The sequence below is a fragment of the Erpetoichthys calabaricus genome, chromosome 2 (assembly GCF_900747795.2).
Source record: "Erpetoichthys calabaricus chromosome 2, fErpCal1.3, whole genome shotgun sequence".
Classification (NCBI taxonomy): Eukaryota; Metazoa; Chordata; class Cladistia; order Polypteriformes; family Polypteridae; genus Erpetoichthys; species Erpetoichthys calabaricus.
In genome coordinates this window covers 136207062-136268009 of record NC_041395.2, presented here as the reverse complement: position 1 = coordinate 136268009, position 60948 = coordinate 136207062, and the positions used below count along the sequence as shown (strand labels likewise).

At 38.0% G+C, this 60948-nt stretch overlaps 1 protein-coding gene across 1 annotated transcript; it reads right to left on the bottom strand.

Annotated features, from left to right (window-relative positions):
• Positions 1-2474: 2474 nt before the first annotated feature.
• Positions 2475-31536, bottom strand: mindy4b (MINDY family member 4B). The gene is made up of 11 exons (XM_051922555.1): positions 31435-31536; positions 30909-31103; positions 29639-29758; positions 27978-28075; positions 21294-21459; positions 20351-20416; positions 19026-19096; positions 16814-16886; positions 16545-16721; positions 11163-11343; positions 2475-2891 (listed from the first exon to the last, which is right to left on the bottom strand). Exons 1-11 carry the CDS (start codon positions 31534-31536, stop codon positions 2749-2751), a joined length of 1392 nt encoding a protein of 463 aa, XP_051778515.1. The 3' UTR covers positions 2475-2748.
• Positions 31537-60948: the final 29412 nt, after the last annotated feature.

Below are 60948 nucleotides of genomic sequence, written 5' to 3'. Positions count from 1 at the left end.
CTAGTAAGGGCCTGTCTATGTCGCAGTTCTTTGCTGAAGCATTCAGTGGCTTTACTGTCTTCCTTGTGCTGAATGGGGTTCCCAATAATTAGATTGTGCTATTGCTAATCCAGGTGTTACATTTTTACATTCTTTATAGTTTCTGGCATCATTTTGATTTCTCCCTTTGGATCAAAGTCCATCCATCCATCCATTATCCAACCCGCTGAATCCGAACACAGGGTCACGGGGGTCTGCCGGAGCCAATCCCAGCCAACACAGGGCACAAGGCAGGAACCAATCCTGGGCAGGGTGCCAACCCACCGCAGGACACACACAAACACACCCACACACCAAGCACACACTAGGGCCAATTTAGAATCGCCAATCCACCTAACCTGCATGTCTTTGGACTGTGGGAGGAAACCGGAGCACCCAGAGGAAACCCACGCAGACACGGGGAGAACATGCAAACTCCACGCAGGGAGGACCTGGGAAGCGAACCCAGGTCCCCAGGTCTTCTAACTGCGAGGCAGCAGCGCTACCCACTGTGCCACCGTGCCGCCCTTGGATCAAAGTCTTAGCTCTAAAACAGTAAAAGTAAAGAATCAAGTGCTCTTTTTCTGGGCTTTGACCGTCCTTTTAGATTGCCAGGTTTAAAGAGCCCAAAAGGTTCTTAATTTGGATTTTGTTAACTAAGAGTTTTTACTAAGCAGTCTGTAATTATTGTTTATTTCCTTTGTTCTGTTTTCTCAGTGTAATTTTATTTAGTTTTATATTATTTTTAATTAATCTTGATTATAATATAGATTAACTTGTAACTGCTGAATTTGCCTTTATAGTATGATTTATTAGTTTAATTATTTTGGCTGAATTATTGTTTAATTGTTCAACAAATATAATTAGTTACGGTAATTATTTCCTTGTTTTTCAAGGGGATTTTGTTTTATGGCTTTGGCTTTCCATTTTCCTGAAATTTATTACACCAGTTGCAGTCAAGGTAATCAAATCATTAAGTACCAATGTAATATTTATTTGATAAAGATTAGAGATTTTGATAAATTTCAGAGGTGTCTTGATTTTTCCGAGCTTTTTTGATTATTGTTTTTTCCTATGGGATATTCACGTGATTCTGCAATCAGGTTAGGCTTTTTTGCTGTAGTACAGTACAATGGTTCAGGGAGGGATTTAATGTTATGCTGAGACTCACTGTGATTTTAGAGAGTGTCCAGACCCTAGAACTCCAAAGACAAGCAGCGTTTGACCCATCAGTAGACACAGAGAGACAAAGATGTCACTTCATCTTTTACTAACATCACTGGTATTCAGAAAAAAATGAACAAGGCACATGTGTGGGCAACAAGTAAGACTGCAGATGAATCTGCATTCTGCTCACGAACTTAGTTAAGTCCCCATTTGGTTTACTGGAGTGGGACATCATTGTAACAAAAATGATGATGACTACTTCATGCAACGTTCATTTTCCTAGCAAGCCTATACTGGTCAGGATTGTGAGCATTTAGAGTCCATTACAGCAGTACACAGAATAAAGGCAGACCTAAAGGCTGCCAGTCCAATTTATTAAGGTGGTCTTCTTGAAAGTGTGTAGGTTATCCTGGGACTTTATACTGGATTTGCTAAAAGGCAGGCAACAATTTGAAAAATAATCAAGAATGAATTTTTATATGCTAATTTAATACTGTATATCTGAGATTCTGCTGATGTGAAGTAGCCTTGTAATAAGATGCTGCCATGAGTAACCAGTAGAGGATAACATTCAACAGGTGTTTGTGGTGTTGGATTTAGCCCAGATGTAGTCTAACAGTCTCAAACCACTTCATCCAATTCAAGATCGCAGAAAGCTACAGCCTATTCCAAAAACTCTGAGGAAAGCGAGGAAATAACCCAGTACAGCGTACTGGTGCATTGCAGGGCTGACTAATGATCAATTTAGAGTCACCAGTTAACGTAAACTGCAGGTCTTTGGGGAAGTGGGAGGAAATCCACACAGACATTCAGCCACCAAATAAGCTGAGACTTGATCACAGATTTTTGGATCCATGAAGCAGTAGTACTAAACATTGCAAAATCAGGCTGCCCTTTGTCTTGACACATGGCTTTATTTAAACATTTTAGGTTTTCTGCAGTAAAAGTCTAGTCGTGTGGAGTACTTCCCATGTTGAAGACACCAGGCATTTGTTGTTCCCAACACATCTACTTTACTTTCTCAATACTTCAGTTCCACCTTTAGTTTCTTAGAGGCATCATTTATGAGTATCCATCTTGTTGAGCAATATAGTCTAATCAAAGTGGGTTCTGAGCGTCAGGATTTTGGAAATTCTGGGTGCATGCTGGCCAAACAAAATAATGGCAAGGAACTGATGAATTTTCAAAATGGCATAAGATCATGAAACATAAAACATCACTTTAATAGCAGCTTTGATCAATAAACACACATTCATACATCCTCAAAGATATACACTATCATCAAGGACTGGTATTAATTAAAATTTTATTAATTTTTTGAAAAAATAGCATGTAACAGAAAAAGAATTCTTTGCATATAGTCATTTTTATAAGAAAGTAAATTCAATATTTGTCTGATTAATGGAGTGGCTCACAGCTCACAAGTCTAAATTCAGCTCTGGAGCCGTGGAGTTTTTTGTAACGCTTGTATGATTCTATTGACTGGAGGACAAATAAAAGGAAACGATTCCAATGAAAAAGAGAAAAATGAAAACCTCCAAGAAAAACACCTTGTTTAGTAGATTAAAAAAAGGGCACAGTTCCATTCCAGTCTATAGCTGCTCCTTCCCATTTGGTTCGAATTGTCATCTCCACAGAGGGAAATCTTTTCTCAATGTCTACTTCCCCTTCATGATGACCTTCCTCCCAATGGTGAGAATGGGTGTCTGTAAATATATAAATCAATAAATACATAGACAACTCCGAGAAAGGCAGGATGAAATAGTTTCAAAACATTTACTTGAGTGCAATATTCTCCCTTCATGATCTGGCATGGTGATTCAGATGGGTCCTTATGTGAACTTATGAATGCCAAGCCAGCAGCAGTAAGAAGAGAGTTTTAAAAAAATCAATATAGTGGGACTGGCATAAATATGGTCTACTCATAAGACATTTTATAGAGAACTCATACTAGTAACTGAAGACCCCTGAAAGAAACATCTGTGAGTAGCTTGGGGTGCTAGTCATTAGTTACTGTGCCATTTATCTGGATCGGAGTAGAAGCATAGTATCTGTACAAATCCCTCTTTCTTTTCAGGCAGGCTGAAACATCCAAGCATTGAGATTGTATTGAGTCCTATTGATTATAAGATAAGGGAAGGATATAAAAGGGATTACCTAGATACCACCTGATCATTTGAATGGAATAAACATTTGACAGAAGTGTGTCACGGAGGCCTGAGGTCATTTTGGAATAAACTACAATTCTATCACAAAAGTTACTAGTGAGCCATATAAAAATGACCTTGGAACAGAAAATAAATCTGTATTACAGAAGTTAAGAGGGAGCATGATCAGAATGTTTGATGACAGATGTTGTGCTGAGAATGGGAGAGGCCACTCTATCCCCTGTGTTATTAGGTCCAGTGTTGCAGCTCCTTTTCTTTAACATATGCTTCTTTGTTACTATCTATGTTCACCCTTTCCTTACATTTATATTAAAAAGGTGTTTTTTCCAAGTATGTAGTTCCCTATAGAATCAATGATTCAGTTTCGTAATTATCTTAATTAAATAAAAGTTCTCGGTGAGCATAAGACAATCGAAGAAGTATTAGAGACAAAGGACTAACCATCCCACATTGAGATGCCAGTCTGTTGCAAGATATAGTGATTCATGTTAAACTATTATACAATTAATCTGACATGGCTGACTTTGAGAAGTGGTAGGAGACAGGATTACTCGAATGAAAAACAACATAGATAGGAACAGAATGTGTTAATTTCACAGATATATTCTCTAGCCTGGGAATCAAAGTCAGGTTTGCAGCTGTATGGCATCAGCACTCATTAGTATATATATGTGTGTGTGTGTGATACAGTATCTGCCAAATAATACAAACAGTACACAACATGTGTTTCACCCTTATTGGGACTTGTCAGGTGTACGCACTTTTGAGCAAACCTTGGTTGTCAGCGCCTGAGTTAAAGCCTCTGATACTGTGACACAGTTGCTGGTTTATTTATTTGGCAGGGTGATGATCGGAGTATTAGATTCTCAGACTGCAATTCAGACAAAAAAATATATATATATTTATATATATTTGCAGCTGGAGATCCACAAAGGGAGAAAAATGAATCGCGTATCATAAAGTAGTTTTTATTCCTGAGCTTTCAACCCCTGCCAGGGGTCTTCATCAGAGGATAATGCTTAGACTTACAAGATATATATACTAGGGGGCTGTGCCCCCTACTCACTTTGCTTGCCCACCCCACAACCCCCACCCCCGGGGGCGCTTCATGCTAGCCACTTCGCGTTTCTGCCGCTCGCATTGCGAAAGCGGGGGCTGAACGCACGCTAAGTAGATGCGGACGGATCAGCTGCTGGCTGTCTTCTAGCTGCTACTGAGCTGCATGAACTGCATGTGTTGCACTGCGCGTCAATCATTTAAAAGCCTGTACAGTAGCTGCCTCTGCTGTGATGTGTGATCTGCATGTCGCCAGGCATGACGATCATTTAAAAAGCCTGTACAGTAGCTGTCCTTTGAGCCAGCTGCTTTTGTTGTGCTGTGTGATCTGCATGTTGTGCTGCGCGTCAATCATTTAAAGCCCTGTACAGCAGCTGTCCTTTTGTCTCACTTCCTTGTCTCGTGAGACGTTAAAGTGTCTCCGAGAAATTGTTTGTAAGTAGGGCAGGACTTCAGTGTCTCTCCAAGATGATCATGTCTTGACACAAGATTTTATTATATATATATATATATATATATATATATATATATATATATATACATATATATATATAGGATGAGTCATAATAATGGTAACATCTGAATGGTGGAAACATTTTGTTCACAAAACATACTTCATATGTGCAAGAAGATTTACAGGAGTGTCTCAAGATGTTCGCCATCATGTTCAACACATGTACCATATGTAGCACATAAACTGTCCACAAAAATTGTATATAAGTATATACATAGCAATACCATTAGTGTTAACATAATTTTGACTCACACTGTATGTATATACAGTATATATATATATATATATATATATATATATATATATATATATATATATATATATATATATATATATATATACTGTATATATAAATGCAGTATATTGTGACACCAGTTACGGCCATTACATGGCTGGGATGCCAGCTGGATGGAAAGCTCCTCCAGGATGTTAAAGGATAGACCTCCTGGGCAGCTGTGGCACCATGGACTCCTGCAGGGCACACTGGGAGCTGGAGTTTGGCACAGCTGTGTTGGGTTCATTGGTGGCCGCCAGGGGGAGCTGCAAAGTCCTACTTCGGGCTTTCACCACACCTGGGAGTGATTCCAGATTCAACTGATGAGACACCTGGAACACTCCCAGGGCCTCACTCCATTCAGAGAGCCAGAGTCAAGAGGAAAAAGGACAAAGCTTGTGAGGCAGGACTGGAGGTGGAAGGACCGTGAATTGGGCTGTGGTGCTGTATGTACTGTGCTGTGCTTTGGGGAGCAAGGAAGAAGCATTTACACAGCTGTAAATAAACGTGTGCTGTACTAAACACGTGTCTCTGCCTGTCAGTGTCTGGTTAGGGCGGCTGTACGTGCCCTGATGGTCTACAACTTGCATTTAAGTGTTTAAGGATGGACTTTATTAACATTCTCAGTTAATGTGTATGTTGTATAATGGATTGCTCAAATGTCAAAATTTCTAGTTGTCCTGTGGAGAAATGAAAAAGAAGGAGCCAATCCAGTTGCTACAGGGCAGAAACTGCTGCAGCTGTAGAAACCTCCACAGAAAATGCATATGGGCTGCCAGCAGGTTGCAGAAGAGAAATTCCATCAGACACTGGTGCAACTGTGTTGCCCAATACAGAAAGAAGGAGACTGATAACATCTTCACATCTCATGTAATTTAAATTGAAAGAGTGGACTCAAAGATATTTCAAGGGATTACCAGAAGGCACCGTAAACTCATGCTAAAATTTAACACATTACACCATGGTTTGAATAGAGACAAGAGTTTTATGGCCAGATATGAGGATTGTTTGCATCTCTCGGACTGACACAGACAACCTGACTACAGACCGACATTTTATTGAAAAACTCATTGGTAACTTCAAAAGACTTTGTTGGACAGTTATCTTATCCAAAGATCTTGACCATACATTGTTCTCCTCTCTTGCTAATGTGAATCTTAGCCTGAAGAGGTCTACTAATTTACATTTAAGATGTCTCACTTAAAGGTTTTCAAATGTTGTATCTGTCCTGGTGTTTATATAAAATACTTCTGTATTAAATCTTGCCTGAAGAAGGGGCCTGAGTTGCCTTGAAAACTTACATATTGTAATCTTTTTTAGCCAATAAAAGGTGCCATTTTACTTGACTTCTCATTACTAACAAGGAAATAATTTTGCCTGCATATGATAGGGGCAGAAAACAGGAGGTGTAAGGAAGATTACATCTTACTGTATATATTGTAGTGCTCTGGGGAGTGGGCAAGTGGGGCAAATCGTTTTATGAAGTCAAGGACTTATTTACTGCATAGCAAGACACAGTGACTGACACATGAACACTTAACACTTTTGTCTCCTACTACTCATACCTACTTTGCGTTTTCATTTAATAAAATGTAATTCTTGAGCAATATGAAACATATTCATCTTTTATCCCAAGCAAGGATTACACACAGAGGACCCCTGTTAAAGTTGTAAACCACCTTTATTAGTGAACAGTGTTCACATTACTTTTCTAGGCGTTTACTAGTAATGCAGTGTTGACAGATGTAGGGAGCAGGCAAATGTTGGGTCCACTCCAGCCGAGCATATCAGTGACAATAAAATAGGTGTGATTTAGGATGTTTTTTTAAAGGTTTAGTGATTATAATGGCTCATCCTGCTAGCTTTTTATTAGCAATAATGTGGAAGGAGATTTTGGTTTGAACCTTGAAGAGAAGAACATTATCAGTAAATTAAGCTGTACTTGGTAGAGACAAGTACTAGCTCTAGAGGCTTAATCCACTTCAGAAAAATGGGAGCATTCAAGTGCATAAGACTGTGTCCAGGTTTAAGATACCTGGTCAAGGATGGTGAGACAAAATAAATGAGGCCTGAAAAAGAACTCCAGCTGGATGTATGCTCTTCATAATACCATTGAAAAATGAAAAAAATGAGTTGAGTCATGCCAAGCCAGTCTAAACAATAACGATCAAATCAGTAAATTTGATTTTTCCTGCCATAACCAGACAAATCTATCTATAAAAAAGATCTATAAATGTATACAGATGAAAAGATTTGAGAGGCAGAGTTTATTTCATTGCTAGCCAAATCACAGAAACTGCTCCTGCAATGTGGTCAAAACATCTTTATGATGGTCCTTCTTGTATGTCATATCCTGAAATTCTTAACATGTCTAATAGGAAGATTTTGTCACAGATATGTTTAATGTTTATATACTGAAGTACACAATCCAGGCAACCATCTTAAAATGCCAACACTTGCAAGTGAGCTAATATTGATAGAAAGCAAAATAAAAGCAAAAGAGTAATACATTTATTTTCACATTACGTATGGTCAGTTTTTCAGGGAAACCGTTTTATTGTTAGACATAAAGTTCTTTTGGATCAAAGCCGTGGTCTTTCTTCATCTGTATTGGTTTTTAGCTTAACTGAAATTAATTTGAACCTGGTGATTTACCTGCAGCTTTCAGATTTTTTGTTTGTTGCCAACAAACTGTTGACTGTTAACATATTAAACAGGTCCAGAACTAGGTCTATTTAAGTAGCACCTGATACTTTTGTTAAAGCTTTATATTGAAAAAAGAGACTTTAAAATGTCCACAGCAAATTGTTCAGTAGCGACTTTCCTCAGGTAGTTAATGTTTCTATGAAGATCTCCTCCTTAACTCTGGGATTTCCAGGCAATGACCGTCAGCGGTGTAGCTAGGGTTTTCACCGCCCGGAGACAACTGAAGATTTCGCACCCCCTCCTGTTTGCCAAAATGCAATGGGGAAGGGAAATTTGGCATCTCCTGGATGCTGCGCCCGGGGACAGATGTCCCCCCTTGCCCCCCCCAGCTACGCCACTGATGACCGTTACACACAATAGTGAACAGGTAGAATATGCCTGAAAGCTTCACCTTAAAGGGAGGGCACTGAAACGCATTACACTTTACCATGTCCTTGGCTGTACCCTCTCCTTGCCATTGCTTTGTGTTTGAAGTTTCTTGGCCATTACATGAAGATGTTTGAGCCTCATTAGTATGAATATTTCACATGGTTTCTGGCTTATAGTGCTTGTGCAGACATTGACTAGGCATCTCTAGTTACTTGGGGGTTTCAGACTTTTTATTTATCTGTAGTGTGTTTTGATATTGGAATGCTTTTTATTAACTGATCTTTGTCCTGATCATTGCCTGTCAGGGCCTGTCCTGGAAGATAAAAATCATATTTTTTTCCAAACTGCTGACTGCCTATATTAAGTTTATAATTTTGCTCAAATGAACTGTGATGAACAATAAACGACCTAACTTATTAACAAAGGCAATTCACCTTGAAAGTAAATTATCTATCTACATTTTCATTCTTTCTTTCTTGTGGCAAATAATTAACCAATTTATAACCTTAATGTATCAGTCTTGTTATCTAAATAACTTATGGTGGTTTTAGCTTTAAAATGGTCAGACAATGTATAAGTTAAAATAATAAAAAATAATTTTAAAATAGTAAAAAAAATGGAGACAAATATCATTTCATCTGGATATAGGAGTAAGCAATTCATGGATCAGCCTGCCTGCTGCATCTAAAAGCCTCCCAGGTCAACATCCACATCTGACATTGGTGCCGATTTTCAGCAAGCTTTCTAGGACAATTTACATCTATTTAGCCATCCATTTATGTTTTCTATTATGCTTTCTTCTATTGGTATTATTCTACCTCAATAAATACCTTTTTGCTTTTGCATTTCTGTACTTTGTCTTTATATCTAGAGTGAGTCAAGTAAAAAAGTAAATAGAGGGAACCTGGTGAAAGGAAGATTGCCATAATTCCTTTTACTACAGGGTTTTCAGGCTGAGGAGAGCAGCTCATGAATAGAGGAACAGTGCAGTAGAAATAAGACATTGTTGGTTGGTTAGTGGCACATAACCAAAGCGTGGCTGTATATCAGCCTTCACTTGTCTAGGATATTTCTGAGTACCAAAGTAACATTTAGGTCTGAGTTATATCTGGGGACATCTGTATGTTGTTCACGCCAAAGGTAATGAAGTACTAAAAAGTGACTGGCAGTGGAGGAATTACTTGTACCTACTTTTGTGGACAGGATCCTTGTGTGTGTTAAGCTTTAGGTGCTAGAGGAGACTAATCTAATAACAAGCTTGGTGAGTCCCACTCATCTTACAGTAGTATAGGGTCATAACCAGATTTTTGATATGTGTATTTTACCATAAATGTGACAATAAATGTGGTGCTGTCTGGTGTGAAGAATCATGTCTGCATGTATGCAGGCAAGAGACCAATATGTAGAAACAATGCTATTTAAAAGCATCTAGTATAAACTAAAACAATTGGTCAACTGCAATGTGTCGTAGCAAGTTTCACAGTGTAGGATGAGAACGGGTGTCCCGGCTGGGTAGGAGAATGGTTTCTTACCTGGATGGGACGCCAGAGACAAATGACAGATGGAGTGGCCAGTGGGAGAGAAAAATAACTATGTCTGGCTGGCATGATATAATGGATGGACCAGCAGAAGCCGACAATCTGGAGCTGTTCCATCCATCATGGTGGCAGTGGTCCCCATATGGCAACCCAGTCAGGATACCTGCTGGTGCTTGGGTGCTGGAGCCTGAAAGTGCAGCCCTATTGTGGTCCCTGGGTACTGATAGAGGGTGCTGTCGCAGGAGGACCTCCCTACTTTCTTTATGGCCCGGAAGTGCTTCCAGGAAGACACAGCATAGCACCGGAAATATTTCTGGGTTTTGCTTAAAAGGGAGCCTGTTGCCTTACATCAATGAGTCAGAGTCAGGAGGCAGCGGGCAACACTCAGTGGAGGTAGAGAGGAAGAAGAATTGTTTGGTTTTTGTATAATTATTGGATTTATTGTGGCTGCTTCTGGATAGGAGATTGTGAAGAAGTGTTTGGGAGAATAAAAATCCTTTATTTTATTCCAGTAACGTGGTGTATTATTACCGCGTCTTGGGCTTGAGGCGCAGTGGTGCCTCCTTGTGGCCACAACAGATATAAAGTTTTACAGTCTATCTTAAGTGTAGAAAGTAAAATGATTAATAAAATAAATGCCCTATTCCTATTTATACTAGTCAGTCTCCTTCTTCTTACACCAGACAGCACTGGAGAGTAGCTTTGGTTGATCTAATTCCTCTCTCTGCTTGTCTGCGTTTTCCTCCCTTGTGATCAGAAATACATGCTTGCTATCTTTCTTGGATAATCATTACAAGCCACACTTGACATTAAGCTGTTCCTTTCATCATATTTTTAAATTCATTTGAAATTAACACTGTGTGGTGACTTGAGTACATGTTGCCTGTGACAGACTAATCAGAGTTCAAAATAAGGACGCCAAAGTCATATTGTTAACAATTCAACCCTTCTAAGCTTTCCTGACCTCAATATTATGTTCAAGTCATAAAACATTTCATTCTTGCAACTACATCATGTCATGAAGTCTAGCACTGTGGTAATAGGGGGTACGAATAAGCTCAACTACTGGATGAAAATCCTTCACTCCAATATGGATGTTTAAATCATCCCAGCAAAATTATTACTTCATTAAAAAACTGTTTGATTGTTAATACATGTGAATGAAAACCAGCAGACAAAAGGGGCAGGATTTGCTGCTTTCATCCCTTAAAACCAAAGTTCAGTGTTTTTTATAATGAATTCTTATTGTTATTGTTGTTTTTTTAACATGACAGTGCTATGTATTCAGTTCAGTAACCTTTGAGAAGTAAGAAGCCACACAATTTCACGGTATAGAGTATCTCTGAGTTTACCTATGGTGAGAACGACTGTTTTCTTCTGCGATGGTTGCCCATTGTAAAAGTAAAGTTCAAACAAGTGCTCCATCTTCCAGTCAGACAGGAGGGAACAGTTGGTGCTGAAGAGGACGCTGTAGGTGCCATTGATATTACACAGCCAGATGGGTAGCTTAGGTGTCTTCAGCATGCTGCCAACCTGAGGAGAAACCACAGAACAGAACAAGAGTAAAGAAGACATTGCGGTGGATTACTGGAGTTTCTAGCATGAGCTGCTTTGTGTGAAAGGCAACTCAAAGTGTTTTAAACAGAACAGAATTGTTTCTCTTTACACCTGGATCCTTTTAATACCTTTGATGGCTTATCTATCTATCTATCTATCTATCTATCTATCTATCTATCTATCTATCTATCTATCTATCTATCTATCTATCTATCTATCTATCTATCTATCTATCTATCTATCTATCTATCTGTTGTGACGGGTGGCCATGGCCATTACCTGGCCGGGATGCCAGCTGGATGGAAGGACCGAGGGAGAGGGCATCTGCAAGGCACTGCCTCCCCCGTGACATTAAAGGGCAGCCCTCCTGGGTGGCTGTGGCACCATGAATTTCCACAGGGCATGCTGGGAGTTGACGTTTGGCACAGCCCTGCTGCTCACTGGATATTTTCCCTTTTTTGGACCATTCTCTATAAATGCTAGATATGGTTGCACATTAAAATCCCAGTAGATTTGCAGTTTCTGAAATACTCAGACCAGCCTATCAGGTACTAACAACCATGCCACGTCCAAAGTCAATTAAATCACTTTTCTTCCCCATTCTGATGCTTGGTGTGAACTTCACCAGGTTGTCTTGAAAGTGTCTATATGCCTAAATGCATTGACTTGCTGTGATGTGATTGGCTGATTAGATATTTGTGCTAACAAGTTTTGAAATGGTGTACCTAATAAAGTGGCGTGTGAATGAATTTCCCTTGAAACAAACTTGATATTTGTATTTCTTGTACAAAAAATAATTATGGCCCTACAACTTAAGTAAAAAGAAAGAAAGCTATTGGTTTACAAATTTTTTGAAGTTCACTTTCCACCTTGTACAGGTCATCTTTGAACCTGTTTAATTAAGTACAGGGTTGTTGGGGTCATAGCCTTTCCTGACAACACCATGCAGGCACCAACCCTAAATGGGGTGAGATCACAGTCCACTCATACAAAAACCCCTAGTCTCCGTACCAGGCCAATTTAAAGTTACCAATTCGCCTGTGACATGGCAAACACACAGCTCAGGGAGAGATCACTCATTCTATGTGATTTATTAACATCTGTTGCACCTCATAATCCAGTTCAGTCCTACAGGGAGCTAAAGCCCATCCTAGCAGCATTAGGTACAAGATAGGAACCAACACTGGATAATGCCAGTCTTATGCAGGGCACACTCACTCACACACTGAAGGCCAATTTAGAGCTGCCAATCAGCCTAATTGGCATATCATTAGGATATGGAAGGAAAAAGCAAACGAAAACACAGAGGGACATGCAAACTCCACACAGACAACCCAAATTTGTACACTGTATTCTAAAGCTGTGTAGCAGCCATAAGTAAAAATAGGATGCATCCATTGTAAAGCTTATTTCGCATAATGTATATGATAAACATCTATTCTTCCACACTTTTCTTTTTTGTCCATTCCCTAAATACACATGTTATCAAAGTGGGTCACCATTCTCCAAGAAGTTATGTCAAGCACATCTGTTTCTTTCAAAATGTAATTCTCTGCATCTTCCTTTATTGCATTCCTCCATTTTCATTATAGCCTTACTCTTTCTCTGTCTCCTGGTACATGTTCACTAACCTTCTGCCTCCATAGTCTGTCTCACTTCTTGTAACATCTTCAAACCAGCAACCCCTTGATTCTAGCACATTTCTTGAGATTTTTTATCATGCATGCAAGAAGGATGGGCAAGACTGAAGATGTTTAGTGGCATGGTCATGTGCATGGTTATGGTGTCAGAGGTGAATGTATGAATGTATCAAAGAATACAAACCCTGCTAGTGTTAATGGTACCAGGAGTGTCCACATCCATCCAATAACAGCCCTAAAGCTGAAAATAGATGATTGATGAAAGGAGGCAATAGAGACTACCATGATCAAGTAGAATAATACGCGGGTTAAATTCATTCATCACAAAGTGCCATAATAGTGTCCATCCATCCATCCATTTTCCAACCCGCTGAATCCGAACACAGGGTCACGGGGGTCTGCTGGAGCCAATCCCAGCCAACACAGGGCACAAGGCAGGGAACCAATCCAGGGCAGGGTGCCAACCCACCGCAGGACACACACAAACACACCCACACACCAAGCACACACTAGGGACAATTTAGAATCACCAATCCACCTAACCTGCATGTCTTTGGACTGTGGGAGGAAACCGGAGCGCCCGGAGGAAACCCACGCAGACACGGGGAGAACATGCAAACTCCACACAGGGAGGACCCGGGAAGCGAACCCGGGTCCCCAGGTCTCCCAACTGCGAGGCAGCAGCGCTACCCACTGCGCCACCGTGCCGCCCGCCATAATAGTGTTGTTGTTAAAAAGACACATCAGAATGCACAGCTCATCAGAGCTTCTCACATATTGAGTGAAAAACAGGAAGGCTTGCTTGCAATTAGCGAAGAAACACAAACTCTAGACACTAGAGAAAAACCTTTGGTTTGATTCACCACTGCTACTGTTAATTTATGAAAAAAACAACATAAGGAAAATCTCCATAGGTGTGTTAGCAGTAAAAAATTGAGGTGGAAAAGTACTAATTAAATTGCATATTCCATAAACTAAAAGAATACTTTGACACAAAACACTCCAGAAACAAAGTTAACGCTTTAGTTGCCAATGTGGTACAGTTTTTCTTAAATGTCATACATGGCCATTAGGTTGTACCCAAGCACTGTTTAGGATAAGTCGGCTAATGATTAACAGTTTTTATGACTTGTTTTCAGTCTTTTTTGTCAATTGTTTGTGTTTGCTTTATTTGTGCTTCTCACCTAGGAGAATATGGATTCACATTTTGACCTTTAAAATGATATTCCTATTGGCTTTCTGCCACAAGAGTAAACTGGGTGGTATAGGTGACAGACCTTAAAGTGTAAACTTTTAAATATTATATAGTCTAATAATGTAGCTTTCTGTGCCAGTTTGTTAATTTTTATATGACATTCGCATTCTGTCCTAGCATGTATGCAGAGTTATAGACTTATTGGGAAAGAGGTTTACAATTCATAGTTTATTACTTTAATAAATGTATGATATTGTATTAAAGCTAAAATATTGGCAGAAGTACAATGTTGAATTGGATTCCTAAAAAACACTATAAAAACCTAATTTTACTTGACATTATGGTTCTGTTTGTTCATTTGTAAACAGTTATGTTATAATATCCTGCAGATTGAGAAATACAAGAGTACATATTTAAAATACGAGGACATATCTCTCAGTACAGTACATGATTTTTATCGGTCTAGTGTACAGTGGAAAATTCACTCTGTTGTCTGCATTGACAAAATGCAAAAATATATATAAAAAATTAGCATCTTTGTTGGTGAAGTGAAGTCCATCTGTTCTTGTTTTTCCTTACAAGCTGAATTAAGTAAGTGAATTGAATTCTCTACATTTTATTGATACTGCAGTTATTTCACATACTAGTTCACTAATAAACTAGTGTGACGGTCTTTCCTATTATCTCAGCTTGTCTGTCTATTCAGAAATCCATCTTTGCTCAGCTCAGCTCATTATCACTACCACCTACCAAGTCTGTTTGCAACCTTGGGGTGGTGCTATTCATGTTGCTCTGGTCTCTTGGTTTTGCAGATCTACTCTATATGGCATCAGCAAGATCAGACCATATCTGACTGAATATGCAGCACATTTCCCAGTCCAGGCTCTGTTATTATCACATCTTAACTACTGCAACTCTCTTCTGCCAGTAGTACTGACATGTGTAACCAAGCGACTGCAAAGGATTCAAAATGCAGCGGCGTGTCTGGTGTTCAACTAGCCTAGGCAGGCACATGTTGCTCCTCTTTTCAGATCACTATATTTGCTACCGCTAGTAGTACCCATTAAGTTCAAATCCTTGATGCCTATCAACAGAGTAGTCAGTGGGTCACCACTCAGGTCTGCTAATGAACGCCGTTTTGTGATGCTACCTTCTTGTGGCATTAAATCTCAATTCAGATTCTTTTTTGTAGCTGCTATCTGGTGGAATGAGCTGCTCATCCCCCAGACTGATGCTTACTTGATCTCTTTTGAGTAAAAGTGTGTGTTAAGCAGATAAATGCATATGTAATAATGAAAGGTTCTACACATGTTGACATGCAGAAATTGCATATTGAGGATACTCTGTGATGCTACCAGGTTAGTTGAGAAATAATTTTGCCTGAGTCTGTTGCTACATTTCATTACAGTGGATAATGCCTAGCATCCAGTAAGCATTCTCAGCACAGGTCCAAATGACCCAAATTGGGTATTCTCAATTCATGGCTCCCTGTTTGGACATTGTTGGATTGTCAAACTTCTCTCTGTCTCATTCTCAAAAGGCGTGTGCCTTGTTCCTAAGGATGTACCTTATTTTGATCATTTCCATCTCATTTTTTAGGGCTCTACCCAAAACCTATGGCTAGTCAAGGTTTGCTTTTCTTCACTAATGCTGAGCACATACTGGACAGGGTTCTGACTTTTCAAACATTGACCAAACATGTGAAATAGTTTGCCAAAACTATTATGAGGCTACTTGAATATCATTCTCCATGCATTCTCTTAACTCTCCCAAACTTGGGGCTGCTTTGGCCTGCTTGTACCTCTCAGTCCAGTCTGGAGACCTTTCTGATAATGTTCAAAGAAAGAAATACTTCTTTGACTTGGTGGCTTTCCTTACCCTTAATGACAGAATTCAACCATCTTTAGGCCATTTCTCCTTACCTCCACTAATATGGCCTTTGGAACAAGGTGCTCAATTATCTGGATCTCTGTCTTTTGCAAGGCTGAATGTCGGTAGAACATATATTTATGTTCCAATTATAACAAATTAAAAGTTAAACAGAATAACTAATCAGTAAACTATACAGTAGAGTGCTTAAAATAAAAATGTCAACTATACTGAAGAGCATAACTTGAGTTTATGAGTATTAAGACAGAAATACTTAAGGGGGCATTTACCTAAAGAAGCTTTTACAATGCTAATTTACCTATGAACGTTTGTAAAGATTGTGGAGTTCCCACCAGCATACAGAAAGTTAGATATTGTCACCTGTCATGGCTCATAATACCAACCATAGGAAAGACAGTGTCATATTAGCCCATGCTTGCTAGTAATAATCATTATGAAGAATGCCTGATTACCCTTGGAAGTCTGTCTTGCTCAAGCTGATCCCGATTCCAATGAAGATAACCAACATCACATCGAGTTAGGACTCCACGTAGAGGATGGGGCAACTGATTGCCTTGGTCATCATATAACAAGTTACCATTGAAGACATTAGGACTAGCTTTGCCGGTCATCATGAGGTTGAGCAGGGCCTAGAAAAAAAAGTACAGAAGAAAGAATATTGTAAGAATTTTGGAAAGCCAAATACTCAGTGTAAAATTCAGAAAGCTGAGTTTGGCCCCACCTGTCTGCACACAAAATTTCCCAAACTTAAAGTTAGGAGGTGTGGTGTTGTAAAGTCAAGGTCTTCTTTTAACCTTTCGGAAGAAGAAAAACAGTTCATATACAAGTACTGCTAGTCAAAAATAGATACAGATGACAAAATTCCTTAAAATTACATCATACAAAAATACTCCTAGGAAAGATGTTATTTGCAGTTTGACATTTCAGTTGATTGAATCTGCACAATAATTCAATCACAAATATTATTCCAAAGAGAACCTTCTGTCTAAGCAACTAATATGCACATAACCAAGGAATTTTCACACTATAGTGGTTGTGATAGGGATAAAAATGTAAGTTTTTTCAGTTTGTTAAAAAAAACTAATAATATTTAACTTGTGTGTTTTTATTTTAGGACAGATTAAATAAGGTGTACCTTTTAAGTGAATAAACTGTGTGATGAAGACTTTATTATAGAGAGCTCACATGGAAAAAATACTAATATTTGTGATTTTGTGTATTTCAACAGGAGTTTAGCAAAATGTTTTGGAGAAAAGCAAATTTAGGGCACATGACAGTTTGTCACTGACAACATACAGTTAGGGGCTCTGACAGCAGGGGAATAGGGTGAGAAGGTGCTGAGGCTGAGAGAGAGACGATGGCTAAAGGCTAGCAAGAGAGACTGACAACTCTGAGACCACTTTAGAAAAGAGGGGCTTTAGATCTGTTCTTTTGAACTAGCAGCTAAATAGATTAACAGGAATAACAATATGGGAAAAGTATGAAAAAGTTAAGAACACGTATTTCTGTCAGATTGTTTATGTTTAAGTTGGGATAAACTCACCAGTGTGCATATGCTGCATAAGAAGATGTGAAATGAGGGCTTTTGGGGAGTTTGTTGTTTAACCTGTATCTCATATTTAGCTTAAAGTTACTTACAGCTGACAAGTAGCCAGATCAAGGGAAATTCTCAGTCATGCGATTTTGTGACTGATATAATTTACTAAAATTAGTCATCAAGCCTCATTATAAAAGAAAGCACATCTCTTGGCATGTAGCAGACAGAGAAGCAGATGCCATATAAATTTTAATATAGAGAGATAACCCACAGCTTTTAAGATAAGAAATGTGAAACTCGATGTTTGGTATAAAAAAAGAGAAAGGGTGTAGGCAATTCTGAAGATGCATCTTAAAACCTTGCTGTCAGTGGATGAAAGTTCAGTGACACCTACAGAATGAAAATGCACCCCAACAAAGAAGAGGACAAAGGATATGCCATGAAGGCGCGTACTTCTAAAGAACACCTTAGTTGGATTAAGAAGATTGAACTTTATAATTTACATGGACATCTCTCTCTTGATTATACTGAAGCGAAACTCTCTGGTTGTATTGGATTCTTCTACTTTAGACCTCAATATTTGATGCCTGGTTTCTGTGCAAATAGATGCAAGTAGTGATTAAATTAAAGTTTGAATATTATCTCACTGAAATGGCCATGTTTATTGATATCATATGCCCCAAGTGAAGAGTGGATAATTGTGAGCTGCACTCGTAAGTGATTTGTTATTTGTTTGGCCCTTTCAAAGGTAACATTGTGGGAGTCAAAGGATATACTGTACGTATCCCAGCAGCAGTGCAGCTCTTGAACTGGCTCTTGACCTTTGCTAAGCTAGATTGAAAATGTTGCTCTTTCTGGGGTAACGATTTCGGTGCTGAAGGATATAACCTTACAGACAGGAGTGCAGCTTACGAGCAGAGAGACCTTGTTAAGGAACTGATGCTGAGATAGTCCATCTCAGCCAATGCTGAGGTTGCCAGCCATGGCCATTGGCCATCTGTGATGAGAATGAGTGATGACTGAATGTTAAGAGGTTTTATGGGGTGTATATGTAAATCAAGGCTAACAATTTAGGCCTTTTCAGTATTAACTTGTACACCAATACAAAAAGTACCTTAGAGGTGAATTGTACTTCTTATAAAAAAAAAAAAAAATGATGAGACTACTTTCAGTTATTCATGTTAAGCTTTTCATGACAAGTGAAAGAAACACATTCAATAGAGCTAAATATAAGTAATTGCTGCTCCATAATGTAAGATATTGATAAAAAATAGTAAAATAAATTATACAATCTCAGCAAATTGAATTTTGCTTTTCTCTACTCTTACTTTGTAGATCACTTCAAGCTTATGGACTACTTGAGATTAGTTACAGAATAGAAGTAGCTGGGACTTACCTGTCTATAGTCCTTGAGAAAATGAGACTGTACAGAAATAAAATCACTCCATGGCTTCCCTCGTCTTTAAACTGATTGAAAGATATAAGCAAAGTTTTTTTTAGGCAGATCTGTACTTACTGAATTTGAATTTTTCCATACATCAATTTTTAAATCCTCTTACATTTAGCTGTAAACATTGTATTTTATGGTATACTCCAATACTGCAACAGAGGTGGTGTGGTGGTAATACCGTAACCTAATCAACTGTAATATGCTAAATGAGGGCAAAATCCGGTGAGTGGTGAGCAAATACAAATATCAGCATAGAGAATCAGTAGTGTCTTCCTCAAATGGCAAATAAAACAGAACTAAAGGTAGCAAAATATGCATTACTTAAATGTTGATTTGCCTTTTCCACAATAAATTCTTATTTGCCAGACACTGTTCCATTAGATGATTGACCCTGTTGATTCGTGATGGTGACTTGTTGCTTCCATTACCAGCATTCACCTGCACTCCACCTTTATATGTTAAGTTCATTTTAGTTTATTTTTTGCATGCATAAAGCTATTCACTCAGTACATAAGCCTATAAAAGGTTCACAGAGGCTGTTCTACATATTCCTAAACACCCTTAATGGCAACTACCTCAGAAAGTAAGACTTTTAAATAAAATGTAATTAAAATATCACACTTCACAAACAATAAATAGAGTTAAAAATGTAAATCTATATATTTAACTGCCAAACAGTTCAAGGGAGTCATGATCATGATGATTGCGCTATTCTTTATTAATGGCTTAGCTGTAGCTTTTTAAGCTACATGTAGATTCTCCAATTAATGGCAAAAATTGTCCTGGGAATCTTCATCTTGCAACTTTGCGCCAGTGATCCTTAGAACTTGCTTAAGGTAATGAGATTAGGCTACTGACCAGGAAAAACAAAATCAAGGGTAGTAGAAATGAGATTTCTATTCAGAGCTGCCAGGCTCACTCCACTTGACAGGTTAAGGAGCTCTGCAGTCTGAATTCTGAAAGCCAGCAGCTCAAGGGGTACTCAGAGCTGGCTTTCAGGTACTCCACAACATGGAGTGATTCATTTCTCAGCATACACAGAAGGCTCAGAGACAGTACAGCGTCTTTCTTTTTCTCTCAGTACCTGTAGTTTCCAACTTTCATTTACAAGAAAGACTGCTATGAAACAAGCCAGTATGTGGTAAATTTATCATTTCTTGTTTTTTTTCTTGATATTTCCAGTAGCTCAAATCTTTTAATGACTTTGTTTTAAAATATTTGTACACTCCATACTTTGCTGTTTCAAGATCGGGTTTGGTTTATTTACTTACACATTGTATGTTTCCATAAATGAATTTCCATGTGTCCTCTTTGTCTTGAAATGTAAACAGCTGAATCTGAAAAAGACAAATCCATCCAAGTTGTTTCAGCATTTGTGCAATTTATTATAAAGGTATTCCTTAAAGTACTATGAACAGCAATATATCTACAGGGGACTAAATGCTCTGAAATTCATAACTATGATAGGGTGTTTGCTGGATGAAGGAGCAGAACTTTTCTGGAAAGAGAAGAACTTTTCTTGTAATGTTTAAAAAGTGGACTTGTACAAGATACTTTATTCCTTTCGATGCTGAAACAGCCTTTTATGCTAAAAATGCTTAGTGCTTTTCTACTGAAAATTGTCTTTGGCCAGTTAATGCTTTTGTGTTTGCTTTAGAATTACTTGAATATTTTGATAATTATTTAAGTAGAAAGTGTAATAAGCTCTGTTATATTATAAAGCTAAGGTATTGATTGGATATGCATGTATTTCTTGATAGACCCTGTGTAAATCAAATGTATAAAGCAGAACTACTACCATAATGCACATATGTCAGAGGTGTCTGGTGTGCCCCCCTTATTTGCTGAGATACTTACTGTGCTACTGTCCTCTGTGAACCAGGCAACTATGCAACTCAACTACCATTTCTTCTCTTTTTCTATCGTGTGACCATCTGTTAGAATACTGTAAATACTGTACACATGCTCAGTTCATATTGGGCAGAATAAGTTATAATGGAGAAGGCAAGTTTAGATTAAGAGGAATTGTAGAACTAGAAAACAAATCATAGTTCAAAGTAAAGAGCTTTCCCCACTTTGCTATGGTCAGTGGGTTCCACACTTTGAATGCAAGTGTCTTCAAAGCAATTGCTTTATACAGCTTTTGTAAAAAATATAATAACAGCAAGATCAGAAGTATAGAAGTGGCACTGATTTACAGGTGACTGGTCTTACTCGTTCCGTGAAATTATCTGTTTTGTAGTCTTTGTTTGGACTGAAGTAGGAGTCATTGGTCACAAGGCAGATGATTGCTTGTTGGCATTCCCCTGCTGCCCACAGAATATCAGTCAGTGCTGAAGCCAAAGACTTTTCTTGATCTTTCTGGCTTATCTCACATAATCTGTAACAAAGCATTAAATTAATCTCAAAACATTTGGATCTAATGGCACCAGAGTCAACACAGCATGATAAGGTACTGAAACTAGGCAATAGGTCCCTGATAGAAGTTACTGTTTAAATTTCACTCATGCATAGATATGAAAAACTGATTAAACCAATATGGGGATGTACCGCACTCAAGACAAGTAAAAATAGCCAGTTGCTTCCTTTGTCAGTAGTTATTAAAGAATTCCAAAGATGTATACAAATAATATTTGAAAATTTACAAAATGCAGAAATTCAGCGCAAGACTAAATGACAAATGTAGTTATTCATGACATTAGAAAATAGATATTTCCTTAATAAATTTAGCCAATGAGCACAAAATGGCAGAGGTCTATTGTTTAATAAGTAAAAAAAATTATATGGTAGGCTTCATCATATGTACTGTAGAAGGATGGTCAGGACAGGGCCGAAATGATACATTGCAGAGAAAGGTCAGGTCTCTACAAGGCCCTAACAAAAAGGGGAAGAGTAATTGGAATACCATATGTTTAAAGAAGTCACCAGAAGGCTTTGACTTTACTTACTTGTTCATAAAGATTGAGTATTGTATCTTTAGGGGAACTACATTAATATGTAGAACATGAACCTGTTGTAAACCTAAACTACCCAAAAAGGGATAAAAGAATACCTGTACCTGTAAACTGGACTTTGTGCGGCTGTATAGAATCAAATCAAATCAAACTTTATTTGTCCCATACAGATTACACTGTACACATTATATATATATATATATATATATACAGGATACACATTGGATCAATGTGGGTGTGATAGAAATATTTCCGATGGCTTCTTCACTAAGCCCTCAAATTTAAATAAGCATGTGCAAGTGAACTAGAAGGTTACAGACTAGATATTTTTATAGTATATTTTCAAGACTTTTCTAGTAATATCAATGATCAACTGTGTGATAGTAAGGAAAAACAAGGGACAATTAACTTTCCTCCACCTTAAAGAAGAATACATTTGCATACCCATTTTAATACACTACTACTTTAAAATCTGGCTAAACAGATTTCTACCTCTTTCTGTTCAGAGTGGTGGCTCTCAGCAATACTTAGCTATCTAGACATACATGTACAGTACATGTAGCTAATATTACAATAACCTAAGGCAAATTGAAATTATTCTTATTTTTTTCCTCTCAGTTTTTGAACACTTAAGAAACTATAATATCTAGGCAGATGTTACAGTAAGCTCTCTCAGCTATCCAAACACTTTGTATGTAATATGGATTGCTGCAATAATGGTTTGGTTCATAAGAAGATTTTTTTTGTTATTTTTAACATTTACAGTAGATTACTGTAATTTGTTTCCCCCTGGTACTTGCTGTCAGCCATCCTCTAACCTATTCTTTCGCTTGCTGCTTTGATATTTCTTTATGGTTTATACATGTTCCTGTAGGCCTTAGCTTTTCAATTAATGGTCTGTGAAGAGCCAGAATACATTTCCATCAAGTAAAGGTTTACATATGAATGCTTCTGGCTTTAAATTAAGACAATGTTCTCCTAAACTTCAATCTCGTACTTCCTCACCTTCATAATGTCATCTGAATATGCAAAGGCTACTGTTACAAACTGATATGCTATAAACAATGCTCATTTTTCATAAGAAGTTTCCAAAGAACTGCAGTCCATAAAATATATTCGCCAATCTATTTTCAAATGTGCTTAATCCAATTCAGGATTTTAGAGCCTGCAGCCTGTCCTGGCAGCACTGTGTGCAAGGCAGAAACCAGCCCTGGACAGAACACCAGCCTCACACGTGGCACACTCATGCACACAGACACTCACTTACTCACGTAGGGTCACTTTGGAAACATCAGGTAAGCTAACCTGCTGGTCCATTGGATGTGGTAAGGAAACTGAAAAACCATGAATGATATGGGGAAAACATACATACAGTACTCCAGAAAAAGTAGTGGGCAGACCAGGATGTGAACCCAGGACTCTGGAGCTGAGAGGCAGCAGTGCTAATCATTCCACAAAAATGAGGAAAGAGAGAATGGAGTGGCCCATAAAGTACGTCCATGTAAATGTAGTATGTGCTTGGTGTGTGGGTGTGTTTGTGTGTGTCCTGCAGTGGGTTGGCACCCTGCCCAGGATTGGTTCCTGCCTTGTGCCCTGTGTAGGCTGGGATTGGCTCCAGCAGACCCCCGTGACCCTGTGTTCAGATTCAGCGGGTTGGAAAATGGATGGATGGATGGATGGATGTAAATGACAGTTTAGTGATACCACAGGAAATCACTCAACAGAGGATATAATAATTATTATATACACAAATAAATGTAGAGTACAATGAACAGGAGAGTGAATGAAGTGAACAACATAAATAATATTTAATTTGAATCTGAACTGCATTGCATTGATCTGCATTGGGTCAAATTAAGTAAACAAGCTGCAAAGATAGACAGATTGGTACAGGGGTGGCCTAAAACCTCTGCCATGTTGAACCTTTACAGATCTATTGTAGGGTGTGTGATGGTTTGTGTGTGTTCATTTCTTTTTTCTTCATCATCCACCATGTGCTCTGGTTGGGAAAACAAGCTGTCAGCTTCACTTCACTTACAAATTTCTTTGAGCGTGTAAGTCAGAGTGTGTGTGTGTTTGTGTGCTTGTGTGTGCCTAAGAGTGTGTACATGTATATTCAAATAAATTATGTGCCTCAAGAACTACTCATGAAAAAATTTTGCAAATCAGTAGCCCTGCTCCAATTATTAAATGGAGCAGACAGTAAAAATCCCAGTGAAACTAAATCATTTCTACAGCAGTTATCGTTGGACATACTGTATGCCAAACCATTTTTGAAGGATATGAGGATACACTGCAAAAAATGCATGTGCAAAAAGTAGAAAAAACAACTTGAAAGGGAGTTGGTTTATTTTTATTTATCAAACAAAGAATCTCACAATTGGGTAAGAAAACTTTACTTGAGAAGACTTCCTAAAATAACCTATTTAATTTAAAGATTCTCTAAAATAACCTATTTAATTTAAAGACAAATTTTTTGATAAGTCAATAAATCTTATAATAAGGGAAACAAGATTTAATGGCTTGATAAGCGACTTTTCACTTGCTTAGATTTTATTTTTGCACTCTAAGTATTGGACCAAACTGGATCAAAAACAGCAGGCCTGTAACAAGGCAAATATGATGCAACTTATTTGAAAAAGATAGGCAATATTTTTCAGAAGTTATTGATGCATAAATGTCACAGTATTTAGGGTGGATATCTTAGAAACAACACATTCTAAATTTTTGTATCTTTGCTAGAATGTTGTCATACAGGGGAAATGCACAACGCAAAAAAATGCATAATTTTTTGATGAAAATTGCAATTTTAAGACATTAAATTCTATTTTAATTTTACACACACACACACTGATACATAAACTGTGCCAAAATCAACTTTTTTGACATTTTTAAACATAATAGAAATAGATTCTGAACTTAACTCGATAACAAATTTTTGACCCATCTATAAGTCACACACTCATATTTTGTTGGACCACCTTATGATTTAATTATGGCACACATTCACCATGGTATTGTTTCAATAAGCTTATACAATTTCACAACTTTTATTTCCTTCCAAATATCAATGTGAAACAATTGTTAAACAATCCTAGCGCATGTTGTTAAATATCTATAGGTAGTCCACCACCAAATTAATACATTTAGGTATTCCACTGCCCCCTTGTGGGTTGTGGGTCTTCCTACCTCTGAAGCTCTTTGGGTCTGAAATTCCTTGCCATCCCTTTATGCTCATTAAGTTATTTACCTCTTCTGACTCAATGCTTTCTTTACCTCCATAAAGTAAACTTTCCTGAAGCTAAACTATTGTTAGAAAGCAAGTACGTGACTTCTGTGACTCAAAATTAAATGCAGGTGTCTGTGATCTTTCATTCCACTGAGTCTTTTAAAGGAACGACTTTGAATGCCTATTGCCCTTTGAAAGACCTTTGTGACAGTGCCTAGCTACTGTTGTGATTCTGTGAATACAATGTACAAAAGAGGGCCAACGGTCTAAAAACTCCAAAAAGGTCTAAGACCTAAAAAGGTAAGACCCACAAAGGAGAGGGAGAACTGCTCCAAACACCTGGATCTAATAAAAAACAAGAATAAAACTAACTAAATATCCAGCAAAAAAAAAAAATCTAAATTTCAACAATAGTAAAAATATCCACAAAGAATACTGTATATGTCAAATAAAAAAATTAAATGTCAAAACTAAATACTAAATAAACAAGCAGAACTGCATGTGAATCATAATTCTATTTCACTCATCACTAGTGCTGATCAAAAAAAATATCCTAACAAGAAAACAATTGTCAAGCTCAAAGAAAACAAAAAATCCAAACAAAAATAGTTTAAAGACAAAAAGTCTTTAAAGAGGAAAACTAGAAAAGGGAAATCAAATAACTTGAGTGTGATGGTCCAAGTTGGCTGTAGCTGGTATACTTTCTTGAAGTGTCGATAATCATAACTGAGATGAGTTAGGCAATGAGAACACAAACAGCCAAGTGTACGATGCAAAAAGTGCTTACTGCTTTTATTATTCCAGTGTTTTAAAAATAAAGTGCAGAGCGGTCCTTTATAGAATGCGTCTATTAATGATCCCAATAAAAACAGTGTTCATTATGAAAGCTAAAATAAACAAAGAAAAAATTCTTCCAAAAACAAGTTTAAAATATGAGGTTAAAATCACAGTCAGGAACCATTCATTTAATCAACAAGCCTCAGTGCAGATTTTTCAAACCATATTTCTGGTCTGCTCCACAGCAGCAGACTCCCCTTGGCCTACTATGATCCTTGTTTGCCTCCCAATTTTACATCTGTCCCTTCTTTATGTAACAGTCCAGCGTGTCTTCCTCCTGCGGTCCCACCAGCATATCCTTCTTGGGTATTGCAGCCGGGCTGAGACGCAGATAGCTGTGGATCTTTTTCCTGGATCTCATTCCAGCCACCTTAGGCAGTACCTGTCTAGGATACTAGGAGACAGACCTCCATTGTCCTGTTGCCTGACATCAGTCTAGCAGGACCACTGGAGATCTCCATTGCTCTGGCTACTTTGGAATGCTTACTGGAAATGACACACCCCAGAGCACTGTACCTCTTGCCCCTCTGCATGGCCATCAACCACTCTGCCTTCCTTCCACCACATTGGCTAATGCTCCCAACACTTTCTCAAACATTTCACCCCCCAATCTAACCACCTCTGTCTTTTTAAACTATTTGGGAGTGCAGGTGCTTTGATTGTGCCCCATGGAGTGTCAATGGAGAATCTGGATGAACCGACTGCATCTGCACATGAATGCAGTTACCAATTTCACCATTAAACACCCTGGGGACACATGGCTACACTATCATGCCATCCACAGCCACAGAACCTGAGCACACTGTTTTTATTTTAAAAACCAGACACTGCCATGAACACTTTTTCATCACAAAGAGTGAGAAAAAGCTAACACCCACACGCAGAACTGCGGAAAACAAATGACATATGCAGGCAATTTCAGGTTATTCCAGAAGAACCAAATTATAGTTAAGGGGTAAAAGGGACTGAGTAAAACTACAAATTTTATAATGACCATAAAGAGAGAACAAAGAAGGGATCAGGGGAAAATTACAACATTTACATAATGTGAAAAAACAAATAAAAAACAAATACTGTACATACTGTAATTATAATAGTTACCTGCTTATGAAAATTAGAGTTTTGATGGTTTGGGTATTGATGAGAACTTATGAACATTAAAAGTAAAAAAGAAAAAAATCAGCCTCAACTCCTAATACTCACTAGTATTGTTTGACAATGACTGTATTAAATATTCCGGCATGGTGATCTTTTTGACCATACATTTGTCTAATATTAATCCATTCAGTCTTCACCACTCTAATAATGAAATAAATATTGATATACTGTATCAAACATTTGTTGGATGCAGAATTTCATGAAAAAGACATTTTTTCATATTGAAGTCATCATCCACCTTAATAAAAGGACAAGTGTCTGTGTGTTTGTCTGGGAATCTGTGTGTTTGCCTGGTTTTCTCTGTTATATGTCATTTAGTATGGAATTTGTAAAAGCAGTGCTAATGTTTGTGATGTACCATCCGTTGGAATGAAAAATGCAAGGAATTGTATTGCTACTTGCATTACAAACTACATTCCAATAGATGGTGTGCACAGCAAGTTGAGATTGTCTGTTGACAGGTAGCACAGCTAGTCTTGATTTATTTGACCAAATACTATTCCCAAACAGCTCCCATTAGTTATATTTGCATCACTTACTGGAAACATACCATTCTATTTATTATTAAATTTTATCGATGTTTTATATACCAATTCTGAGCCAAGAGCTCCACTAGCTGCAGCATTTGAAGAATTGATTTGACTTTGCTGCAGAGTGTTTGTGTCAAAATACTGCTCTTTATTGCCTGCTAGTGTCTCACACTATTAAAACATCCTGTACCTTTGTAAATTGGTGTTTTCCATGACATTGTTTCTGGTGAATAGCAGGTACTTGATAATATTTGCTTGCACAACCATCTGAATGGCACGAGATCCTCCCTTAAATTATAAAAAAAAAAATAGCCATATTACACATTGATATCAGGATTTTCACAGTGAATCTTGCAGAATATGCTTACATGAAATATCTTTCAGTAGTTCTCAAAAGTGATGTGTTTTGAGTATGAATAATATAATGGATAGATACATGATAGTAGGTCTTAAAGACTGTTTTTCGCAATCCCCTACTGGTGCAGACAGTGCTAGGCTGTAGGATGAATTCCTTTGACCCTAAATTGGGCCTGCTGCAGATTGATATTAAGCAGTATAGAAAACAAGGTATATAGGTTTAAGCAGTGCAGACAATGATGACTAAAACATGGGGTTGTTTGTGTTCTCTAAGAAAAATCACATAATATATTATAGTGTTATAATCTTAGATGTAATTTTTGCCTTCATGAAGATTATTGAGGTACCATAAAACCTGCTTCATCTTAAAAACATTTGTCATTGTTGCTGAAAGTAAGCAGTAAGCAGATCCATGCATCATTTGCATGTTAAAATTATTTTAAAAAATTGCTTTCTTCTTAAATCCATCCATTATCCAACTTGCTATATCCTAACTACAGGGTCACGGGGGTCTGCTGGAGCCAATCCCAGCCAACACAGGGCGCAAGGCAGGAAACAAACCCCGGACAGGTTGCCAGCCCACCGCAGGGCACACACACCCACACCAGGCACACACTAGGGACAATTTAGGATCGCCAATGCACCTAACCTGCATGTCTTTGGACTGTGGGAGGAAACAAGAGCACCCGGAGAAAACCCACGCAGACACGGGGAGAACATGCAAACTCCACGCAGGGAGGACCCGGGAAGCGAACCCAGGTCTCCTAACTGTGAGGCAGCAGCACTACCACTTCTACACAAAGACTGCTGCCTGTTTTCCTCCCACTGTCCAAAGACATGCATGTTAGATGATTTGGCAATGCTAAACTGGCCCCTGTGTGTATGAGTGTGTGTGTGTGTGTGTGTATGGACACCCAGCAATGGTATGGGGCCCTGTCCAGGATTTGTTCCTGCCTTGCACCCTATGCTAGCTGGGATAGGCCCTGCCACCCTGACCATGGTCTGGGTTACGCAAATTAGAAAATTACATGACATGACAGTTTTTATCTCAGAGAGGCACGGTGGCACAGTGGTTAGCACTGGTGTCTGATAGCTCAAATCATATTGGGAGCTGGATTTCATTGTAATAATTTGTCTATTGTGAATTACCATTCAGATACAGTAGTTGGAGTTTTCATATCTGTTGACTAACTGATGCTTAGAATCCTTTTTTTTCTAATAATACATTTGGATTATTATCAATAAAGTTTTGTACAATCTGTATGGAGTTGCACTACTCCTAGTGAAGTTGCTATTATTATGAAATAAGTACATTGAAATGACACTACATGTAAGCAATTACAATATTTATTACTGCTAAGAGACTTTTTGAAATATTTTATGATTTGTTTTGCTTTTAAATTAATTTTTTCTGCAATACTGACTGAAAGGAGATGCTAGAAGAATTTCTTATTTTCTTATGCCCTTGTTCAGATTTTTAGGAGAAAGACTTACCCTTTCTGCCTCCAATGCATATGATAATTCAGAGTAAGGTTCCCGAAACTTGAAGTGTGATTTCTTCCATTCGAAATTAAAAATGTGGAATGTGCTTCCAAAAAGGATATTTCGTAGTTCCTGTAAAACAGGTATTTAAGTAATAAAGAAATGATAAAATGAGAGAAAACTCCATTAAAACTTATCACATTCTGATTCATAATGATCATTACCTTTCATTGGAGGTTGAATATTCATTGTAGAGAGCAAGATAAGTCTATGCAGGTATTTAAAAGAACAGAGTCCTCAAAACAAAGCAGTAGATTTGCTTAGATGTATAACAATGGGTAGCAATGAAAGGATTATTTTCTGTTATTAATAATCGTTGCCAGATGTTTAACTTAACTGTGCTGTTTACCTTTAACATATTCATATGCTAACCATTGAAATGACACAGAAGGAACAGTAATGTAGGTTTACTTGAGTTAAAAAAAATTCAATGTCAAGTTTAAGTAAGAACTACTGCATCTGGCTACAAAGCATTGCTTACATTCGCAAGGGTGTAGTCTTATGTCTCTCCAGTAGGTTACCTGGGTAAATTCCTTATGTTCCCTTCTGAAACAAAATGCTTTTCCATATTGATAGATCATCCATCATTTTTTAAACCAGTACAGGGTCACGAGGGCTGGAGCCCATCTTGGAAGCATGGAAAATGCAGTAACCACAGGGCAGGCGTTTATCAGTTGAGACACTCACTTACAAAACCTCACTCACTTGGGGTCAATTTAGAGTTGTCAATTAAACTAAACACACATCTTTAGAATGTGGGGACAAACTAAAGTGAAAAATTCATTCTAATATGGGGAGAATATGCAACTAGACACAGTGATGTGGCTGGTATTTGAACCCAGTATCCTGGAGCTATGAGCTAGAAAAGCTAACCACAGAGCCACCATATCACACACTTCACATTCTTCTAAAATGTTTGTTATTTAATTCATGGCTGTAATGTAGTAACCAAGCAGTTATTGAGTTAAATAAAACTTTAGTGTTTCCATGCATCAGATTAAATATCCTTCTGCCCCCTACAATGTGTGTTTCTTGAATTACAAGCAGTGCTCTGCTAAAGAATTCCATGAATAAATTATATTTCCGACGTGCGAGCATTGTTTTAACAAGACATGCAGCCAACATTCAACCCAGCAATGCAGGGCTCAAGTAGCACCCTTTGTTTTCTTGGCACAAGCAGGTCAGGTTATGGTTTATTTGCTTACTGACAAGCCACACTTACCACTGCCATGCCCATTGTGATAGGCACACCGCCCAAATTTGAAGGTGCAACAAGGTACTTGGGAATTGCGTAAGGGACATTGTAGAAGGAAGCCTGCCCACGAGACTTGCTGACAGATGGCTGAGGTCCTCCCACCCCTTCTTCACTGTCTTCGTCACCCTTGCGGCTCTCTTGGTGTTTCTGTATTAAAAGAAGGGAAGAGTATCAGTCGTTACGATGGTGCCTTTCTTTGGATAAATATGTGAGGTATTGAAGGACTTATTTTTTACATTCATAACTTATCTTGTATTGCTCACATGTCCAGTTTAAGAAAGAAGAAAAATTTTCTGTGCTTTATAGATGCGGCCAATAAAAAACAAGCAGAAATAATAATTACTTTGTACAAAAACAAAAATATACATGCTTTCTTTATACAAAATTTGCCATTTTTCCTTGAAAGCAAAACATATTTGTTATTGTAAAGAAAGAGCGGTGTGAGTGTGCAAAGACCTGCCTGCCTCTTAGCTACCATTCAGCACCTACTCACATCTTGGCTCTTTTTCACTTCTTCCTGCAGTATCTCAATGTAGCTGAGCTTTGACTGTTCCAGTCTTCTCTTTGTCTGTAGCACCTCGTGACACAGATCCATGTCTGATGTGGGTGTCAAAGTCAGAGGCTAGTAAAAGCTTGGGGAAGGTTATGTGACGACCCAGGAGGCTATCCTAGAATTACCGGCTCTTCCTGCCTCCCAGCTATATAGCATGTCATAGCCACGGGCAATTAAGAGAAGATTGAATTTTGTGGCCAAGAAAATTAAAAGCCAGTGCATGTGACTAATATGCCGAAATGAATACCAGTGAACTGATACACACTTTCAAGTTGTGGATTGACTTCTCCGAAGAGACCAGTTAATTATTTTTATTGTGTGGTTTATATATGTAGATGCACCTTTGTTTTAAACTCAGTGCGTTCATCATGTAGCCTTTATCTGGGAGATTTATGAAGCTGGACAAAAGAACTTGTAAAACTAAACCATGGCTATAATAGGTGTGTCTACCTGCATTTTTAAAAAGCATGTCTTAATTTAAATGCTTTTTTGGAAATAATATTATAACTTATTACATGGTAAAGCTCTGCTTTTCCACATTTTATCAGGAACATCATGGTAAAAGTGATTTGGTTCTATCAGTCACCAGGTTGGGAACACAGAAGAAATGATTCTAGAATTCAAGGAAAATACCTGGTCGTTGATGTCTTTTGATTCAAACCTGTAAAATCAAGAAAAATAAATATTTAATGATAGCAAAATCTTTTTTAAATACTCAAATATACATGTACTGTATATACATCCTTACAAAAATAGTATAGTACATAATATAAATCAATATTTATTTAGCCATTTTCTTAATGCGTAGCAGCACAAAGCAAAACAGATTATAACAGAAACTGGCTGGCACCCTGTCCATTTTGAGGCCACCACTATTAGAATAGGGCCCAGTTCTGTGTGACACTGAACTGGATAAGAGGGTCTGAAAATGGGTGGATAATTTGATCAGTTAAGCTATGCACTACATGTTAATATATGTGACACACATGGACACACAATGTGTATTCAGCATGTGCATGTACTGTATATGTATATATACTCTATATGTGCAGTATATGTATATAGTTTTACTAAATTCAAATCATTATTTAATCTGGTTTACAAATATTTTTTATATGAGAGCTCTTTAATTTAATGTAAAATTAATAGCTCTTAGCCCCAGGACCATCCCTCACAAAAAAGTACTTACAAATAAACAACTAATGTCAAATTTATAACCCAAGTCATAAGGCGGAAAGATGTATTTTTTATTTTGATTGATAAGAATTATGGCATTTAAAACCTTTTAATCAGCACTGAAAAAACATAGGAAAAATAATTTCCACAGAAATGAAACATTACACCCAATAAAGACAGGCTTTATTATATGTAGATACTCTATAGTATCTATAGTATATCTACTGTATAATATATTTATATCCAATATATAAATGCTTTCCTGATGAGCTCATGCTAATCAAGATGTAAGTAACTCTCAGAATGAATAATTCAATGTACAGCAACAAAGGTTTAGTTTACATCAGCCAGCAGCTTAGACTTGCCTCTTTGGTGTTTCATCAACATAGACTAGTAAATATTTATTTTCTTCACTTACCACAACACTGCACTTAGGGAATAGCTTTTAATGAATTTCCTAAAACATTAACTGTTATATGATTCTTACCCCCGGCTGCTGAAAATGTCTCTCCATTTGTCCAGGTCTGTAATCTTGTTAGTAATCTCTTCTAATTCCGTATTATTAAGTCCTTGTGTGCTGCTGCCAATTTCCTGCTCCATTTGATAATGGTGCTAAGTGGACCTAGTAAAAATATATAAATTATGATTTGCATTTGTTAAAAATACTAATGTGAGAGTGATGGGCCTTTTCTTTTGAAAAGAAGTCATTCAGACAGCCCTGCCGACTTGCAGCAGCCCGAGATGGGGACATTGATCACTAGCAGCATCAATCACAGGCTGACAACTCTGAGCTCCCAGAGCCCAGTCATTCTATCAGGCAGTGATAAATGTTTTATTAGTGTGAAATGCTGGATGAGTTTGTAGACCTCAGGTAAAGGCATTGCCAGTGTATGCAAGAGAGTAAATACACTTTACCATTTAAACTCAGCTACAGTATGTGCGGCTTCACTATAAACTACTACAGACAAGCTTTGCAGTATAAAAGAAATGCAAATAATCATTGCACCTTATACATTTCACTTGTTGGGCAACAGCAGCAATTAAAGATTAATGCTTTTATCATTGTTTGCATGTGGGACAAATAAAATGCTTTTTGGTAGTGTAATGACTTAAGATTATCTATCTATCTATCTATCTATCTATCTATCTATCTATCTATCTATCTATCTATCTATCTATCTATCTGTCTGTCTGTCTGTCTGTCTGTCTGTCTGTCTGTCTGTCTGTCTGTCTGTCTGTCTGTCTGTCTGTCTGTCTGTCTGTCTGTCTGTCTGTCTGTCTGTCTGTCTGTCTGTCTAACTTACTAAGTAACAGGGCTTTGGGATCTAACTGCAATCCCTAATTTCTGTGTCTCCTACTTATCACTCTTATCTTCATTTCTTGGGCTGATATTGTGCTTTTTCTTCAAGGCACATTCCACCTTCTTCTACTTTCTCTACTGGTCTTTTTCCAGTTTTCTGTGGTGATGATTTGCGCCACCACCACCACCTGATCAAAGCCCTGTGCAGTCCTTGTATTGATGGGATGAAGGCCAGAGGCCACATGACCATTATCATCTAATTCTTCCTGGTGAAGCCTGAAAACCATGAGGACTGATTGAGATAATTTGTTAGGTAGAATGCCTAGTGGGGTCTAGGTGGTGTCGTGGCCTTGGAACTCCTGCAGATTTTGTTTTCTCTTCCAGCCCTCTGGAGTGTTTTTTTTTTTGTTTTTGTCCTCCCTGGCCATCAGACCTTACTTTATTCTTTGTTAATTAGTATTGCCTTATTTTTATATTTTTTCTTTTTTTCTTTCTTCATCTTGTAAAGCACTTTGAGCTACATCATTTGTATGAAAACATGCTATACAAATACATGTTGTTGTTGCTGTTCTCACAGTTTTGTGAGTCTTTTCTTATGCTAGAATGTATCATGCCTGACCTTCTTGTCTTGGCTTAATAGTTATCTAATTTTAAATCTATCCTTTCTGTCAAAAAGACAAGTTAATCCTGCATGCCTCTAATTCAATGATAGCAACAGAATTCTTCCAGCTAAGATTGTGTGTGCAAAGACTCTGGCAAAAAAATAAAGGGAAATACATTTAAGACAGAAATAAAGAAAGAAGTTGTAAATCGTGTAGTTGAAGAGGGGAAATTGAGAGTATTTTAATATCACTGGATGAGCGATTAATTATTAGCTAATCAAAGAAGCCAGATTTACTAAATGGTCTTCTCTTCTTTCTTAGGTGCTGATGTTTCCTGTGAGAGAATGACGTGTATGAATAAAAATCCTCTCTTTGATTGCTTCCACTCTAAAAACTGTCTCGACCACAGTCTAGAAATGTTTCACCACCAGAATATGGACGACCTTCTGAATGCTGATACTGAATCACACTTTGCAGTCGCTCTTCCCAAAGGACTCTCTATCCCAATATTATATCACATCCCATGTCAAAAATGATACATTGTTCAAGATATAAAATTATAACGTGAAGTAAGCCACACATACATTAACACGCTTAAAACTTTAAATTATGAAATAGTACCCAAATACCATTAACAATATTTAAATGGAAGAGAATGCTGCTTTTTAAAATTTCTTTGTTTACTTCTTGCAAAATAAGTACTTTTTTTATTTTTTAACTAGTTAGAAAATGTATGTATGGCATAGTATTCCAATGTGTTTGGGGGAGTGTTTTCTGTTATTTATTTGCTTCATTTATGAGATAGATACAACATTTATGTGTGATGTATAACAGAAACTTTCTCAGGCCACCACAATTCTATTTGTATAGGCAGGTATAAATGCCTGGCATATGCACATTAATGTTTCAATTCTCTACTGATTACATGAGGATCTGTATGCCAACAGGAGTGGCTTTCGAATGTATGAAAGAGGAAAGTACTGTCTCAAAAATATACAAGGCAAAATAACTTCTCTCACATTAATTTCTGAAATAGCAAACTAATCTATAATTGAAATTGTAATTGTATTTGTAACTGTAATTGTAATTGCAATGTTATTGTCTGTTTTAAGGGTAGGTACGAGTTGCTTGGGTCAGGATGGATTTTTGCATTCACTGATCCTTCCATTTTCTATACTTGCTTATCCAGGGTGGTGCCACGGGGCAGATGGAGCCTATTTCAGCAGGAACAATCCCTAGACAGGGCCCCTGCATGTGTTTGGACTATGGAGGAGACCCATATAGACCCATATGTAAAGTCCACAAAGGGAGCACCTTGTGGGAAAAAAAATTGCATTATACACATTTATAAAAGGATGAAGATGCAGTACAAGAAATGTTCTCTCAAATGTGACACCTAGACATTTTATTTCACACATAAGAAACAATTCAATATTTATATCAGTTTACCAATGCAAATCCCAATACTAATTGTCCTTAATTTAAACATAGTTTTGTGATATAGTACAAAGTTTAAGGAAAGCATTTTTGGATCTAGGAATAGTATGATTTTACACAAACAGACTATGACCCTGAATTAAGGGGTTTTGATTATGAATGGATAATATTTTGCTTAGGTGTAAGTTGAACTTGTAATGTCTGCCTACAGCAAATGGATGGATGCTGTTTAAAACCAAAGCACAGGCACTCGGTGGCAGAGTGGCAGGAGAATAAAGAATTTCAATTTAAGTATGAGAGATTTATAATATGTGTAACAGATGAATGTTTTGTTGTTATGTGATTTTGATATTTACAGTATGGAATCTGTGACCACTGATCTCCACTGAACTAAAAACTTTGGTTACTCTTTCCCACCTCAATATTTTTTAAGGTATGAAAATAGTCTGATTTTTTTTTTTTTTTTACTTTTTCAGAAACAATTTGTTTAATGCAGTGGTCCCCAACTCCGGTCCTGGAGGGCTGCAGTGGCTGCAGGTTTTCATTCTAACCCTTTTCTTAATTAGTGACCTCTTTTTACTAATAATTAACTTATTTTGAATTAATTTAAATTTTCTTGGTCTTGAAGACTCAGACCCCTCAATTGTTTCTTTTTCCTTAATTAGCAGCCAAACAATAATGAGATACAAAATGAGCCAAAACATGAGCAGCAAACTGTGTCCATCACACAATATCTGAAATTAAAGAAAGATGAAGGTCTCAGGAATGCTAATGTGCTCATGTCCACAAAACATTTTAACACTGCTCTTAGAAAAGAGAAAATCAATAATTTTCAAAATGTATGCTATTGTACAATGAGAGCAGCAACAAGCCATGGAATTAAAGAATGGGTTTAATTAACAACAAGAATCAGCACCTAATTAAACAGCTGGTTGGAGTTTGAGACCCTGACTTAGTTGGTCTTCTGTCGGCTCACTCACTTCACGTTTTATTTCTGTTTGGGTGCCATTTAAGGAAAGAAATGAAGCAGTTTATGGGAACAAATCAATTAAAATGAAAGTAAAAGGACTTAATTAGCAACAGAAACTGGTCACCAATTAATAAAAGGGTTAGAATGAAAACCTGCAGCCACTGCGGCCCTCCAGGACTGGAGTCTGAGACCACTGGTTCAATGCTAACTGCTCTCTAACTTAACACTAACTTTTCCTGAATATACAAATGAAGCCACTTCTAGTTGATTCAGACATCAATGTGTAAAGACACATCAAATGTGTAAATCATGAGCCCAAATAAGCTTCTTAGACTGAAGCATCAATTGTTTAAGGAATTACATAAACATACCCAACCCATCCAACTACTGAGTTTATTTCTGTGTCTTAGGGAGCTGAAAAGCCAAAGACTTTCTGGTCAACAGTGTACTCAGAACAGTAATGTGTCCTAGTAGTGATGTCAGTCTCTCTCAACACACACACACAAATACACTGAGACACTCAATGATCTGACAGAAAATGGTACCTAAATGACTCTATTAATTAATTTATGATTTTATCTATTGCCCTTTTCAATAATGCACATATGCATTGAACACCTTACAGTTTTTATCTGCAAAATATGACAAAAAGTAATAAATTCAGCTAGATGTATGACAACATGTTGCCTTTAAGAACTTCACTGTAGTCTGTGCACATGACAGTTTTGCCACTGCTTCTACTACTTATTACAACTCCTGCTACTGACCTATTTAATGCGGTTCCATCCTTCCATCCATCATCTTCTTGTCCCTGCTTAATTCACATTCAGGACTAGGACTACACTACATTACCCTGCATGAGATTCCAGTCCATCAAAGGCCGCATCCTTACTTCAGAATTTCCTCTCAGGATCTGCTTAGACTGTATGGTTAGTTAATTGTTACAAAAAAAAACTTATAAAAGTGATGAGAATACATTGCTGTGCACATCATTTGTCAAGGAAATTTTTTGGACTAATTGTTTTTTTGCAACACACCTTATAGATACAAAGCTTTATTACTGTGATATGATATGATTTATCACTATGTTAATAATTGAACTTTCTGCTTTATGTTTATTGTTTAAACTATTTTCTGATCTCACACAACTAAACAATCAAAGCCTTGTAGGGAATTTTATATTTCCTTATTCTGCGGTGGTGTAAGTGACACTCACTGTGTTTTCACATGCATTCTTTTATGTACCAAATGTACAAAGGCTAACTGGATTTCAAATCGCATGTTTGCTTTATAAAGATGAAAGTGTTCAAACTGAAACAGAAAAAGTTACAGATAGCACAGTTACTTTCATAATGTCTAAAAGTAAATTTGAAAAAACAACAATTGTAAGCAGTTTTTAATTTCGCAAGAACTATTTAGCTAGTCAGGTTAGTTACCTGGAGACGACTGGGTTTATTATGCTGTAAAATTGATTCATTAGTGTGAAAGCTTCTATGCTCTCTTACTTGTGCTTGAATGATGACATGCACTCTTTGGGATGTGTGATACTGTGACTGAAATATGATCTTATTCAAACTGTATATTTTAGGGAGAGAACAACCTTTATATACATAGTATATATATATATATATATTAAATGATTTTGTGTTCATTTTAACCTCAGGTTTCTGGCAAAATGGCACAGTGGTACAGCAAGTAGTGCTCCAGCATTACAGTTCCTGTCACCCAGTTTTAACTCACATGCATTGTACATGTCCTCCCCATGTCTGTGTGTTTGAGCTTTCTCTGGATGCTAACATTTCCTCTCTCATCATAAAGAATTGGTGACTCTCGAATTAATGAGTATGAATGAAAGTGGATATGTGTAGTGATGTGCCCAGCAATGGAGTGGCATCTGTACATACAACAGTAGTTTTTTTTACTTGTACTCAATGCTTATACTTCTCTACAGCCATCCAAAGTTCACTCACCCATCCATTAGTGTATCTATTTAACCCAATCCCAGGTTGGAAGGCCTAAAACACTGGATACAAGGCAAAAACATCCCTGTGATGGGGTGCCAACTGATTGTAAGACACACTCACATAGCCAGGGGCAACTTTACAGTTGCCAGTTAATCTGTCATGATGATTTTGGAATGTAGGAGGAAAACTGAGATACATTGAGGGGAAACAAACACAGACATTGGAAAAAAATCGGAGGATAGACACTAAATAGTGCAGGACTTGAACCCTGGACTCAGGAGCTGTAAAGCTGTAGAGCAAACCACTGTACCACTGCCCCAATAATGGCAAAATCTAGTCAGAAAATGGATAAATGATGACTATTGCACTCTCTTTTTTGTAAATTGCCATCAATCATTCTTCAGTTTATATGGTATATTTTGAGCTGAGCAGCCCCACAAAGTACTTTAAATGTTTATTTCCTATCAAGTTACACATGCACGTCTGTATCCAAATTAAGTGACTTGTTCAGGATCAAATAGTGAAAGAGCAGTGACATTTAAACCTATCATCCTGCATATTTCATTCCACACCTCAGTGACCACAGGCAATTGTAATCACAATGTTTCTTTGATCTCATTTTGTATTGTGGAGAAAAACATAAATCACAATAAACAAAACATCCAAACACCATGGGATCCACTTACAGGTACAGTTTATTTTTAGCTGTGGCACTGCGGTTATGTCTAGGAAAAAGTCTGTTTGTAAAATGAGGCATTATGGTCAGAGGTAGTTGTTGCCTTGCACAGTTATAATGAGATGGTGCCTCATTGTAGACTTGAATGCACTCCATAGTTGTGGTAAATTGGATAGTAGTGAATTGCTACCATTTTGTCTAAAAGATGTTCATTTGGATTGATATCTAGTGAATGGGTAGACCATAGCATTAAGCTGAACTCACGGTCATGCTCCTGGAGCTCTTCCAGGCATATCCTAGCTTTGTAGCATGGAACAGTATCCTGCTTTAATGCCCATTTTCTAATGGAGCTCCTGTGACTATGACAATTTCCAATGCCATTGTATGTTGATACATTTTATACACTGACAGCTAATTAATGGGGAATTGTTCCTCAATACAAACATTGTTCTACTTTAATCAAATGACTCAGTGTGTGCCTAAAACATTTACCCAGCAGTATTATATCACCGGCCCTAGTTAATATTGTTAACACCATGCAGGCCCAGTCCATGGACACTGGATTTTTTTTTTTTCAGATCCTCTTCCTTAAATTGGTGTAAACTATCAGGAATCATAATTTACCAGGCCAGTTAATGTTCTGCCATTGACCAGTGTTTGTATTATTATTATTATTGTTACTTGCTAACAAAGTGGAACTTAGTTCTGCTGTCTACTGCCATTCCGAAACAGTGACAAGATGTACTGAGTTATGTGTTCTGATGTGGTCTTTTGGCACTGCTGTAGTTCTCATGCATATAATGTCCACCTCCAATTGTTCCTGTCATCAACTGTTTGCTTCTGACCATAAGACGTCTGCTGGCTGGAGGGTTTTTTGGGTGGTGGCTCAGTCTCAATACACCTTTCATGCTGGAATATGTGGAAAGCCCAATGCGGTTGCTATTCTTGGCACCAATCAAATCTTTCATTTTGGCAGCATTAGCTTTGCGGTCTAAATTCCCCCCCACAATCTGTTTGTATCTAACTACTTGCTTTAAATAACATTGCCCACATATACTATGCTGATGCTGACTGAGCCATCACTTATGTGAAGATGAGATGCATTCTGCCTGAAAAAGTGACTGTTTTTGAAATAAATGAGTTGTATGTTTGGAAATGTGAGTGTAAAAAACTCTGTACATACATTAGCTGTTTTGCAGGCTTCCCCCTGGGAATTTCCTATGACAATATGCCTCAATTATAGTACTGTCGGTTAATTGAACATATCAAAAGTATTATGTAACTGACTAACTAAGCTCTTTTCTAAATACAATATTTGTAGTTTATTTTACCCAGGGCTAATATTATTAGCTCACTGTACTCCTAATTGGGCGGCACGGTGGGTCCTCCCTGTGTGGAGTTTGCATGTTCTCCCCGTGTCTGCGTGGGTTTCCTCCGGGTGCTCCGGTTTCCTCCCACAGTCCAAAGACATGCAGGTTAGGTGGATTGGCGATTCTAAATTGGCCCTGGTGTGTGCTTGGTGTTTGTGTGTGTCCTGCGGTGGGTTGGCACCCTGCCCGGGATTGGTTCCTGCCCTGTGTTGGCTGGGATTAGGTCCAGCAGACCCCTGTGACCCTGTTTTCGGATTCAGCGGGTTGGAAAATGGATGTACTCCTAATTTTTAAAAATACTACACACAATCACAGATCTTGGTTTGTCTTCAAGTGACATTTTCCCTCATTTCAAATGTGAAAATCCACTTGTAGACCTGTGTTTTACTTAAAGCTTCCTCTTTAAAAGCAGTTTCAAGCATCACTACACTTTCAGTAGCTGTTTTCCCTAAGACAAAACAAAATGTAACACAGACATGCTGTTCTTTATGATCACATCATCACAAAAATCCCAGAACACTTTTAATAAGCACCAAGAAAACCGACAAGGAATGGCGTATGAACAATACAGAGCAATGCCACATGGCAGGCTGCCACAGAATACTGTAAGTATGCTATACCTAGCGGCGAAATTCGCAACTAAGTCTAGATTGCGCGTCAGGTACAGATTCAGGTTATTTTTGGGTACCCCCTCGTATATCATTAACTATGTATAGTGTCAATCCCCTCTATGTTCTGGCAATTTGGGACCTCTTTGCTGAGATGTACTAACATTTAAACTGACCAAGGGATTCTGTCACTCCTGACTTGTCTTGGGCCTGAGGATTCCACTTCCTCCTCTACTTCTCGCTCCCTTCCTCTTTGATTCTAGGAAAGCAACACCTAAACTCACAGCCACAGCACCTTGCTCCCGGACTCGAGCTTTATAGCATGCTTGCTAACCACATCTTGCTTGAGCTTATCCAAATTTTTCTTGTACTCTTTGTAGCAATTTTTCATTATCTCTGTTTGTGCTCGTCATTTTTTCTTTCAGGTGACTTTTTTTTTACCAAGCAGTGGGAAATGGATGTGTCTTTGGTTTTTAATAATGCATCTCCTCTTTTCAGTAATTTTAGATTTGTGTGTTTTTTATTAAAATATTTAAGCATTGAAGTGAACTTGGTGGGTAGTTTGTTGGGTTGGCATAGGGCCCTTTACCTGCCTCTCTGAGATGGCTCCAATACAACCAATTGATAAAGATTTACTCGTCTGCTATAAAAATTAAGAGAAGCATTTACATATGAACATGACATGATCAGGTCAGGTCAGATTGGGGAGCATGCACTGGTACAGGCAAATGGTCTGGTCCTACACTCAGGAAATGTCCATCTATCTGCCGCTGCCAGGTGTTACATGGACATCATCAAACCAGTGGTGCCCAAGGATTTTCCGAAGTGACACAGTACCAAAGGAGCCCAGTCTTCATCTCAGGTTACTGGATATAATAGAAACATATAATATAATATGACCGGTAACAGCGCACTGCACGATAACGTGTAGTGAATACATTTGACTTGAGCATTCATAGTTTTCATACATTTAGCATTCGTTTGCTTAGAGGTTGATGCACTTGCTGCTTCCTGAGCAGCTCTTCTCTTCTTTCATTGGCATCTTTTTGCATTAAAACTGATTAAGTCAGTGTTTGTGTTGCAATTACTTAGTACATTTTCCTTAATTTTTCACTTAAGCTGGCACTTAAGTCTTCAATCTGCCTCAAGAATAATTTAAGATATGAAGATGTAGGGGAAGTGTTGGCGAAGGTGGTAGGGATGAGAATGGCGCCCGTATGAATGTGCCACCCTTCTGGCCGCTGTTGAGAGTTGATTCTACAATAAAATAAAAAAAAAATGAAAAGAGGAATAACCTTGGAGGTCAATTATCACCCTGAAAGCTGATAGTAGACATCACGTAGTATATGTGGACCAAATTTCAGGTCAATAGTTCAAACGGTTTGCAGGTGATTTAAAATCCTGGACAGACAAATGAACAGCCACGGTAGCGTATTATATAAGAAGATGTAGCCCTTTTTGCTAAAGTAATAATGAAACAGACAGCCTAATGAAGCATACCCCTCCCAGTGTCATGTGCTGGGAATGTCAACAAGTAATCCTTGCAATACAGCACTCACATGGATAACAGAAAGGAAGCAAAAAAGCTGGCAGATCAAAGGCCACAGATTAAGTACAGTCGAAAAAGACTGGAACAGCATAGGACAGGGCATCACAACAGCAGACTAGATCTTCAGCGAAACACAGAAACAAATGGTGCATGTTCATCCCAGCCTTATCTACCACAGTACACAAAGAGGCTAGGCAAGGTGAAGGTGAGGCAGAGGCAGGGCTAGTAAAACAGGGCGATGAGGACCCCAAGACCCAGCTTAGAAAAACACAGACTAAAACAGTGGTAGCACTGCTGTCTCGCAGTTAGGAGACCCGGGTTCGCTTCCCGGGTCCTCCCTGCGTGGAGTTTGCATGTTCTCCCGGTGTCTGCGTGGCTTTCCTCCGGGTGCTCCAGTTTCCTCCCACAGTCCAAAGACATGGAGGTTAGGTGCATTGGCGATTCTAAATTGTTCCTAGTGTGTGCCCTGCGGTGGGCTGGCGCCCTGCCCGGAATTTGTTTCCTGCCTTGCACCCTGTGTTGGCTAGGATTGGCTCCAGCAGACCCCCGTGACCCTGTAGTTAGGATATAGTGGGTTGGATAATGGATGGATGGATGGACAGACTAAAACAAGCCTCCCGCTGAACACTGGCACCTTTAATTTATTACAAATGCCTTTTTTTCGAAAAAGTACTTTTTTAAAGAAAATTAAATTTATAAAGAGAAACTTACAATGTAATGTAACAGAAAGCCTTCAAAAAACATTTTATTCTAAGACAGTGATAATCTTTGTACCATTAGAAGTGTCAATAACAGATAAAAGTAAAATTGAAATTCTTATTGCCTGTTATCACAAGCTAGCATTTTGCTTTTGTTATATATCAGATTGTTCTGTAATTATCATTTTTGAAAGTCTATTAAATGTATTTCTGTTTAAACTATGTATTAAAACTCATTTTAAAATTTTTAATTGAACTGGCAAATATCAAGGTCTTTGTGATTTTATTATTGAAACACCCTTCATACTATATATATATATTGTTATCTTTTTAAGTAATTTATGTACAGACAAACAAGAATTTGGTAGTGCAAGTGCTTAAAAATAATCAATCCAGCTACTCATTTTTTGCTAAAGGAATACATTTAGATGTTAAGTACTTACTGGCACAAAACCTTCATCTACAGTGCTTCGTTTCCTCACTATGTGCCGTAAGGCAGTTAGTTGTGTTTTAAATATTAAAAGTGGGTCTGTGAAAGTTTCATACAAATTATTATATGCGTGATGTTTATTTGGGTGGTGCAGTGGTAGTGTCATTGTCTCTTCACAAGCAGGCTGAGGTTCACATCCCGAGTGCTGCCTGAGTGAAGTTTGCATGTTCTCCTCATATCCACGTGGGTTTCCTCCCACATTCCAAAGACCTGTGGATGAGGTGGTTTGGCAATGCTACATGGACCCCGTTGAGTGTGTGTGCATTCACCCTGTGATGGGCTGGCACCCTGTCTACAGTTATTACTATATTGTACCATGTGCCTTGTGGGATAGACTCCAGCTTCACTGCAACCATGCTCTAGATAAGCAGGTTTGAAAAAATGGATGGATATTTATTTACATTACATAATATCTGAACTCCGTCTTACCTCAGTTCCTTTCTTTGCATATATTGGCACTTCCTCCTTCTCCTCCTCCTGCTACACGAGCCCTTGCCACTCACTCTGCTACTGACCCTAAGCTCTCTAAACAATCTTCTGGAAGCCTTTAAAGCTGATATTCAGAAGCAGTGCCAGGGGGTGCTATAATGTCTCTTTGAAGCACTCCCGTCAACGTAATTACAGTATTAAAGCATAAGGGCTTGAACAACAATAACAGCAAATGCCTACTGCCATCTTTCAGCACAGGATGCTTCTTGGCACACCTATCTAATGCAGAAATAGTAACACGTTCATACCTTTCTTTTGTATTACTGTAATTCTCTTTTTAGTGGTCTTCTTACATCAGTATGACAATTTTACAAGAATTCTTCTGCTTGCATCCTTACGTGGAGTATATTTAAACAACACATCACCCCTCAGCTTGCGCAGCTATGCACAGAACTCTCTTACTGATTTACAATACTGTAAATTCAAACACCCAAGACTACCTGTTGTTGCTACCTGCTTTATGTCAGCCTCCTAGACACCCGATATCTTTTGGGATTTGTGTTCTCACTTTCTCAGAGACTCATTATACAACTCTTGGTGAATGCTTATTTATCTTTGTGGCTCTGACGCTCTGGAATTCTACTCTGTCTGTGGTGCTTTGCCATTGTTGACATTCAAACTGTACCTGTAGCTTGGATTGGCTGTTCCTGTGTTATTGTATTTTTGAGCACAGTCTTTTTTGCATTGTACTCTTCCATAGTTCTTCCCATGTACATGCAGTTCATTTTTAGGCATTTATTTTCCTGTAATTTATAATACATTTCAGTTATCTTTTATTGCACTAACTTGCTGCTTTCTAGTATATTTTTGTACTTTTGTTGGAAAGGTCTGTGAAAAGTGCTGTATAAAATAAGTATTGGTTAAGTAACTAGTAGCTATATGTATTTTATTGAATATAATGCATTTCACAAAATCTACCAAATAAATAGCTTTGAAATGCTAAATAACACATTTGACATCAGTGCATGAAGTTCTCCGTTATGCACTTGCAAGTTGTGTAGTTTTCCTCTTTCCATTTTAGAACATCCCCCTTCCCTCTGATAAAGGACCATTCTCACTCTGCAAAACTTCATCTTCCCTCCTCCCACTTCCAAAGAGGCATTCATTGTCCAACAAGAGTTCTCCAGGGCAAAACTCCATCGCTCCTCCTGCGTCTTTCAAAACAGCATTAGTCTTCTGACCTCCCACAAAATGTCATCCCCATTCCTCATCCAACAAAATGGCATGCTTCTACTTGCCTCTCCCCTCCCTCCAACTTCAGATACCAAAATGAGAAAACACTCGAGCTGGAAGCTTGGGAAGGGGATTTGGTAGTCATTAATCATGTGTACAATGACAGCAGTTAGCCCGCCCAATTTTTTACTACATGCCAATCATTACAAAGGGGTCGCACACCTGTTAATTTGTACTTCAGGCTACACATCTACATGGGTGGGAATACATTTTCGACAGCCAGTTGCATTCACTCCTTTTGAAACTACTGCACAATGCATCTTTATTTCATGATATGCCATTTTGCTTAAATAAGGATAAGTATAATATGAAATTTCAGAATCTGCTTTTTGCATGTAGTAAATGATTTGAATTGTAAAATGATGAATTCTATTTCCTTGGTGTTTACAGTGTGGAGGCATCATTTGTTTTCTTTTGTCTATAACAGGGATCCCCAACTCCAGTCCTGGAGGGCCCCAGTGGCTTGCAAGTTTTCATTCGAACCCTTTTTTAAATTTAGTGCACTGTCACTGTTTTTGCTGCTAATTAACTTCTTTTGAATTAGTTTTAATTGACTTGTTTTTTTTTAAGATTTGTTTCCCTGAATTTCTTCATCGTTCCCCTGAATTTCTTCATTTCTTTCCTTAACCGGCACCCAAACAGAAATGAAGTGAGTGAGCCAACAGAAGACCAACTAAGGCAGGGCCTCAAACTCCAACCAATTTCACTCCAAGCAGTTGCTTAATTAGGCGCTGATTCTCATTGTTAATTAAACCCGTTCTTTAATTCCATGGCTTGTTTCTGCTCTCATTGTGCAATAACAGACATTTCCAAAACTGTTCATTTTCTCTTTTCTAAGAGTACTGCTAAAAAGTTTTGGGGATCTGAGTAGACCTTCACCTTTCTTTATTTTCAGATATTGTATGATCGAAACAGTTTGGGGTCATGATTTGGTTCATTTTGTATCTCATTATTGTTCGACTGTTAATTAAGGAAAAAAGAAAGGGGTCTGAGTCTTCAAGAGCAAGTCAATTAAAATCAATTCAAAAGAAGTTAAGTAGCAGCAAAAACAGGTCACTAAATTAAGAAAAGGGTCAGAATGAAAACCGGCAGCCATTGGGGCCCTCCAGGACTGGAGTTTGAGACCCCTGGTCTATAACTTAAAACTGAAGTAGCAGTAGTAGTAGTACAATGAACATTTTGGGCACTGACACATTTTCTTACTATTTTAATCTTTAAGATAAACTGTTCCCATATTTCAACAAAGAAAGTGCATACATACCATGCAAGTTTTAAAATATATCTAAGCAAATATATTATGTAACCACATAAGTTTAATGTAGCTTCTTATATAGTAAACATGATCTTAAACAGCACTTCACAATGTGCTGCAGTAACTTGTATTCATACAAGATAATGTAAAATGAGTAAAAGTCAATCTGTCCATTCAGAGGACAGATTCCATTTTGACAGAGGTAGGAGGAAGGATGGAATTTTTTGATGGATGAAGGATGTCCTAAAATGGACAGCATATTCTATGAGTTAAGAAACTTGAACACCACACTTGAGCTCCAAATGTGCAAAGCATTCAGTCATTCAACTTAAAATCTTTTATCGAGCACATTTATCTCGTTTAAAATTGTCCAAAATGTTTCCAGGGCAAGATTCAACCTGTGAATGTTGCAATCGAGCTTCAGTCTCACTAGGCCACATGTTTTGGACGTGCACCAAATTAACATCATTCTGGACAAAAATCTTTGCCTATTAGACAGCCTTGGTGTCATAATCCCTCCTAATCCATTAATAGATGTGTTTGGTGAATTCCCTTAAGTGGACAAGGACAAACAAACTGTAATTGCCTTTACTTTACTATTGGCACACAGACTTGTCTTACTCAACTGGAAGAATCCCACCCACCACTCTTAAGTCTGTGAGTAACTGATGTTCTATACGACTTGAAATTGGAAAAAATCTAATTCTCACTTACAAGATCTGTTCAAAAGTTTTTAAAAATATGGCAGGATCTAATCAATAACATTTTAGAATAAGCTTCTGTTTCGGGGAAAAGGATACTGTTCTTTTCTTGCTCCTTTAATAGAGTAGCTTCGGTTGTTGCTCCTCTCTCTTTCTCTTGGGTGGGGGTTGAATTTTGAATTGAATTGATAAATTTGACTTGACTGTATGGAATGTTATGTTTCTAATTAAAATCAATAATAAAAAAAAGAAACTTGAACATCAAGGTTGTGAGTTTAAATCATCCCTCTGGCTATCTGGGTCATACTGGACACATCATTTAAAATGACCAGTGCTGTGACTTTGAAAAGATATGTGTTCTTATCTTAAATCTGCAGTGCTTTGAAATGGTGTTAGCCATAAATTGCACAGGAAAATACTGCTTGATCGGCAGACTGACTGAAATCCCACTGAATACACTGGCCATTGTTATAAGCTGTGATTAAATGTTGATCTGCTCAAGACAAGTGTGGCATTTTGTGAAGAGAAGAGATACAAATCAGAATATTGTTGGTTTTAAAAATATGCATGAAAAAGAACTGATGCTTCATTTAGGTTTTGTACCTGTCTTGCCATCTAATATGCCTTTAGACACTTTAGTTTCATGACCCTGAATAGAACAAAGGAATACTGATAATTAACAGAATGATACAAAGATAGAAAAATAGACATTATATTGAATTTATTTCTAATAAAAATTAGTTTTGATAATGCACTGAAGGATGTCTAAATGACTTTACCATAGTAATTTCAAACAATAGAACCAAAAGTTCTGGTTTGTAGATTAAATTTGTGAATTTCCCCTTGGGGATTAATAAAGTATCTATCTATCTATCTATCTATCTATCTATCTATCTATCTATCTATCTATCTATCTATCTATCTATCTATCTATCTATCTATCTATCTATCTATCTATCTATCTATCTATCTATCTAAATGTACTGTGTCACCCTGCTGATCTGAATGAACTGCTAATGCCGAAAACATTTTGCTCGCAGTCAAAAACCAAATATTGATTTTGAAGTTGTAAGTAAATTCTGAAATAGATGGGCTGAGACAATGATCAGTTAGGTAAAGTGAGAGAATTGCCCTACTTAGGTGGCAGACTGCATGCCAGCAGCTGGCCATTTGGTGCATAGGACTTAATGGGGGAAGACTCATTTAAGGCAGCAATCATATTAGGCATGAGTGCAGTCTGGAGTGGAAGAAGACCTTTGGTCCAGCCCACCTTTCACATTGAGCCAAGCAGGTTGGCTCAGTATTCAGGGCAGCTATTGAAAACCAGTGTTTCCTTGGTTGTCACAACAATGGTAGCTTGCAGAAGGAATGCTGTTTGTTTTACTCCTTACTCCAAGCACTCTGGCTAGTTACAGCAGGACTAGCTGCAAGGAAAGCTCAGTCTACACTGGGAAACTTATATTTTTTTTTCTGAAAGGGTAACATCTGAGAAGATCAAGGTGAATAACCCTGCTAAAATCAATTAAATTGCCCAGCTTTTATGTGAAATAAGAAGAAATACCATGACTGATAACTATACATTATAAGAGAGCAATAAGAATATAAAATTAATCATGTTGTGCTTATAATATTTGTTATAGTTGTAACAGATGCTGATTGCAGTAAACTATAGAGTACAATAAGTTGTTCAAGAAGATCAATCAATTAATAACTCCTTATATATTTCCATTGACTTAGTTTGCAAAGTAGTTTCTAGTGGTTTGTTATATTTTGCATTTTGACATAGTGACATAGAATCCTGTATTCAAATCACAGTCTGTGTGGGATTTACATGTTCTCCCTATATCTGTACTGCTTTTCTCCAGGTACTCTAGTTTTTTATGGTAGGCCGGTTAGATTGATTTGTTAGCTCTAAACCAGCCCAGTGTAAGTGATTATATTTCGTGATGGACTGGTCTGTCTTCCAGTTTGTTTCCTGTAGTGTGCTTCATAGATAACTTTTGGCTCTGTTGTTGTCCTATTATGGATTTAATGAGATTAGACAGTAGACGAATGGTGGACAAGCATTCTAGATCACTATTTCAGTCAATTGTTAAATTAAATTTTGTCTTTTATAGTTTTAAAGTCTTAAAAGATTTTACGCCGTCTAAAATCTTTGTAGGCTCCATGGCATACAGGCTAAGACAAATAACTATAAACCATATCACTAAGTGACCCTGTGTAACTGCTAAAATTATAACAAAAATGGACTATATCTCATTACCTGTGTGGCACACTGTGTTTGCTTTAGAAGGATACTGTTTAAAATGAAAGGTATACATTAATATACAAATGTAGTATTTATTTGTTTATTTATATTTGAAAGTACATTAGAAAAAGTAGCAAGATATAAAATGACATTCCTCAACCTGCATAGTCCTCTTCAGAGTTTCAGGAGGCTGGAAACCTATCCCAGCGGTATCAGACTCAAGGCAGGAACCAGCCTTGAATAGGATGCCAGGCTACTGCAGGGCATGTGACAAGACATTACTTTACACATTTTAAAGTGATATATCCTTTCTTTCATTTATTCTTTTATATACTACATTTCATGATGGTAAGAAGCCAGAGGCTCACCTAGCAACAACATGCTAAATACAGGATAGCTGCCATAGATGGGAGGTCTGTCATTCATTAATTGTAAAATATACTGTATATGCATATGATAATAATATTCTATACATATTAAAATTGTCCAATGGTAGTTTATTAAATTTATTGAAGAGTTTATTGAAGATCAAAATTGAAATAGATATTTTCAAATTTATTCAACAGCTTTTACCATTCTAAATACATTTACTATGATTCATTTAGGTAGGTTGGAATTTTTTTAGGTAGTGCTCGGGTACAAGCACACAAGCAGGAACAGCATTCTTATCATTTGAAATAAAAGTATTGGCAGTACAGTAATTAACAAAGGCTTGTACTTTTAAGCTGGAGAAGCAGCTGCCTCTCAGTAGTTGTTGTCTGACTTACCCTTTAGATGTAGTTGAAAGTGCCAAAGTGCTTCACAGCTAGAAGACAAGGTGCCCCAAGCTGTTAATTGCCTGTCTGCTTCCTCGACTTGCCAAGCTGGTGCTCTCAACTGCAATTGCTGCTGACACATAAACAGTGCAGCATAAGGTTGGTTATGTTAAGGAAGTAAACCTTTCCTTTCACTTGTCTTCAGATGGGCTGGCCTTTCTGGTAGAGTTTTTTTTTTTTTTTTGGATTTCAGAGCTGTGTGCTACGGCATACTGATACAGGGGCCAAAGACAATAGCCAAGGACAAAAAAGTGAAATGCCATCTCTCGAAAGGAGGGAGACATAGAATAGCTGCTTTAATTAGCCCAGTGCTTCTGGTAATCCACAGTAACAGTTTGTAAAATAATATATTGACTATTAGTGGACAGAAAAAATCCTCTACGGCTCACTGCTTGAGTGTATATTACTAATAAGCAATTCATTTCTCAGCACTTTTTATGCATGGAAAGCCTCACACATGTGCAGGATCTCTCTTGGCAGGTGGGAAAAGAAGAAGTGTAGTGTAAACTTGGAGGAGGCATGTTCTCAATGATTAGCAGGTTATCATAAGGCATGTTTATTGTATTCTTTAATAAACTCTACTATGATTATGTTTAAACAGAATATAGATATTCTTTATTGCTGGTCTCTTCTGCCCATTTAATGATGAAAAATCCAAACCATGATTTTTACAGTATATAAAGTCAAACAGGCATATATATTGTGCTAAATGGTTGTGTCACCTTTCCCTTTTTAAATAAAAATAAATTGAAAACAATTTGTACCTTGACATTCTGAAGACTTAATAAAAAAAACCCAAAAAATGTGTTGAACAGTTTTTAGCATTTTATTTTTTTCCCAAGCTCCCAGATTGTCACATTTCACGACTTCTACTCACTGCCCATGTCATATTTACCAACTGATTGCCAATCTTCCAGGCTGGCATTCTCAAATCCTTTTTGGGACTGTCAATAGAATGGTACCAAAACATCAGTTTGGTGGCAACTGGGCGACAGTCAACTTGGCAAAAAGACAACTCGGCGAAAGACAACCCGGCGAAAAGACAATTTGGCAAAAGACAATTCAGCAAAGAAACAACTTGGCGGAATACAATTCGGCGACATCTTTTAGCAGTTAGGTAATAGTTAGGTTCAAAGAGATTTTTTAATTATATTTAAATTACAACATGATTTAAAATGTTGAAAATAAATGTATATAATTGATGAACAAACTTTATTCTGTAGATGGAACAAACTCTATCTTACATTATCTTTTGCAACCAAAATTGCTAGTCCTTTATATGAATTGTATTGATTGTAATCATATGATAACGTTATTTAGAATACAAAAGGTGACCTGCGAGTACAGCTTAAGGAATATCTTTACTCTCAACATATTGGGACTCTCATAAAGCAGGTGATTTTCTGGCGCCCTATGTTGTCATTTAAATATCATTAAAAAATCTCTTTGAACCTAACTATTACCTAACTGGTAAAGGATGTCGTCGAGTTGTCTTTTCGCCGAATTATCTTTTGCTAAGTTGTCTTTTCGCCAAGTTGTCTGTCGCCCAGTTGCCCCTGAACGCAAAAGATCCTCCAAGAGCAACTTCTCCCAACCATCCAAGAACAGTTTGGTGATGAACAATGCCTTTTCCTGCAGGATGGAGCATCGTGCCATAAGACAAATGTAATAACTAAGTGGCTTGGGGAACAAAACATTTAAATTTTGGGTCCACGGCCAGGAAACTCCCCAGGCCTTAATCCTATTGAGAACTTGTGGTCAATCCTCAAGAGGTGGGTGAGCAAACAAAAACCCATAAATGCTGACGAACTCCAAGCTGCCATCAGTCAGGATTTGGCCCAGAAGTTAACTGACAGCATGCCAGGGTGAACTGCAGAGGTCTTTAAAAAGAAGGGCCAACAGTGCAAATATTGACTCTTTGCATACACTTATGTAATTATCAATAGAAGCCTTTGAAACTTTTGAAATGCTTGTAATTATACTTCAGTATACTATAGAAACATTGGACAAAAAAATCTAAAAACACTGAAGCAGCAAAGTTTGTGTAAACCAATACTTGTGTCATTCTCAAAACTTTTGGCCATGACTGTACTTCTGGATGAGCATTCATTGGTGGACAACTCTCATGCACACACAGCCTGCCCCTGTCACTAAAGGCAAAATCAAACCTGTTGGATTTTATCAGAGTGAGTCGTTGGGCATGTCACATTACACGACGGCCTTAGCAGGAGCATGCCGCCAACTGCCTCTGACTTGCTAAGATTATGTAAATGAAGGCAACAACTAGAAATCGCTAGAAAAGTCACATCATATGACATAGCCTTAACCTGTTTTCTCTTCTACTTCTAAATGTGAAAACATTCTTGCTCCTGTCCTACCACTCTTTCTTTCAAGAAAATATTAAAGATGGTACGTTCACAACAGAAAGCAAGTCCTTTTTTTTGTGGTCATAATCAAGCAGATGAGATTCTGAAGCCTGGAGACAATCTTTGAAAGGAGCGTGAAACAGTAAGTCGAGTTATCTGGAGGTCGCAGATTGATGTGTCAGTTCCTAGCCATCTTCTATGACCCTCTCTTTTAATTTCCTTTGCTTAGTCCCACTATGCATGTGTGAATCATCACACCCTTAACAACTCCTATAACCCGTGATCATGTCCATCCCTGACATCAATTTAATTCTGCTGTTATGTGTAAGTGAGCAAAATGTTGAGTGGTACAGCAGTGGTTAGTGCTGCTTTAGTGTCTGCAGGTGGCTGTGTCTTGATGCGTAAGGTGGGAGGCTGCTGTACCAGCCAGTGAAGTTCTGCAGTATTGTAATTGAATATCATAATATGAATTGAGTAGCACGGTCCATACAAGGAGAGTGTTCAAAGTGGAATTATGTATGCACATTTACAATGTCATTGTGATTTATAAAGGTAATTTACCCAGAAATGTGTCTTTCCATGCAAAGACTTAGGTTAATAGGCAACCCTAATTGGAAGTGAAATTAATAAGTGTTGTTGTATATACTAGCATGGCCTGTGGTGAATTGGCACCCCTTTTGTAGAATTGCTACCTTTCTTGCACCCAGCACAACCAGGATAATCGCGTCCCCCTTTGGCAATAGAACTGAAATAAATGCATTTATGAATGGATCTATAGCTGACTTAAAGTATCTTAGTGTGTGTATGCATTTATGTGTTGTGACTGCAAAGGAAAACCATAACTTTTTATTTCTTGAGCTGCAACATTCTGACTCATCAAACAAATTAAACCAGGCTCCCTTTTTCCTTTATCTTTGTGGATTTTGTTTTTTATTTTCCCTCAGGAATACCAGGAGATGTCCCTTAGGCAGAGTTTCTGGCTTTATGATGAGGTCAAGTGAGCTGGTCTCCATTTTGGCATGTGGCCTTTCAAATTGGCCTCCAGAAGTGAAACCAAAAGGGAAAGTCCTAATAAAGGCCTACGTCTTCATGGGACAGGCTTTCTGAGTTTAGGATCTCTCTTCTTAGGTTTGTTACGGCTCTTGCACTTTGCACTTCTGAAAAGGAAAGGTATTTGAATTTCTAAGTCCTACTATCAGATTGGTAAATGCAAGAAGAGAGAGCAAGCTGTGATAGTGTACATTTAAATATTTATTTATTGTATTTACATATTTTATGATAAATTACAGAAAAAAACATAATTGAGAAGACACACTGAGGGGTGGCTCTTCTGTATTTCAAAAGATTGTGGTGTCACGGATAAACATTATTTCTTTGGTGTTATGTGCTGTATGATTGCTTTTTTTATTATGCTGTCTTTTCTTTATACAACACTTGAGTTATGAGATACTTTAATGATGTTCGTGGAAGTTGTCTTTTAAATTCTGTGGCCTAGCATCGTATCTTCATCCCTCAGTGAATAACTTCTGCATATTAAGTTGATCAGCCACAACATTAAAACCATTGACTGGTGAAGTGAATAAAACTGATTATCACATTACTATGCAACCTGTCAAGGGGTGACAATGTGGTGAACCATGTTTAGGTCCATGGCTTTAGGTGGGTTTCTTTAAAAAACGGTGCAACTCAGGCTCTTTGGGTGCATGTGAGACTGAGCAACTGGGCAGATGTGAAGTATTCAGTGTGGTGGTGATCTGATTGTTTAATTAGGTCAACAGCCCCCCCATTGTCACTTCACAGTTTGCAACTATACAGGTGTTCAAGGGGAGAGCCCAAACAGAATGACGAGAAGAAAAAGAAAGAAGCCCTGAAAAGACACCAGAGAGAAAGAAGGCAGAATCGGAGGAGTTTAAGGCATCATAGTGATAGGAAGCAGGTGGTCAGTGGGCCCATGGAGAAGCGAGCGATCGGCACTCCAGGGCTGGATTGACACTCCAGGGACAAAGCGTCCCCACTGAGCTCTACAAGGAGTGTGGATCTAGTAGGTACTAGAAGGGCGTGAGGAAGACAGAGGGTCTGACTCGGAGCATCATGGCAAATGCCAACCAAGACAGTTGTGGCGTGAGTCAGAGGTTGTAACCATGGCTGCTGGCATCTCCATGAGCTGCAAGGCCCAAGCAGGGTGAGCTAGAAATGCAGACTTGAAGATGCACTGAGCAGGGTGAGACAGAGAATCCTGGTATCTGCACAGTATCTGCACAGCAATTTCATGATTGATTTCAACTTTCACGGAAGAGCACCTACCAAAAGTGGTCACAACCAAGGACAGCCAATGAACCAGGGAAATGGTAATGGATGCCCGAGGCTCATTGGTGACCATGGCGAGCGAAGCCTAGCTTGTCTCATTCAATTCCACAGACGAGTTACTGTAGCACAAATTGCAGAAAAATGGAATGCTGGCCATGAAAGAAAGATGTCAGAACACACAGTATAGAGGACCTGCACAACTGGCTGCATAGCCAGAGACGAAAGCACCTATAATGGGCTCATGAGCATCAGAAATTGACCATGAAGCAGTGGAAGTAGGTGGCCTGTTCTGATATACAGTGAACCCTCGTTTATCAGTTAATCCGTTCCAGACTCTACCGCGATAAATGAATTTTCGCGAAGTAGGATTCTTTATTTATAAATCGAATATTTTCGCAGTTAAGAGTATAGAAAACCTGTTTACGACCTTCTAAATACGTTTTTTAACATTATTAGAGCCCTCTAGACATGAAATAACACCCTTTAGTCACCATTACACTCGTATTACCCAATATATTTGACACAATAAGAGAAAATAAGACATATTAGACGTTACAAATATCATATTATTATTATTGGACTGTACATTTAATTACACACACACACAGTTCTTACACACAACCACTAACCTATGAAGGCACGAGCTCAGTAGGAGAGTCATCGGGTTGTAAGCTGGACCGCTGATCGCACCCTCAGAGGACACAGACGCCCCTGGGAAAACCCCTGCAACAGCTGACAGTCTACCTTCACATTGCTCCTTACCCTTCTTACTTGCGCTATAACGCGCGATAAACCTCTCACGCGGTACTCCGCTTACTTAAAAGTATTGTGCAGCGCCTCTCAGCTTTGACTCCACTTACTTAAAAGTATTGTGCAGCGCCTCTCAGCTTTGGAATTGGTTGTTTTGTTTCTCTCTCTCCTGGCGGAACTGTCATCTCTGACTTGTCATGGAGCACGTTTAAACTTTTGAAAAGAGACAAATGTTTGTTTGCAGTGCTTTGAATAAAGTTCTTTTTTTTCTACAACCTCCTGTGTCTCTGTGCAAATCTGTGACCCAAGCGTGACAAGGTGGTGCTAATGATGGGCCGCTCGATACTCAGGCTTCGACACTGTGTCGAGCTTTCGAAGCACTGGAGATCGAAGCGCCGCTTCGAGGCTTGCTGCAAATGCGCCCGTCACATGATTTTGAGTCACGCTAACGTAATGACGTCATTGATATCTGCGCAGTTAGCAGTCGATTTGGTCTCTCACAAGTCTGTTAAAGTGCTTTGGCTCAAAGCGTAAAAGCAGTTGTGCTTGCTACAGCGATAAGGTTCGCTAACCCGAGTTCAAATCCTAATTGGGGCTCGCATATGTTGAAATAAGGATTTTGTATAAAACAGTTAAGTAGTACTTGTCTGAAAGTTAACAAATATATTTTGGAGACATTACGAACGATTTACATGGGGCACCTTTTTCCTTGGTGTGGAATCGTGTCCACCTAGAATCTGTAACAAATTAATGAGCATGTTTTGCGTAAGGTAGCACGTATTATAACAATCCAGAATCTACTCTACGCCATGTCGATCATATCAGAGAGGCTAAGAAACGCTTCACTAAAGCCGACGTGGTCATTACACCAGTATATGCGCAAGACACTCTCATTAAACGTTTTTACTATTCAGTGATTCCCAGATCTGTAGCTGATTTGTATTATTGATTTCCAAAAAGCAATGTGAGTAAAAGTGTGTGCTGCATAACTAATCACAACTGTCTTCTGCAATTTTAGGAAAGCTTCGGGAGTTCTGCATTAATGAGACAAAAAAGTTGTAAAGAAATATTGCGAATTCATCCAGAGGTGAACATAAAGATCACTCAAGTACTGACAAGAAGGAGCAGCTGGATAAGCACATCAGGAGCCAAACTTTCAAAAAAGCACCTGACTTTGTCAGCAACATCCTTTCCTTCTGAATGCATCTTATCAAAGGCTGCAGCACAACAGAGTAAATCATTGATGTAAATAGAATTATTGAAAGACTAAGCTTTTGTCTTTTCTGTATTCTTAAACCATCTTCCAGTTCCACAATACCCCGCAGTCACTGTCACATTTAACGTTCCCTGCTCCTCACCTGTCGTGTCACCCAAAGCATCAACACTCAGTTTCATTCAAGGCTTTACCGTCCTTCCTTTCATAGACATAAAATAAGACACACATTTCCTCTACATACGTGTCCAATAATAATAGTAAACTGGCAGGAACGAGAAAAAGCACAAGATGGGAATATTCATGACAAGAGCCTGGGCATCAGGGTGAGGATGTGCCTTGTCACCCATTACGTGAGCTCGTCTGCCACCCTTCAGTTGCACTGGCACACGTTACACTCTGGGGCAATTGCAATGGAGAATACCGACAGTGTACACCTTCAGAAGTGGAATAAATCGACTGTATAAGTAGAACATTTCAGATAAACTATGAATTTTGTTAATCATAAACAATGCAACATAACTATTATATGTGTTGTTACTTTTTATTTATTCTCACCAAACGTTACATATCTACATGGGAAATGAACATGGGTAATATGATTATAATCATTCTCACTAAAATACACTGTCAAAATATATTAATGAGCAAACTGAGACACATTGGCCTTTAGGAAATATCAAAAAGCGTGTGCGCTGTCATTTAGGACAGAATGCATTGTTAACTTGACGCACTCTCTACTGACGCGATGTCACGAAAAAAAAGAAACAGCACAGTCCATGCAAACTCATATCCTCCTTGGTTTTTGACCTTATGATTGTCAACATCAAATCAATAAAGTCATTTTAAGAAGATGACAAGTCGGCTATAGTCAGTTCAATTAACGCTCCTTTAAAAAAATTGCTTATACAGAATATAAATCAGAATCTCAATGATGCGGGACTCGCGAGTAGTAACGAATAATATGTGACACTGAGAAAATATAATTCCTAATAACGGGAACAAGTAAAAACTACGATTTCCTAAAACGGACACTGTAAATGTAGGCATTTCAATAAATAGTTTAGGAGACTTATGTGTGCATTTCAATACCAATTTAAGAACTACTTAGGCTACCTGTTGTACTATAAACGGTACCTCAAGCAGCACTTAACAGTAAATAGTCTAACAGGGCAATGACTGACTGAAACGAAGATGCTGCACTGCTACAATAAAGGTTCACACTGTCATTCTTTTAGAAGGCGCTGATTGACTGAAACGGTTTATAGCGAATTGTCTTAAATTGGTAGTGCCGTATAGCGATCAGAAACGAAAAGACACATTTAGGTATGCTGCACAGTAGTTTGTTTTTCTACAATACAAATTCAGTACGACACCAGGGTCTCCAAACACACAAATATGAAGCTTATTACGTTTTACAGTGAAACTCTTTACATACACAATATAATTAGGGACTTGTGCCCCCTGCCCGACTACAGCGTCCCAACCTTCCCTCAACAGCTCGATTCGCTCGCTATCCGTCCAAGCTGAAAATATTGTTAAATTGAGGAATTGAAAAAAAAGTCCTTTCACAAGTGGAGGATCGACGACGCGAACCCCTGGTGTGTTTACTGAGAAACAGTTGCGATACCATTGAGCCACCTAATCGGGATAATTAGCGAGCTTCGCACAACTGAACTACTACTACTGTTCATACTGCGGTGGATGGGGAAATATGTTGTTTGACATATACACGTTAAATTGGTTTAATTGACACGAGAGTATCATTGTTGTATTTCCTAATGAAGACAAAAAAATTATATTTATAGATGTATACTATATGACGTACGGTTTTGAACAAAATTAAGCGTTCCATAAAAAGGTTGCACGATTTTCCCAATCTTTTTATATATATAAAGTTGATATATGACAATATATCTTTGACACTATGTATCAGACTAAGGAAATCACAGCAAACCACAAGAACAATAATTACTTCTCAGCAACTACCTGAATTGTAGTTTAACTATATTAAGTGAAGTGCGTAATGTCAATACGAATTACAAAATATAACTAGAGAGTTAAGTGTCAGATAGACTCTCAAAATATAGAGGTCAATGCCTTTGAGTGTGCTGAGGCTTCACAAAGATTCAGTAACCAGTGACCATGTCTGCTCGAGACTTCGAAGCCCTATCATGATCCAATCTCAGTACTACGCATGTCTGAGGCTTCAGAGCTCCGTCATGATCTCAGAACTACGCATGTCTGAGGCTTCAAAGCCCCGTTTGAAGCTCGTCATGACGCAATCTCAGCACTACGCATGACTGAGGCTTCGGATACCCGTCATGATCTCAGTACTACGCATGTCTGAGGCGTCAGAGCTCCGTCATGATGCAATCTTAGTACGCATGTCTGCTCAGTGCTTCTAACCAAGCTTGATGATTCCAGTGTGCATGTCTGCTTGGTGCTGACGAGCTCCCGTTTGAAGTACATATGGCATCAACAGAGTTCAAAAACTCGACAGAATTCCCATTGAAATGAATGTTTGTGGATGATCCATACATGTTAAATGATTGTGCCCGATAATACTTTGTGGTAAAAAATAAAATTATAAATTATACATCATACAAATTCCGACTTGTAGAATGCACAATGCTGCAAAGAAGAGCTTTAGTAATACGGTGACGACACATCTCTCACTATAATACTCTCATAAATATCCATGCTTCACCTCATGCAACGTTTTCATGCAACACTGAACGTATGTCATATAGTATACATCTATACATAATTGTTTTTGTCTTCATTACATACATACAAAACATGCATTTTATATATATATATATGGTGCAGCGGTAGCGTTGCCGCTCCATAGTAAGGCTTGCTTGGGTTCGGGTCCCATTGTGACCCAAAAGAGTCTGTTTTTCTTTTTTTTTCCATTTAACAGCAAATTCCACCGTGGACCGAGAGTGAGCAAGGCGAGAACACTAGTAAAGATATATCAAATGGAAATGGGCATCTTATTTTATGTCTATAACAAAAAAAAAAATATTTGAGTGACGATTTCAATTGTTATTGTAGTTGTTGATGGCGGGTTTAGCGGTTTAAAATTTTAAATATTAAATTAATAAGGTGGAATGTGTTCTTACTTTGAGTGTTGGCGGTGGGGGTGGGGGGGGGAGCTACACGATAAATGTGTTAGTAACTGGGATTGCGCTTCTATAACTGGAAGATTGCTTAGGAATGATACAGACTGGACAA

Excerpts from the sequence above, each read along its gene's own strand:
- mindy4b (XM_051922555.1), bottom strand. The coding sequence starts at position 31,536 with ATGGATCTGTGTCACGAGGTGCTACAGACAAAGAGAAGACTGGAACAG. Across the intron at positions 29,759-30,908 it reads TCACAATGGGCATGGCAGTG|GAACTACGAAATATCCTTTT; the intron begins GTAAGTGTGGCT and ends CCTGTTTTACAG. Across the intron at positions 2,892-11,162 it reads AACAGTCGTTCTCACCATAG|ACACCCATTCTCACCATTGG; the intron begins GTAAACTCAGAG and ends ATATATTTACAG.